Source organism: Ptychodera flava, chromosome 19 (genome assembly GCF_041260155.1).
Source record: "Ptychodera flava strain L36383 chromosome 19, AS_Pfla_20210202, whole genome shotgun sequence".
NCBI lineage: Eukaryota > Metazoa > Hemichordata > Enteropneusta > Ptychoderidae > Ptychodera > Ptychodera flava.
Window position 1 is genome coordinate 25793746 of NC_091946.1, and position 72089 is coordinate 25865834.

The 72089-nt window shown below is 39.1% G+C and overlaps 3 protein-coding genes across 4 annotated transcripts in view; 1 reads left to right on the forward strand and 2 right to left on the reverse strand.

Annotated features, from left to right (window-relative positions):
• The first annotated feature begins 34810 nt into the window (after positions 1-34810).
• LOC139119076 (arylsulfatase B-like) lies at positions 34811-45372 on the forward strand. Its single transcript, XM_070682701.1, has 17 exons — positions 34811-34895; positions 35017-35092; positions 36268-36312; positions 36986-37103; positions 37851-37902; positions 38629-38732; positions 39526-39629; positions 39808-39920; positions 40501-40602; positions 41166-41229; positions 41399-41496; positions 41954-42087; positions 42684-42742; positions 42936-43053; positions 43920-43999; positions 44388-44477; positions 44822-45372. The coding sequence occupies exons 2-17, from the start codon at positions 35029-35031 to the stop codon at positions 44998-45000; spliced, it is 1524 nt and encodes a 507-aa protein (XP_070538802.1). The 5' UTR covers positions 34811-34895; positions 35017-35028; the 3' UTR covers positions 45001-45372.
• Positions 45373-46269: 897 nt separating this feature from the next.
• Positions 46270-56097, reverse strand: LOC139119077 (3-beta-hydroxysteroid sulfotransferase-like). Of its 2 annotated transcripts, none has more exons than XM_070682702.1 (7): positions 55462-56097; positions 51984-52115; positions 51144-51262; positions 49908-50034; positions 49361-49455; positions 47911-48073; positions 46270-46935 (listed from the first exon to the last, which is right to left on the reverse strand). In XM_070682702.1, the coding sequence occupies exons 1-7, from the start codon at positions 55658-55660 to the stop codon at positions 46820-46822; spliced, it is 951 nt and encodes a 316-aa protein (XP_070538803.1). In that variant the 5' UTR covers positions 55661-56097; the 3' UTR covers positions 46270-46819. The 2 variants fall into 2 exon arrangements, with proteins under 2 accessions (XP_070538803.1, XP_070538804.1); XM_070682703.1 differs by lacking the exon at positions 55462-56097 and adding an exon at positions 52446-52469.
• Positions 56098-69047: 12950 nt separating this feature from the next.
• LOC139119078 (amine sulfotransferase-like) overlaps positions 69048-72089 on the reverse strand; it is a 17605-nt gene continuing 14563 nt past the window's right edge. Inside the window, exon 7 of the mRNA XM_070682704.1 lies at positions 69048-72089. This exon is cut by the window's right edge and continues 304 nt beyond it. The gene's annotated coding sequence lies outside the window, so the exon portion shown is untranslated.

Here is a 72089-nt window from a genome sequence, read left to right on the forward strand (position 1 = left end):
CCCATAGAATAAAATAAAAATCTCAGTGTCTGACATATGATTCAACTGATCCTCATGATTAGGTACAGTGTGTCAATTACCACTGATCCACACACATAAGATGCTACGTAATTGTGAGGCAAGACTTTTAGGCAATGGAAAACTTGAGATCTTACCCTCACCTACTGGAAACTAGGGTTAAAGGCTTTCAAGCATACAAAATTCCTACTCCAACATAGAACCATTCAATATTGATTCCAGTAATACTACACCAGTACATCCCAGCCATTTAGGATCATTGCAAAGAGAAGACCAAACATGTATTATCCATATATTTAGGGTCCAATGTTTACTTACGTTAACACATCTGTCATAAAGGAACTTATCTTCTACTTACCTGTTTAACTACTCAGATACCTACTAATCCTTCAGTACTACAACTTTCTTGAGTTCACATCCACTCGGCTTGAATCTGATACTCCCTGACCTACCTTGGAATCATTGTTTATAGCAAACTCTGTATCCTGAGACTGCGTTTGAAGCGATTCAAGTACTTTCCACAGTTCCTCTATTACATAGCCAACAAATTTTATCTTCTCAGGTTGCAACATATCTCCTTGATTACACATGTGGGCCATATTCAATCTATCCAGTGGTCTCCGTACATGGTTAGATCTCCTGGGTAACACCTGAGGTTCTGATTGCCTCACAGTATCTGATGATATGTCGACTGGTGACAGATTCTTCTGGTTAATCTCAAGGGAATCTTTCTGGACTTTCATGACTCTCAACCAAACTTTCCCTTGATTGGTCTGCCTTAACATTCATAGTGTCTTCTAATGATTGGGTAGCACAACTATCATCTTCCTGGCACCTTGACTGTTCCACAGCGTGTTGCTTTATTTCACCCGAGGGCACATATTCCCCAACCTCTCTTGAAGGGATGTTCTGTCCGGGTTTCAGAATCCCAACAAGACCTACCTGATGTTCAGAATCTTCATCAATCTCATCCTTTGTTTCTTCAGCAATTTGGCTACTACGAATTCTCACTTTGTACTCAGTCTTCTGCATCTTTCCTTTCAGTCAGTAGCTCTCATTGGTCTATCCGGATATGGGGCAGGTAGTGAATAACGAGGCACTAGGTGATTCCTATGGAGAATGCAGTTTCTTCCTATTTTTGTCTCAGGTTACATCATATACCGGTACTTCTGGGTTCGTTCTATTCACAGCACAGTACGGATGATTTTCCCATCGATCTGCTATCTTGTGATTTCCTCTCAAATTCAAATTTCTGATGAGTACACTGTCTCCTGACTCTAATATTGCTTCTCTAATCTTTAAGTCATATCGACGTTTATAGCCAGCGGCACTCTTCCTTGCTTCCTTTGATGCCAATTCATACACTAGTTTCAGTCTCTTTCGCAGTTCACCAGCATATTGTCCCAGCATTCCTTCTGCAGAATCTTCTGGCTGGATTCCCAGATACACATCAATTGGCAGCCTTTGGTGCCTACCATACATAAGAAAATATGGTGCATATCCAGTGCTGTCATTCCCGGTACAATTGCATGCGTGAACAACGGGTGCCACATATTTTTTCCAATCACATTTCTTGTTCTCTGGCAATGTGCCAAAGATGTCAATCAATGTCTGGTTTACACGTTCACATAAAGGATAAGGGGTTGTTCATGATTTCTCTACTCCTATAATCTGATATAACGGCTTAATGATGCTAGGCTCAAAATTACAGCCTTGATCCGAGTCTAATCTGCCTGGAAAGCCATGATGTACCGTGAAGTCTTGAATAATGATCAGCTGTTGTTGCCATGCTCTGATCCTTCATGGGAATAGCCACCGCATATCCTGTAAAATGGTCTGTAATTACAGGTATGTCTTAAATCCAATCTTTTGATGGTTCTTACTGCAAATGATCCATACAAACCAACTCTAATGGTTGTGTCGTAGTGATATTCACCAATGGAACCTTTGCTCTGCCTTCTGGAGTCATCTTCCTCCGTTTGCATGTTTCACAAGTCTTTATCTTTGTCTAACCATCCTTGCTCATTTGAGGCCATTAAAACCTTGCTTGCAACAGATCTAGTGTTCTCTCTTGTCTTAGATGTCCCACCTCATCATGTACTCCCTTCAATACAGTGCCTCTGTATTTTGCAGGCAGTACTACCTGGAAGTGATGATGGCCATGCACATCAGTCCTCTTCCTGTGCAAAACTTCATATCTGAAACACAGTCATTTCCATTCACACAAACCTTGACAGACTTCCTCCTTTCTGTCCTTATTATTTGGAAATTTACCTTTTTATACCAGTACAATCGTCTGATTTGCCATCTCTTCATGGTCACAGAGAGCAGAGATGTCTGTTCTGGCCATGCACTTGATTCAACAAGTACCTTTGGAACTGCATCATCAGTATTTCCTATTACCTCTACACATGGACTCTCTTCAATAAAGTGTGTCTGACATATTGCCTGTTCTACATCAATGGATAAACTTTGTGTTTCCTCCTTGTCGTTCCTACGAACCCATTCAGTACATCGCTGTCTCACTGTCCCATTCATGTCTGTGGTTCGTTGGGATCGACGTGACAATCAGTCTGCATCTCAATTCTGACTTCCTGGCCTATACTGTAGTCAAAAGTTGTAAGTGGACATTGCAGCCAACCAACGATGTCCAGTTGCATCTAGCTTTGCTATGGTCACCACGCATGTCAATGGATTGTTATCTGTTACGACAACAAACTCATTTCCATACAAATACTTGTGAAATATCTCTGTCACTGCCCATTTGAGGGAAAGGAATTCCAATTTATGTGCTTGATAATTCTGTTCACTGCTGGACAGACCTCTGCTCGCGTATCATATTACTTTCTTCCCTTTACCTTCTCCTTGATATAGCACCACTCCAAGACCCAATAAGCTTGCATCCATGTTTAACTCAAAAGGTTTAGAGTAGTCAGCATACACCAGCACTGGTGCCGTGGACAACTTCTCTATTACCGTATCAAATGCCATCTGATATTCTGGTGACCAGATGATTTCAGGCGCTCTTATCACTGAAGCTTTTTTTTGTGTTTCTTCTGACGATGATTTGGCAAGCCACCCGTGAGAAGATTAAGAGGTTTCACGATTCTTGAAAATCCCGCTACAAATCTCTTGTAATAACTTGCAAGTCCCAGGAAAGACTTGACATCTCTTACATTATTTGGTACTGGCCAACTCTTCAGTGCCTCTATCTTAGATGGATCTGTTTGAATGCCATCTGCTGATACTACGTGGCCGAAGTATCTCACATGAGTATGCAGGAACTGACACTTGGAGACTTTAATCTTCAAGGCACATTCCTCTAGCCTCTTTAACACCATTTCCAGATGATTCAGATGTTATTCAATTGTGGATGAAAACACTATGATATCATCTAGATATACAAGACAAACATTCACATTAAGATCACCCAAACAACGTTCCATGGTCTGTTGAAAAGTTCCCGGACTTCTGGTCAGACCCATTGGCATCTTCAAACACTCATACAATCCTACTGGCATTACGAAAGCTCTCTTCTCAATGTCTCGCTCATCCATTCCAATTTGCCAATAACCACTTTTAAGGTCAATAGATGAGAAAAACCTGGCTCCCCTCAATGCATCGAGACTCTCTTGTGTTCGTGGAATGACATAAGAATCCCTGATGTTACGAGTACTTAACTTCTTATAGTCAATACATAATCTAGTGCTTCCATCCTACTTTTACGCTATCACAATTGCAGCAGCCCATAGGCCGTGTGACTCCGGGATAACACCACTTTCCAACATTCCTCGTTATATCTGTTTGAGTTTGTCATACCCTGCATGCTGTACCAGACGATATCTCTCCTTTATGGGTGTATCTTCCGTTAACCTAATCCTATGTTTCACCAAGTCACAATGACCTAGGTCATTTTCATGCTTAGAGAATACCTCAATATTTTGATCAAACAAGTCCTGCACCTGTCGAAGTTGGTGTTTATCAAAAGGCGATCCTGACAAGTCAAATTCCAATTCATTGCAAGTTAACTTCAAATCGTGGTTCTCCCTGTTTATATCTTCTTTCCCACATTCATCCTGTTTAACCTGCCCTTGATCATGTACTCTATATTCTCTTGGATGTCCAATCCATGTAATGGTTGCTGCTTTTCCAAGGATCTCAACAGCCTTGATCACTAATGGTTTCTATGTTCTATTTTGTAACACTACATGTACCTTTGATTTTTTTGGCTGACAAGTCATCACCGCTGTAGCAGGACTGGTTGTCAACCTTCTAGCCGACCTCTAACTGGGTTCAAAGCCACCATATACTCATCCCCTACAGGTCCATGATGGGCTCTTTCCATCACTGTCCTCGCATGATTCGATTCTATGGTAACAGGGTGTTTAAACATCCTGCGTATCTCCCCAATACACCCATCTTTTCCAATAAAGTGCTTCCCTGGCCTCCAGCCTTTGACAAACAGCTTTTCCCACAGATGACATCTTCATTTATTGCATCTTCTTTCGATGTAAAGGTCATTTCTATTCTCCAAGGGAAATATCCAAGTATATTTGTTCCAGCCCCTACAGGTATTTTCAAGTTGTAGTCACTATCTTTGACCACCAATGCAGGAATCACATAATCCTCCTGGCAACCGAATACTGGTTCTGGGAATGACAATGTTACTTCAACAAATCCCAGGAAAGGAACAGTCTGTCCTCCAGCTCCTGTGACAGTCAATGCTTCAGTTTACTCTGTCTGTCGGATTGGGAGATGTGACAAATTTTCATGATAATAACTCTCAGAAATTGTAGTGACCTGTTAACTTGCATCAATTAAACAGCGACACTTCTGTCCTTCAACAACAATGAAATTCTCATTAGGTGCTCCAACCACTCATCCAACGGTTCTTCCCTGCATCAAAACCGGTCGTCCACTAGCTTGCTGATACTTTCTGTTTGGTATCTTCTTAGTGTTTTGTGTCGTTTCACCTGTATACTTACCATCATTTGCCTTCCTTCCCAGCTGATTTGGAGCTGTATGCATCAGAGTCTGGGGTAAACTATCTGCTGCCTGTTGTTTCAAAGGAGGTTTGGCCCTCCTTATCACATACATAGCATTTTCTACTGCGTTTAGGTTCCGGACAATCCTTGGATCTGTGTCCCTCTTTCTTACAATTGTAACACTGTAAGGATTTCCTACCTTGACCCACAGTTGATGTCCCTGACCATACAGACACTAGTTCGGACTGGTCTTTGATGTCATGGTCACCCTTCAACTTGGCCATCTCATCTGTCATCTCTTTCACTTCAGAGTGTAAAGCATGGTTGTCTGTCTGAAGTTTCAGTCTCGACATTTGATTCTTCAGATCCTGTCACTGTACTCTGATATGTCTATCCAGAGGCGACACACTTAACTTTAGGTTTCTCTCGAAATTCTCTGAGTTCCTGTTCAATGCTTCGAGCTGTGCGAACTAACCCATCAAATGTAGCAAACGGTCTCTCTTATGGTATAGCATACTCTTCAAATTGCTGTATGGCCAACTTTCTCCAAACAACTGTGCGCAAAGTTTCATCAACCATCGCCACCAGAATGCCTCCCTGCTGCTTCACTTTGTTGATAGTCAACTGCAATCAGGAACTGTAGGTTGCAAAACTTTCTCCCTCTCTTTGGTCACTATACCTGTAGGAACTTTCCAAAAGCATTGCTCCTGTTTCAACTTCACCATAGATTATTTCTAACTTCTCTAAAATATCATCCAAACTGGCATCTATTCCTAAGTGCATCACAGTTAAACCAGCATCTTCTTTCAATGAAGCAAGCACAGCCTGAGCCAACACTTGCAATGTGTGCATGCCCTCATTACATAAGCATTCAACTTTCATTCTTGCAAAGATCAAATGCTACATCTCCGTTCCGAAAAGTATCTCGAAAAGCATCTCCTGAAAACGTAGACAAACGTGGTCGCTGAAACAAGCCTGCAGGCACTTTTAAGTATCCACTTCCATCATCAAAAGACAACCTCATTTTGGGGGAACTTGTCTCACGGGACCGTTCACTACTGTTTAATGAAGGGGTGGATTCGAAATTTGAATCTTGATGCATAGACTGGTCATGTCTATACCCATGGGGGCTCCTAAGTTCTCTTTCCACATCTGCTTTTCTTACCTTTCTATCTGCAGATTGTCCTGATTTCCGATCACTTACCTTGTCAGTCTGTGCCTCTTCCTTAACTTCTGCTCTCTTTTTATCCCCCACAGGATTCACTGTCCCTGGCGTCCAGATACCCCTACCCCTGCCAGTGTGCAACTTGACTCCGGTGTCCCCAATCTTTAAAAGTGTCCGATGAGTGAGGGTCCATCACAGTAGATGGGGTATCAAGCTCTTGTTTTAGCGCTGGTGTCGCCATAACATGGGATGTAATGGCACACAATCACTGCAATCCATCAACTCAAACAACAGATCAACACACAAGTCAAATACACCATGCAGCCCTGGGACAACTATTCACTCAGTGCTATGAAAAGCCAAAACAGGGATTTCCAAAAAAGACTGATTGCCAAATGTAGATTTTGTACATGTACAATAAATACTGCTACCTCTGTGTGAACCAGCTGGTAATGTAAACTGTTAACTACAAGTCAAATTAAAATAAAATGGCTGGCTAGTGTCACAAATCCAAAAACTTTAAACTCTGAGCATCCACACTAACTGACACACCGTATGTTTGTACTGTGTCAAGGCCCCACATTGGGCGTCACTTTTGTCAACAGTTCTTGGTCAAACCCAGCTATAGTTGTGCGCAAGGTCTGAGCAAAACAATGTATTTCAAAGGGCCTCTGAATCGTCGACACAGCATTGGCATAGACAGTCTGGGCTACAGTCTGAGGAGCAACACATGACACACACCAGGAGAGCTTAATGTAACAAAATAATTTTATGAACAAAATAAATTTCAACTAAGTGCTCGATCTTCTATATACCTGTCAACAGATTTAAAGTATCTCACCACTAGAGGGCGCCGTAACAGCTGAGAGCCCAACCCTCATCAACACATAAAATCTCCAAAATACACGTGTAAATACACCGGGATAATGATTACTCTCTGATGTTGAAAATCATAAACACTGAAATATGATATCAAATAATCATCAGTTTCCCCTTGGTACTATACCATATACTCACTGATTACAGTACAAAGGGTATAGGGTGTAAACTACACTCAGAACTTGTAAACCCTATGAAATGAACAATTGAATCTCACTGTAAGTTAAAATTATTCGAACACAAAGCCCTCGACCCTCAAGAAATTCTCTACAGTCCTGGCAGTAGCTGCGAGAAATTCCTTCCAGTTCCGATAACCGTCATCGATCGTTGTTCAGTGCAAGCGACGTTCTCTCGACTTTTCTGTACCACGAGGCAATGATGTCACTCATGGAAAATTCGAGATCACAAGTGGATGCAGATCTGCATAAAAACGATGATTTATTTTCCTTTCTATCAACCCTAGAGATCACTACTTTCACGACAGACTTGTTTCACAGTCCTCCTGCAATCGTTGGGTCTCTCTTCTCAATTCGTAACAGTGTACGCTCGTGCTGCTCTTTCTAGGGTTCTGGATCTAACACACTTGTCGTATGACGGAGTCTCGCCATCTAGATAGTTTTCTCAAAGTTCTCAACTGTTGAAGAGGACGGAAAATATTCAGTTCTTACCCGATTCTTAAAAGCTATCACTGTAAAAGGCCATAACACTTCAAATTTACGCTCACGAAGGGTAGAATCTCTGGTCCATCGATTTAGGTGACTTTTGTATCACTTTCGATGTCTACACACTTCTGTATCGACCGTATTCTTCGCCATTGAAACCCTACTCACTCACACAAAGAAAGAACCCTTAGCTTACTTATAATTAACAGCGTGGCATAAGGTACAATCTCTTTTTTATCATGACCCAGAAAAACTCAATAAAAACCTGTTACTGTGGCCTGTTAATCTAAGCACTTTGCATGGAAAATACTCGAAAGCACAAACTATAATATTAATACGCAGTAGTTGCGGCATCATGACAATTTTGTCTCAAGTACCAGCTCACACAGAATATGCATGACAGTCTCATGAGGGCGCCAAAATGGCACATTCCAAGTAATTAAATTTTGAAACTGCCACGTAATCAATGAAGATTCTCCTCAAGATATGGTCAACCAGAAATCCTTTCTTTGAATGGCAAAATCACTATTTTGAAAACTCTTGCATTGTCAAAACTTGCCTATCTTGCTTCTGTGTTACCGAATTCTCCATACTTTTTTTCAGATAAAGAGCGTATTATTTACAGATTTATCTGGGATAATAAGGGTGGCAGAATAAAATGGAGCATTCTTATGAATTACCGACAGTTTTGAGGTCTGAAAGCTCCAAACTTCAGGGCGATTTGCATGGCCATGAAAGTTCGATGGGTAAAAGACTGATTCAGATGGAAAACAATAGCCCAATTAAATCGATTTATACCCATCTTTTTTCCTCATTCAGTGGTTTATTTGTTTTTGATTGCAACTTGCACATTCGCTATATTCCTAAATCTTTCAAAGCTTATCCTTTTCACATGATATTATTCATATTGGTGTAAACTAAATTTTCAGAATCACGCAAATCCTTAGTCGGATTGTATTATCTGGAACAATTTCGGCATTCTGATAGATGGAACATCATTTTTCAAAGAAACTGAATGATTGTAATGTGATTTTTTTCACAGATTTCATTACTGGAGGTTTAGCTATGGAACACAATGCTTTAGTTTAAGACACAATTTACAAATTAATTTTATTACATATTTCGGTATTGTCAAAGCGGTCATGGAATACAAGAAGAAATATAATGTCAGCACGTCCTACCCTTTATATATATGCCCCTCAGAATTTCATATTAATGTATTTAACAAGAAATGTTATGAAAGATTTTGTCTCTATACAAGAAAAGACTGTGGATTATTGGGCTAAGACATTTGGCGAGTAAAAATGATGTAAAACTTTTGAATAAAACTTTTAGTCTCCCATATAAGTGCACCATTGAATCAAAAACTAGAATTTTCCAGTTCTACCTTCTACATACTAAGAAATATTTTCACCATTCTCATTTTAAAGGAATTTGGTAGAGTGGAAAGTGAGCTCTGTAATTTCTGTCTTGAACATCTTGACTCTATTTTACATCGCTTCTGGTTTTGTCCAATCATTGAAGTGTTCTGAAGAGAATTTTCTTTAATATATGTTTTCGATGTTTTCAATGTGGATATTCAACTTTATGCCATGTCAGTTATTTTCCGTTATAATTTCAATGCAAAAGATATTCTTTCAGAATATCTACACTCATCCTTGTGAAACGATAAATTCATCGCAATGTCAGAACCCCAAAGAGATTAACAATTGATAACTACACGACAGTGTTCAGTACAATCAAAGAAGTTGAACTCAATATCGCCTTTAAGAATGTAACACTTGAAAACATAGAACGAAATGGAAATGTTAAGTTTGTGTTCTTTCCTCCTCCAATAACTCTTTCTTTGAGCATTTTTCTTTCCTTTGATTTTTGTGTTTCTCAATTAAAATAAAATAAAAAAGAAATTCTATTTTCATGAGGGGGTTCGCCATGTTTTTGAAAATGTTAATTGGGGGTTCATTGTATATTAGTCCCCACGGACACCTTCCGGGGGACTTATAGATATGGTGACATGTCCGTCCGTGCGTGCGTGCGAGCGTCTGTCTCTCTGTTCACACAGATATCTCAGAGATGCCTTGTTTATTTCATTGAAAATTTATACAAGGATTACTCCATTTGTTATACATATACACTGCGTGATACTCTCAAGCAACCAGTAGTGATACAAACCAACTTTATTGCAGGAAATGACCAAAAAGAATAAAGAGCAAAACGGTGGAATCACTGGTTCCTTTCCAACAGCACTGAAGAATGCATTGGAAATGCGTACCGCTAAATGAATGTCTTTTTTCACTTCTGTTGAAACAATTGAGTTTCTCGTGGTTTAATATAAGCAAAGCTGGAATTATTATGCCATAATGCAACAATTTGTATCCGAGTTGTGTGGGGTCGTTTTACAGCATTTGAGAAAATAGGATCAAGCAAGAATAATATAATTAAGCATTAACCCCCGCCGCAGGAGGGTATACACGAGATTTTGGCACAATGCACGACATTAGCAGGAGCCGATAGGCGAGTGCTATATGGAGCGAATTGTACCAAAATCGACTGTGTGTCTTTGTTGTCCGATTTGGGTATTTTCATTACATTAAGCCCAAAATGCAGAAAACTGACATCTGGGATCCGAGATCGAACGTCGGAAATTCATTGCCAGAGACCGAGCATTTTACGTACACCCACACAGTATCCTACGATAAAATACGCATTGCGTTCATCAACTTTGCGTTTTACTCGCATGCAATGCGAACACTATACTCAAACCTACCTGCTGCAGACACAGAAAACGGGTCAAGAGTTCAAATCAAAAGAAAAAGTAACAATTTTGTTCGTAAATTTACATATGAACAATAGTCCTGGCTTTTTTAGCATACTAAAAATAGATTTGTCCCATTCTGTACCGTATACGTCTACCGCGCGTCACGACATTCAGAAATGGTACAGTGAGGTTACAGGAGATTGTGATGAACTGTTGTGCAGAGTGTGATGTCTATATGCATCAAGGATGACACCGCTCATTGCATTTGATGTCAACTTTCGTCGCAGTCGTCAGGAGTCATGTCATCCCACTGTTATTTTGAACTTCTTGGTCTACATCGTTCGACAATCTGGTCTGTTACTGCCTTGACTTTGGGAAAGAATATCTGACTTACTGTTTCTTTGAGGAATTGTCAATTTATTCGTGAACGAATATTAGCTTCATTTTAGAGGGCGTAAAATATATCACGTCTCGACTCCCACTGCCCAAGTGCCTGGTGCGCCGCTGTTGCCCTAATGCAATGATTTACATAACACCCAAATGTGCAGTTTCAGAGACATCTTTCATCATCGATCCCAACTGAATTTCACCAAGAGGTGAGTTACAGACCCATACTTTATCTTTGTATCTAAATTCGGACTTCGGTCTTTGAAATAAAGTGGACTGCTTCGGCTTTTCTCGATGGTCTATGGCTTAGATTGATACGTTCAAATGCACCGACGACTGGGCTACTTTCGAACATGCTGGTTTAGGGGCCCGTTTTACCACCGCTATCAGTGCTTAAACAGTATTTTAGCATCGGAGGAATGAGCTCTCGTCCAAGCAGAATGTCGCATGATAGCATGATATCATATAATAAACTATTTATGTGAGTTTAGTAGTGGAAAGCAAAACCTTACTTTCAATAAAGTTAAGATATACTTGTAGAATGGAAGGTTTTTAATGGCTTTTTTTTTAATTTCAACTTCCGGTAGTAAATAAGGGGTAATCTGAAATCCTGTATATAATTGATAACTTGAGACTCTTCATATCGATCATTTAAAACAAAGAGTTCGTATGGTATAAGTTTAGTTTAAATAAAGTCAAATACAAATAACAATCAAGTTTAACCAAACTGACACTCAACACGATGTGTTGGAGTCGAGTTCAAATTAGAGGTAAGGTGGTTCGATTAAAATAAGATGGCTTACAGACCAGTAGCAAGTCAACGAAAGTTGTCCTGCGACCAGGTGCCATAGTTTTTTAGCCTGTCAGGGCATAGTTGTTTGATAAACTTTGACGTTTTGGATCTCAAATAATTTGTGCTACTACGTAATGACAAATTTACTTTAACTGTACCAAAATGTGATCATGGCCAGCTGAAATGAGCTTTCCCCGGATGGAGTTCCAAGGGTCTGATAGAAAACCAAGAGATGTATCTATTGAAACGAGCAACAGCATATACTAAATTAACAAAATTAGTTCATCTTATTTCCGCTGGGTAAGATAATGTTGACACTTGTTGCCAGAAAATATACGCGAAGGAAAATGTGTACTGGTTGCTAAGCGGACCTCATCTGTCATTATAATTCTATTTAAACGTGCTGCACCATCTTATCGTGGCCAGTAGCTCAGGATTTCTACCATACGCAACTATTCAACGCACAGGTCCATCTCTTGCGGTATTAGCGCGAAAGTACAACTGAGGTCCAGAGAAATCCAGTAGAAGCTGCTGTATAATGACGAGAAAACGTGTCAAGTTGTTTTCTATACTATACCTATTTTCGATACCTCTGTGGGGCTATATTGGTTACTTTCTCTTGGAGAAAAGTTTATCCAAGACCGTACCGAGCATGCAGCACAACTCGTATAACTCACTCTCCCATAAAGACAAGATGAATCAACCCGGATGGGCCCAGCATGGATCGGAAAGAAAAGTTGGCGAGGCAATGAGAAAGCTTTACCCGACAACAGGTATAGCCAATTTATCTCGTGACACACCGCGGGTTCTGTCTGGCCTACTTAATCATGAAGAAAGAGAGAATTCACAAACCGCAGCAATGATGACTCAAGCTGTTACAATGAACACTTCAAACAAACCCAATACTGATTTATTATCAACTGTCGAGAACTCGAGCAGACACAGAGGGCTAGCAATAATGCAGTTCCTGAATTTCGGCTACATCAACATTACGAAAAGCTGGATTTGCAACGTAGAGTGCATGGATGTATTGCGGTTCACAGTTTTTGTTACGGGTGATGAGCATGCGTATTGGGCATTAAAAAACTGGAAGCCACATTTGAATGTGGTGTTACGAAAATTTGGTGATTCGAAAAGTATGAAATTTAAAGAGGATTCCTACAATGAATATATGTGCTATCGAGTCAGATTAGTAGATACGATTTTACAATTAGGGGTCACTGTCTTCCTTGTCGAGTCAGATGCGGTTTGGTTCGCAAACCCAATTGATTTTGTTGAGCGATACTCAAATGCTGATATTGTAGCCACTGCAAACAGAGTTGATGAGGAAAGCCACAAAGCGATGGCTGGGTTTGTGTTCCTGAACGCTACGTCAGCGACACGTCATATGTGGACAAAGTTTAGAAGAACACTTGAGAAGATTTCAGAGGCTTACCACAATGGCACGGGGGGAACTTCTGGTGAAATGGGAATTTTCAACAAATTTATTAAAAGCGAAGGACTTAGAATAGAATGGCTCCCAAAGGATCAGTTTTTCAGTGGACAATGGTATAGAAAGCCGCGAGTGCGCGACACTGGCAAGAAGCCAGTGGTCATTCAAAACAACTTCATCAAGGGGAACGACCGCAAAGAGGCAAGGTCAAAACAATGGAATCACTGGTTTCTTTCAAATAGTACAGAAGAATGTATCGGAAACCCTTGTCGCTAAACGGACAATTTTCCTCCTGATAACATGGACTATCTTGTTGGTTTCGGTTGTGGCAAGCCTTGTGCTGTTTAGATGGATATTTCTCGGTGAGAGACATTTGTAATCTCAAAATATTGACATTCTTCACTCCGTTACAGATTCGTTGCCTTATGAAAAATGTTGTGTTTTAGCTTGATCATTTAGGGACCACTGCGCATTCATAAACGTTGTAAACATCCGAGACTCAACACCAAGGACAAGAACAAGTTTAATTTTAATACTCAGTAGCATTGACCACTGTATATTTTTCAGCCTGATAAACATATTTGTGTATTGAACGGTTCATTTGTATGCCATTACGCAAATATTTTACACCAGTGATTGTGCTATTCTCCTGTACCAGCTGTTTTGTCTCTATCTTCAAAGCTGTCATTTTATAACTGTTTAATGTCATTTTCAGCTCACCCTTTAATCATGCTAGGAAGATGTTGTCTTAGGTGCATAACCAGACCTGAGCTGCACACAGAATACTTCTTTAGTTTTCGTATTGGGAATTACTTTCCAAGGTACAGTCATTCCACATTGAGACAAGATAGGGTTAATGGGACCGGAAGAAGTTAATTTTGCTAAGAAATATATCCCAGAAATGTTTGCTAGCCATAAGTTATGATTGTACTGGACCTACAGAGCAAATACATTGACATTCAGTATTTTTCTCTATATTCTTTTCAAAAAAGTTTGCAACTTTGGCTGAAATGACAGACTTTATTACCGCTAAATACCAGTTGGACTCCCCATTGTATGACACCATATTTTTGCTTTGCATAGCTCATCTAGCTCTACAATGCCTTCATTCTACCACACTTGACTTACTGCTTAGAAATATGGGGAAATACTTACACTACTTTCCTTGAAGCTATTTACACCCTACAAAACATTGTCCGTTTGATTGCTTTTTCTGATTTTCATGCCCACTCAAACATCCTCCATATTTTTCAACTAAGTAATTACTGTTCTTTCCTTTTCGTTTTTGATTACAAAAATAACGTATTTCCAATCACTATTAACAGTTGTTTTGAACTTCCCCACCATGGGTACTCTACAAGTTCAGATGAGCATAGCAATTAACTATACTGTATTCCTAAAACAAGGCTTACAGTCACACAACACAACATTAAGTACGCAGCAATCAAACATTTCAATTCTCTACCATCTTCGTTTAAGCAAATAACTTGTAGACAAAGGTTTACAGTGGAATTAAGAAATTACTTAATGAACAATTAAGAAGAAGAATTTCTGTTGGGGTTTACTTCATTAGCTCACGTGTTCAGAATAACTTGTATCTTTTTTAGAGTTTTTCATCTATTTTATTGTATTTTTCATTTTCTCTATCTCCGACATTTATTTGTTGTCCTTACTTAAGCCCTTTATGGCATCCTCGTTTACTGTTATGAGCTGATAGTGTGTCATGGACTCGACTAATCCTTGTGGACCTTTTCTATGGTCCAAAGCAGAAAAAAATCATACTTTTACTATATAATACATCCCTCGTCATTTTTCTCTTGTAATTTTACCTTTATCTGGTTAAATAAACAATTATTTAAATATTTACTATATCTCAAGAAGAACAGTTTATTGGTTATACATCAAATTTGCTCTTCGACGATCGCAAACCGAGTGAGGAGCACAAGATCAAACTAGATCATAAAACGCCTTTATACTGTGTTCACCTTTCATCTACCCATTTTCAAGATGGCAGCTACAATAAAGCCTCAATTTATAGATCAGTTATGTTCATGTCATTTCAGGTCATGCAACATTTCAATAAATACGTTGTGCACTGGTCATGATTTTCTTGGTTTGATATTTTTGCTGTGCCACTTGAAAAGTTGCTATCTTGCATTACTCATATGTATAGGAAAAAATAAGGCGTTAAGGCGTGCAGTTATTAATGCCCCCATCTTATTACAAAGCTGTGGAAACTGGAACATTGGGATCATACTTGACATGTATTGGGAACGGTAATAAAACCAGATATGAACTGAAAATGCTCACGTGTTTCATTATATATTGCATTTGCGTGTAAATTAAAACTTTTGCCACATGTTTGAAACTTCATTTAAAGTGTTATAATCAACATAATGAACAATATTCACCACAGATTAATTATAAAGGTCACTAAGTTATACAAATACAGCTGAAATAAAAATACTAATTTCTTTGACTGCTGTCACTTTGTCACCACTTTATATAGCAAGTGTAATTACCTTTGGTCAAGTCCTTCAAGCTAAATATGCCAAACTGTGAAAGCTCATTAGATATGCAAATTATAAATTAGCTGACATGAAAATGCGAAATGACTTTCAATATTGTTTAACCTGGTATCATCAATGTACATAGCATGTTTTGCCACTTTGATCAAGTAATTCCCTGTATATATTCCTTATTAGGAAAGTTTATTAAATATACAAATTAGGAATTGGTTAAAATAAAAATGCTTGATGACTTTGGATAACGTTGTATCGAAGTATCTTCAATGTACATACCCACTTTCGTCAACTTTGGTCAAGTCAATAAAGATATATATCCTTAATTAGGAAAGTTTATTATATATGGAAATTCGGAATATGCCGAGGAAAAGGTGTTTAATGACTTTCAACAATGGTGTATAATATTATTTTACTGTATATAGCAAGTTTCGTTAACTTGGGTGGAGTCAATCAAAGTATATATCCTTAATAAGAAAGTTCATTAATTATGCAAATTAGGAATTATCTTTCATGCCAACCCGTGATACCTTTCATGACTCGTATATCTTGATGTGATCAATATTTGTAGCAAATCTCATCAATTTGTAAGCAGTCATTCTCAATGTATATCCGTTATATCCGTTGTTTTCTAAATTCACTAATTATGCAAATGAGCAAAAAGTAAGCAAGCCACAGCCTTCAAAAACTAATCAGTTCTTGACATTTGCAAACTGAATCTATGTAGTAGATTTGACTCTGATCTGAACAGCCGTTTTTGAGATATCGGGCCCACTGACAGGCAGACAGACACATAGACAGACAGATAGACAGACAGAGAGCCAGACAAACAGTCATACAGACAGACGTACGTCGCTGCGACATTAGCCCACGTGAACACGTGAGTTTCAAAAACTAATCATTAAATATGCAAATCAGGAATTGGTTGACGTAAAAATGCTTAATGACTTTGAATAATGTTGTATCATCGTATTTTCAATGTATATACCAAGTTTCATCAACTTTGGTCTGCTCAATCAAGATATATATCCTTAATTAGGAAAGATCAGTAAATATGCACATTAAGAATTGGCAGATGTAAAAATGTTTCACAAATTTCAATAATGTTGTATCATAGTATAGAAGATAACACGTTTCATCAACTTTGGTCAAGTCAATTCGGATACTTATCTCTAATTAGGAAAGTTCATTAAATATGCAAATTAGGAATTGGCTTGAGTAAAAATGCTTGATGACTTTGAATGGCGTTGTATCATAATACCTTTAATGTACATAGAAAGTTTCGTCAACTTTGGTGAAATCAATCAAGATATATATCCTTAATTAGAAAAATTCATTTAATATGCAAATTAGGAATTGCATTAAGTGAAAACACTTAATAACTTTCAATAAGGTTATATCATACTATCTTCAATGTGCATAGCAAGTTTCGTTAACTTTGGTCAAGTCAATTCAGTTCTATATCCCTAATTAGGAAAGTTTATTAAATATGCAAATTAGGAATTGGCCGATGTAAAAATGCTTAATAACTTTAAATATTTTTAAATCATAGTATCTTCAATATACATACCAAGTTTCGTCAACTTTGGTCAAGTCAATTCAGATATATATCCCTAATTAGGAAACTTCATTAAATATGCAAAATAGCAATTATCTTTCATGTTACCCCTTAATACCTTTGACGGCTGACATATCCTGGTGAGATCAACATTTGTAGGAAATCTAATCAAATTGTGTGCTGCCATTCTCAATGTATGTCCGTTTTTTCTAAAATAATTAATTATGCAAATGAGCAAGAAGTATGCAAGCCACACGCACCAAAAACTAATAAGTTCTCGCCATTTGCTGACTGAATCTATGTAATAGATTTGATTCTCATCTGATAAGCCGTTTTTGAGATATCGGGCCAACAGACAGACAGACAGACAGACAGACACACAGACACACAGACACACAGACAGACAGAAAGACAGACATCGCTGCGACATAAGCTCACGTGTGTCAACACGTGTGCTAAAATTACAGCTCGATATGTAACTTTGACCAACATGTGAAAAAGTGAGTATTCCGTCGATATCCAGACTTACAACCGGAAAATCCGGTGAGTTAATTCAAACACACTTTGCCCACATTGCTCAAACAGTTAAAAGGTTTCACGATAGTGGTATAAACAACGGGGACTCTGCGAAAAAATTTTTTGCTTAACTTGTCTTCATTTTCTGCCACAACTCATCGTATAAAACCAAGATGCAATCTGTCATCTAATCGGTACTACAATCAACCAAACTAAAAAAGATTGCTGAGCAAAAAAAAAACTCTTCCGGCAAAGAAAACTAAAAACTGAGAAAGCTGCCATACAACTAATCAAAGTTGGCGGCTGGAATTTAATAAACCAATACGCTCCTCAAACCAAACTGATTTAAAAGGCCGTTTACAGCAAATACTGTTAACAGAACCATGAAACCTGGAAATGGCTAAAACAGAGACATCATGATGTATTTCTCGAAACAGCCTTTCACAACATGCTTTTCAAACACCGGAAAGCGGATATTGATGAGACAATTACATTGTATAAGTGGAAGGTATTTTGCATATTCATGTCAGCTAATTTATAATGTGTACATCTAATGAACTTTCACAGACTGGCATATATAGCTTGAAGGACTTGACAAAGGCAATTGCACTTGCTATATAAAGTGGTGCTACTCTGACAGAAGTCAATATATACTTATTTACCTTTTGAAGTAATCTGTGGTGAATATTGTTCATGATGTTGATCATAACATTTTCAATGAAGTTGCAAACATGTTGTTAAACTTTAAATTTACAGACAACTGCAATATATAATGAAACACGTGAGCATTTTCAGTTCATATCTGGTTTTTCAAACGTGATGAGTTCAGTACAGTCACTGACCCCCTGCCTCCCCTTTTCTAAAAACACGGAATAATGTATCCTTCAGGGCCCATGTACTGGCACTAACACTCATTTCTCTCTCTCTCTCTCTCTCTCTCTCTCTCTCTCTCTCTCTCTCTCTCTCTCTCTCTCTCTCTCTCTCTCTGATGTGACAACGTCGTAATTGAGACTGTCTATCCTCTGCTAAGCGTTGTACTTTAGACCACAGATTCTAGCTGGAGCACGTTTTTGCTGTGCTTAGTCAAAATCAAGAGACTCTATGCAGCCGAGCCGTTTATCGCAGCGGCTGCTTCATCGGTTGGGCTATACGGAACACGATTAGAACTTATTTGGGATAATTTGATTTTCATATTTTTCAAATTTCCCAAAAGTGTTAGGTGCTCTATAGTTGAACGTTGCAATATTACAAATTACTCATAAAAACAAGTGTGTAACTTGAAAAGAAACGCAGATGAGCTTATATTTCCAGATAAAATAGACAATACTTTACCATCCAATTATCCCAAATTAGTTCCAATCGTGTTACGGATAGTTCTTTTGGAAAGGAGCAAAATGCAGAGGATGTCGATTGACGTCCCACTCCTAGTCACAACTGGACATAAACAATGTTCGAAAACAAAGTGTAGCAATTAGGTATACAGTAGACTTCCAGTAACTCGTGGGCAAATTTACAAATAAAAGTCATTTTCCTCGTGAAGTCATATTATTGATCAAGAAGTTTCTCTAGGTTTGCTGTAAACAATTTCTTCATGTCTTTGCTCAGAATAGTCATTCAGCTGAGCACAAAATACTATTTTTTTGACCCCGCCTACACACCTGGAATAACTAATGACGGTAATATCAGATCTTGTTTAACATCGAAGCATCAAATTGCATGGTTCTAGAGCGTATTGGTTCAAGCAAGACCTTGCAAGCTGCAGTTGCTTGTTGTTCGTCGCTGCTTTATGCAAGGACTCGGAGTAAATCAAGTTTAATAACGCAGGTTCGAGGTCTGGCTTGCGAGACCACTTTTACTCCATTGCTTACTCCATTCTTATGAGTAATCTGTAATAACATGATTTTGTTTTCTGACAATCTGACGAACTATTGAATATCATTTTCTTAAATCATCTCTCCTGTGGTCTATTTTCCATGCAGTCAGCCAGGCAATATAGTGACAGTGCGTGAAAGCACTTTCATGCGGAAACTTTACCACATATAATGCTTTTCGTTCATATAAGCTACTCAACAGTCTAAAACAAACAGTTTATAAAACGTTATACATCATACTTAATATACGAAAGATTTCAGAGATTTAGCAAGCACTAATATTAGCTGATGTCGAATTGATTACAATTGTTCAAAGTCCACCAGGTTTCAGCCAGGATCATGTTATTTGAAAAAAGTCTACAAGATTGGAGCCAACACAAGTCATTCAGCTTACCGTTCAACGCGCTTTTCAGTCCATTACTCATGCGAATAAGTGGTAGCCCTATGGAACACAACTTATATCAAGCAATCAATAGTCCAATGGCAAGGATGGTTATCCTAGGAAATTAACGAGCCCTGGAAGGCGATTGTTGTCAGCTGCTGATTTCCATATTTCCTTCGTTAACCCTTTAAATTATCGTGCTCAGGTTTCCTAAATTATCGACAATGTTGCCACAGCCGGCAAACCTCATCGGAAATATGTAAGTTTATGTGATACATTATGCAGTTTCTTTGACTATTAGCATAGCTCCTACCTGTCACTTATTAAGTCGATATCGTGCACTGTCGGCTTTTTTCAGACGGCATGTGTGAGGGCGCTTCAAGGCATTACAATCCAATGTACCACTGGCATCAGCCCTCGAGCATTAAGCTCTCAGTTGTAGGAAGAAGCATTATTTGTACTTATTCTACAGCACTGGACTCTAGCTAGGTCAGTATTTTAGACAAAGAAGGCACGAGGGACTATTGGCAGCCTCATGCGGCCTTATATTTTAGTTTAAAAATACACTGCATATGAAAGTATTTATCTACTATTGCAAAACACCTAGCAAATTGCGTATGAGTTGATCTATTAATTTCATTTGTGCATGGTGCCGCGTGGCTCTATATATCCAAAAGTGTAAATACTACAGGATTTTGCTGTGGGGGACTGCTTAGTTTCTTTGGTCTGCGGCCACGCGATTTTCTGTTTTGATGATTTGGTTCACCATGTTTTGAAATGCTTATCGGGGATAAGTGTGTTTTTGAATTAAGACAGGGGTTCATAATTGCACAAAAATGTACCATACTCAGTGTTGTCTTTAGAAGCCGGGTGCCGGGTAAATAACCCGGCTGTTTTGCACTTTTTCCCGGCTACTTTTAACGTCATTAGATTATTTTTATATTAACTGTAATTTCGGGATTGAACTGCCAGCTGTTAGACGGCACACGTACGATTAGCAGTTTCGCGACCCTTTTCCCCACTTGGAACTGCACAAACATAAACAGTTTCTAAATACCCGTTTGTGGCTTTTTGAGCCCGATCTTTTATTTGTTAAATGGTGTGATTGGCTGATGGACGCGCCTTATTCTTTGTTACGAGCAGTGTAACGTGCAGGCGGCAGAAGTTGCAACTGAAAATGACCTGAGGGCAGCGCTGCCCCAAGGGCAGCTCAGCAGAGTGGAGGAAACATGTGCACAACATTCAATGACATCACTGATGAACTGTATATCTGCCCTGAGGGCAGCTCAGATATATTGCTGCCCTCAGGCAGATTGGCAGATAGGATAGGAAATGTATGTCTGCCCTGAGGACAGCTCAGATATGTTGCTGCCCTCAGGGCAGATTGGTAGATGGATAGGAAATGTATGTCTGCCCTGAGGGCAGCTCTGATATATTGCTGCCCTCAGGGCAGATTAATAGATATACAATTATGCAATGATGTGTGAGCATAGCAAATGTGTGTCTGCCCTGAGGGCAGCTCAGATATATTGCTGCCCTCGGGGCAGATTGGTAGATAGTATAGGAAATGTATGTCTGCCCTCAGGGCAGATTGATAGATATACAATTATGCAATGATGTGTGAGCATAGGAAATGTATGTCTGCCCTGAGGGCAGCTCAGATATATTGCTGCCCTCAGGGCAGATTGGTAGATATACCCTATGCAATACTTTCAGGATAGGAAATGTATGTCTGCCCTTAGGGCAGCTTAGACATATTGCTGCCCTCAGGGCAGACATATTTATATATCCTATCCTTAAAGTATTGCATAGTGTAATCTACCAATTTGGACTTACAGCAGCAATAAGTTTTGCATAGTGTATATCTACCTATCTGCCCTGAGGGCAGCAATATCTGAGCTGCCCTCAGGGCAGACATACAGTTTCTCAGTGACGTCATTTGATGTTGTGCACATGTCTACTCCGCTCTGAACAGCCCTAAGGGCAGCGCTGCCCTAAGGTCATTTTTCAGTTGCAACTTCTGCCGCCTGCCCGTCGTGGATTCCGTCCTGCATGGGTTCAATTTCACTGCGCCTCTCCATGTTCTCAATGTTGGATTGCCCGATAGTGTATTTCGATGGACCCTCTGAATCATTTTTTTTCACGGACTCGTGGAGCAAATTTGAAAGAAATAGAGTTGTTTCCTTCCGACGCCATGCTGCATATCTGTTTTGATCAAATTTGGGGACAGCGAGACGCGATGATCGTGCGCGGTTTGCATTTAATTTGTTGCAACATTTCTGTCAATCACTCACTTTGTGTCATAAGTTTCAGAAACTATCGCTCGTCTGAAAATTAGCAACGTAGTAAGGGGCCGTCGATAATAAAAGCTGACGCACAAGAAACGTAATTCCTTCGTTTTACTTGAAACCCCCTCCCTTCCCCCTCAAAACGAAAGTTCTTATGCGAAATCAATTTCGTATTATGATGCCGTTTCTGACAAACCCACACGTACCTCTCCGATCCGCACGCCGATGAAAAAATACCGGAAGGGCACATTAATTAATAAACCTCTACTTTACGCGTTTCACCTGTTTAGACAGAACAATTTAATGTATTTAGGACGTAGGAAAATGTTTCACATACATGTTTCACGTTGAAAAAGCATACACGTTTTTATTTCACATTCATGTCTTTTCGTTGACGTCTTTTCCGTCTCCGTATTTTGTGGTCATTCTGTTCTCGGTGAACGCGAAGGTAGTTTTGCGTTCTCGCTGCAAAGTCGCACTTCGAAAGCAATAGAAAATCCTTATGCGATTTTGACACACACAAAACGAAATGAGCTTTTAACACCCCCCCCCCCCCTAAACGAAAGAAACGGTTTGTCGTGCGTCAGCTTCAATTATCGACAGCCCCTAAGTTCATATGCACAGTTGACATGGTAACGTGCCTCTGACTCGACGATTCCGATTTTTCAGACTACACTCAGAGAATTCGAAACTTTCCACACAAAATGAGTGATTGACAGAAATGTCAAATCAATTTAATGTTAAGCGGGCACTCATCTCGTCTGGTTGTCGCCTAAGCTCAGTCGCGGAGAGTGCTTTCGCAAACATTTTACTATTATCGTTTCCGTGTAGAAAACTCATAAAATGAAAAAATGCGTAGATCCATTGCGTAATATTATTACGCATTGGCTCGAATCTCTACTATACGCATTTTTTCATTGTTTTGAGTTTTCTATATACGCATTTTTTTTCGTAAATGAGAACACTGTTACAGTGAATTATCTTACCGATGTTTTTCTTAACAAAAGCGAATGTGTTTTGATAAAATGAGTTTGATGGTTTTTGGGAAGCTACTATGTGGTAATGAAGAATGGGAAATGAGCAATGAAATGAGCAGACAGCGGCTGATTTAAGATTAAATGTTACATCTTCACTGCAAATAAAACCATAAGTGTGTCATAAATAATACAAACAAAACAAAATCATGTTTGTTTGTTTTGTTGTATGTGAGCCACGTCTAAGACACACAACAAAAGTACTGTTTCAGTCTCAGTTAAATGTCACCTCAGATGCCACAAGAGAACACCATTTCCACTCCAAAATTTCATTTTTCGCCTTCCGAGAGGGGGGACACCCCCCTCTCGCGCTCTCCTCCCTCGTTCGCTACGCTCACTCGCCGCTCGGTCGCTTCGCTCCCTCGCAGTCCACCCGTCTACTTTCTTAAATTACCCGGCTACTTTTAAATATAAGGACAACACTGCATACTAGCCACGGATAGCATAATTGAGTCGCAGTTTTCGCTGCGCCCTTCTGGCGAGTAACTTTAATACAACAGACTCTGAGATATATATCAAAGATATCTTGATGTTTGCCAATTTTGAAAGGCTGTTTTGCAAAGTGTACTTGTCGTTAAAAATTATTCAATCTATATACACAGCGTTGGCAAACACCTGAACTCTGACTTGTTGAAAACTCAGTATGCGAAAGGAACATGCTCTTACCGTATAGTTCATGAAACATTGATACAGGGGCATATCGAGAAAAATGACAATATATTTTCGATCTCATTGATGCACCTGAAGAGGAAACGGTTTTCTTCCCTACATCTGGTTTTCAAATAAAAAGTATATTTTCATGAGTAAAATGGCAGTTAACAATGCGACTCGGGTTCAAAGGTCAATTTTAGCAATTTTTTTTATTTCAAATTTCGAATCCCTGACACGTGGCCTTTCTTTTGGCGAAAAGTGTTGGGTCACATCGTAACCGGGAAATTCCTGAAATATTACTAAAATGACAAACTATCAGCTACACCGCGTGCCATTATTTCCCTTTTGTCTAAACGGTCGCGGATTACCGACCACAATTATCTTTGATAAACACGCAGCTCAGAGGCTCGGCGGTATAGTGCGCATGCGCTCTCTTCAATCCTATGCTCAGCGTTCTCAACTCTGCAGGTATCGGTACGGCAAACACGTCCAGCAGACCAAAGCCGGCGCTCGCGCTCAGTACCGTCGAAAAAGCAAGCGAGGGCCACAAAAGCGAACCTGAAAAAGACAGCAACGTGCGCAAAGGTCGATTTAAATGTAAAACAGTCCGACTTTGGCTCATACTGCACAGTAACAACGATCAAAACGTAGTGAAGAGTCAGATTTGGCCGAGGACGCAGTCGTTAACGGAGACGTGCTCAGTTTCAACAACAAAGAATTTGCACGCTGCTTTTCCAACATATTAGACTACGCTGCTTACATACTCGAGTCCTAAAATTAGCCTGAGCGAGATGAAACTTCTCTTAGTTGCGATAATTTTATCTCTCTGGCTGTACATGCTTGGTGTTAGTATCGTGTTCTTTTATATTTTTAACTCGAAGTTTCATCTTTCTATCGTGCAGCCTTTTCGTGTCTGCCGATTACAGAAACCTTGAGCAACACCGTACCCGACAACACGCGACATTTATGTCAAGGAGTTTCCCAAGCGAGTGCATGAGTTCATACACACATAATGCAGATTCACAAGAGCAAGTTCGCCGATCTGCTAATTTTTCAAAACGAAATGCAAATATTTTTATTTCATGCCTTTTCTTTCTTTAAAAATAACCAAAAAAATAAATTACGTCAAAGTACACGTGGATTGCGAGAGTTCACAAATGATTCTTGTGTTGTCTGAACTTGTCCATTACCCGCAGACTCATCAGCTGCTAAAGCTGGACCTCAACACTGAACGTAAAACAAACCCGGCTCAACTTCTAGAAGTGCCGAAACCAGCAATTTTTGCTATACGAGGTTGATTTCACGCAAGGCAAACATATACTCAGAAAATGTTAGCAAGGAGTTAGTATTCATGCTTTGCGGAACTTCAATAAGTATCTGAAAGGTGTGTGTTCACTGCATACGACGACCCATCAACATCAGTGACCGCCAGACAACTATCAGTCCGGTCAGCATTAGTTGACTTCGCTTTTCTTTTCTTTTTTCCTGGTTATATTATACAGTGGTGAGATTCGCGGTTCATAGAATTTCTACTTGCGATGAATAAAGAATTGGTGACAAAATATGATCAGTCATCAAAAGTTCGATTAAAAGAAAAAATCTGCGAAACAATTATTTGTGCGCTGCTATTGCGCAAGTCGAGTGACTCCACTTTAGATTAGTCGATACTCTGTCTCTCGGAACACGCTGTCGATGACAGCCTGCACTGTTCTACGCTACGGCGTGTGTATTAGTTTGATAACATCGCTACAAGGACACGTACAACTTGAAATAAAATTTGAAAAAATAACACGAGTCAATCTCTCCCGTCGTAACGAAGGGCGACAAGTTTGCAGCGCGGTGCAAAACCTAAGAAAATACATTTTTTTCAACAGATCTAGACGTTTTATGTTGTCAAGAGTTACATGTGTTCGTCTCATCATGAGATAGGAAAACTATCAACTGACGGTTCCGTTTGCACAGATGCGGTCGGCGCTAACATGAATTTGACAATCACTTTTCACAAAGAACATGCATACATTGCCGAGCGCGAGACAGGAAGTAGACAACTTGAGTCAAGAACAAGTGAATGCCAGAGAGGTTCGGCTACACGTTTTACGTGAACGTGAACGCGTAACGTCACGAATTTCTGCGATGATGTCATCGACTTGTGCGTACGTTCTTCACGTACACGGAGCCGGCGTCGCGTATTTACGTGGAGACAGCTGTTTTCACGTAATTTGTAAACGTGTAAATTTATTCTCATCTTTAGGTATCAAAACATGGTAAAAACTCTGAATCATTCATGCAGTTGTTAGTTGGATATATGATAGTGACATCCTCAAAGATATTCATGTATTTTCGTTATTTTTATGTGCAATTTCTTCGTCGATTCGCGGCATACGGGCAAACCATTGAGCTATCCCTGTGATTCGGAAACAGACTACGCGGACCCAAGCCGGGCCGAATCATTTCTTGCGCGTGCCACAAGAACGGTTGGCGTAACGCGTACCCAAACGGACTTTTGCACGCGAACGTGTACGCCAACGCCAACGTGGATTCTACGCGTTCACGTTCACGTAAAACGTGTAGCCGAACCTCTCTAATGTCAGACGCGACCGCGCGACGACAGCGCACAGGTCTCGATCTGATAGACTATTTTACGCAAGTTTCGACATCTTCATGTTGACCGTGAACTCTGGTAACCAGACAACAGTATACATATTTAAACGTTCGGAAAATGGATTAAATCGCTAATTACCCTTCTGTGTTTGTTGTGTAAATACCACCTACTGCTGGCACTAACCATTGCCAGTTCAGTGCATAATTTCTTTCTATTTTCACACAATCTGCAATCCCAAACATGTTCTAAATTCCAAAAACTGACGCTAAATATTTCAACTTAGTCCTTCGTGTAATACAATTCGCAGAAAATAGTGCTCTAGTCGGACTTCTTTGCCACAATGTGTGACGCGTTTACACAAATCGTCGATTTTCTCAGTTCCGTTTTTGGCATTGCGTACATTATTCAAATAAGTATAAGTCGGCGGCGCCTGGACAGATTAGCCTGATTTTTCACCTGTAGCACAGTGAATGAATATATCTGAAAAACTGTGTCTCAGATTTCCGATTAAAGGCCTTGAAGTGAAGATATCGTGACAAACGTGAACAAAGGCCGATAATTTATACAAAAATCGTCAAGTTAACACTTTGAAGGCTCATTGTGCGAAAACAAAAGCGAATTTAAAAAATCCGGGACACAGTTTTTTGCCCAGTGTACCCAGCCGTCGATTGCCGAGAAAAGAAATGACCCTCTCAGACACTGTACAAATCGGATTTGGCTACAACTCGTAAAACTAGCTCTCCAGGGCTTCGTATAGGAGATGTAATTTTAATGGACTAGAAAGGGAAACTTTTCCCCTTGCTTGGTAAGGAGCGTCATTCTATTTTGTTCATATTACTGGTACTGATAGTTTCTGTCATAAAGTCTTTGAGCCTGTCATTAAAAATTTATCCGGGAAAACCAATATAGTAAATTTCATATTCAATACCTTGGAAGTGAGTACAAGGGCAACGTTTAAAGTGTGATTTCAGAAAAGTGAAATTATGCAAAGTCATTGAAAATCAACGATTATATCTAAATTATCAGAAATAGACAGAGTTAAACTGGCCTTGTCTTAGTTCTCCTTTAAGGTAGAGTAGCTGTAATTTATGACAATACACATTAATCTTTGCCAGTTTTGTTATGTGAGATCAACCACAGTGTCTTGTACTCTCTGTACCTCTCCATCTCCATTTTCTCTGTAGACGCCACCATGATGGTGAAAGGGTTAAACGTAGTTCGCAATGCTCATTGTTAAGCTTGTTGAAATAGCCTGCATATGTCTAGGCGAAAAGTGAACATTCAGTCCAAACCACAGGCGGCCCAGACGTATTGAGTTTTTCCCACTGTTTTCTGTATCAGTTCCTCTGCTTTTCTTCATGCTCTGACTGATCGGAGTAAACAAAATAAATGATTATATAACCTAAACTAGCCTCTTGACTCGTTTTTTTCACCCCATTACAGGGACGTTTATCTCTTATATACACATCTTGTAATTAATTAGTCAACACAACTAATTATCCTAATCCGTGGACTTATCATGGATTTTATGGGTTGGTCTACATTGCGAAAGATAGGAAAAGTTACTAAAAGGATTCTTTTTTCATTTACATCTCTATCTTTCGCAATGCCACTGCAGGATAATAAGCATGAATTATTAAGCATACATTACTGGTATTAAGCATAGAAAATCTTCTCGCTTACTATCAGAGAGATGGAAATTACCAAGTAATTCGCAGTCTATGCTAAGTCTTCTCGAATATTTCATCGAACGTCGATAATATTCAGGCAGGTAAACAGGTTGACGACGATATATTGTATATTGATAATGGTGGTGGTGATGGCAGCGGTAAAGATGGCGCTTGCAAGCTGAGGTTGCTGAATGTTAACATTGTAGCACACATATGACAGAAAATACGGTGACAGCCTTTCCGGAGTCCAGGGTTTGTACTGAATTTCTGTCATTTTTGATAAGGCTGAATTAATCAAATTATTGTTTTGCGTAACCGCGTGCATAGGCTTTCATTAAAAACCCCACACAGTGTATTTGAATAGAACTTTATCTCGTAGCTTTTCTGCCTACAACAATGTTATACAGCTGCGATCGTACTTAGAACGCGTGTCACATCGTATTGTGTTAATGTGGAACGCGCCTCGGGGACAGATATTCAGCCTCTCAAACTTTTACAATTCTTTTCTGATATACCACTTGTGGGGGTTCATTTTGAAGCTCTTTGTGAAAGAAAACTTTTTGCCGGCTTAGTTTTTTGAAATTCGAAAATTTTCGTTACAAATGAATGGCGGCCTTTTTGAATTTCAAATATTGGTAAATCTTGGTTATTTATTTCTCTAGTACCGAAATTTGCACGGTGACCCCTAATTTTTATTCTTGATTTTGAAAGAGAATAGTTGAAAGATTCCTTGAGGAAAGTTTGAACAAAATTTTAAGTCTTTCACTTTCGAGCGGCATACTACCTTATGTCACTTAAAATAGACGTTTCTGCTTTGATTCTTGAATTGAGACTCATATTACATGGAAACAATCAACTTGCGTAAGTAGAATTTTCTGTGTGATATTGAATCGCCTACCCAAATTTTGAGTGGACGCAAAACAAAGAATTTGATTTCTTTGGCCTAACTTTACAAAATAATGCAGAACAGTTTCTATAGGTTTGATACCACTTCTGCTAAAGATCGTATTTCGTTGCAAACTATGTGGTCTCCTTTTGCCAGAGTTTGAGCCTGCGCAACCCCAAATCCAATCGGGTTCATCACCACCATTGGTTTTAATGTCTAAATGTGTTTTAGCAGAACCGCGTTGGTGAAAAGATTGAGGTGCGGTTTCATGAGGGTATGCGCCTCGAAATTGAAAGACTAAAACTTTTGCTGAAACTTTCTTAAATGAGCTTTCAGCCGTTCTCACACCAGGTCAGAATGAGAATAAGGGATCACCAATCAGATTTTGGTATCAGAGAAACAAATTAACTGACATTGACCGATATTTGAAATTCAAAATGGCTGCCATCCCTTTGTTTAACTCTATTGAAAAAATTACTGAAATTAGAATTTTCAATTTTCTAAAAAAACTAAGACGATGAAATTTTTTCTTATTCCAATAGCTTTAAAATGAATTCCCACAAGTGGTCGATTGGCAGAGAATTGTAACGATTTGAGAGTCCAAATTCATGATGTATTCTACCTTAAAGGGTTGGTAATAATCATTGCTCATGTGAAAGCCATCTTTGAACATTGAGTGTTTTAACTGGAAATACGTCGTAAACTTGGTCATTACAATATTCCCAGCAATGTACTGTAGTTACTGCCATAAATCAATTGATAATAAGGGAACATTTTGAACAACAGTAGTAATTTTATTTCTAATTAAGGAAAGGGACATATTGAATTTTAATGACGAGGCCTATTATCCTTCAGTGGCTTGCCATAAGTTACACACAAAAATAAAGCAGGACACCATAAAGCTGACAGAAACGTGCATCAGTTTCCAAATAGATTTTTGAGACCCATATGAATTTAACATTACATTTGCTTCTCGACGTAAAAATAAAACGTTAGTGCATCAGTTCTGCTTTACGACAGATGTTCAACATGATGCCACAAATCTTCACAGAAGCTTAAGGTAGAACGCGCCTTGTGGACAGTTATTCGGACTCTTAAACTTTTTCAATTCTTTTCTGATCTACCACTTGTGGGGGTTCATTTTAAAGCTTTTCGTGTAATAAAACCGTTCACCGGCTTAATATTTCGAAAATCGGAAATTTTATTTTTCTCCATAGAGTTAACACAGTGACGGCGGCCATTTTGAATTTCAAATATCGGCAAATCTTGAGTAATTTGTCTCTCTAGTTCAAAAGTTTGCACGGTGACCCCAGATTTTTATTCTTGATTTTGAAAGAGAATGATTGAAATACTAGTTTGGGAAAAAGTTTAAGTCTTTCACTTTAGAGCCGCATGCTACCTTAAATCATAAATTTTCTTTCATTTTCGAATCTAATACAGAACTTGTGAACTGAGGAAATTTCTGTCAATAGGAAAGTGGATGAGAATATAGGGGAAATGGTTTAATTGACCAATTTTGTCATTTCAGTGGACCGAATGTCAAATTACCAGGAAAACGCTGTGTGCCAGGGACAAAATGCGAACGATTGTTGAATGTGTCCACCCGTGTCATAATATTACTTGTCAAATGTCGTTTTTTCCTAAAATTTTAAAAGGCTGTTCATTTTTAGAGCGTGTTTTAATGACATTGAGCAAAACAAATAGCCAAACTCAATGACATAGTATGAACTATTTCATCACTAAAATTCAAGGTTTCATAAAGTTTTTTTTTTATCAACACGCTGAAAACATTTATCAGGTGGCTAGTTAAGTCACTGCGGTGTCATCGGCAGGGGGAGAGCTCGAGAGGGGGATGTACCCCCTGTCGAGAGAGGTTTTGGGGGTCCCCTTAGAAAATTTTGAGATTTTATGGCTTTTTTACAGCTATTTTGTGGCTTTCCAGATGCTCTTCTATGCATTTTAGGTGCTAAATTTATTCAGCATTTTATCAAGTTTGATAGCTATTTTTGTGTAAAATCATTGAAACACAAACATTGAAACAAAAATCCAAGGAGGGCAAGTACCAAAAAGCGACTTAGGAAGAGACCGCACGCTGGTTTCGAAATGTAGCGTCAAAGGATCACGCTGTCATTTGACAGCCAGGTTACGGCTACGTCCGCCATGGCGTATGTCTACGTCAAGAGCCACACACACAAAAACAAATATGAGCACAGAGAACCATACGACACAAATAGTATAGGCGATGTGTGGAGCCGCTTTCCCTTCATTACATTTAATAAAAATAATATGAATCGACCAGTAAAAATTATCTCATGTGATCAGTATAGTATACAACAACACCGGAGTAAAATTTTTTGAACCAAATTTAGAGTCGAGACGCTGAGGCCACGCTTGAAAGTGAACTGTACAGTCACAGTCACCATGAGAACGGCATGAAACAATTTAGAAATGAGAGAAAAGTCCGATATTTTTTCAACCTCTTATTGAACGTTAAAAATATGAGTATTTTATGACTCATTCGACTCACTATTCAAGATAAAATATCGTTTAGCAAATTAGCTTTATCCTTGGTGATTGCACGATCGCCAGAAATGACTACATACGTTCTCCACCATATACTAGCCTCATGGCATTATACGGTTTCATTCAGTTTACTTCGTAAATCCGAGATCGCAACTACGTAACCGTCCGTGTTCCATGGTAAATCCTTATCGTTGCATAAATTCTTGACTTTCAACTCTTTTCATTCCTCCCAACCACCATAAATCAAACAAAGTCGTCGCCGGCCGCTTGAAATGGTATAAGGTACCAGTAGTACACAATAGATGAATCACAGGATCCGACATTTGACTATAGTGGACATAAACCAATCAGATGACGCAACGCATCAACGTCAATCGACTTGATTGGACAATTAAATCTGCGGAAGTAAGTTTGCGAGGCAAGTTCGCGTTATAGATTCGCCCTGAATTGAAGCGTAAATCACATTTTCACATGTAACTTTTTATAATTCTGTGTAAAAGTCGATCATTAAGGGTAAAAGGAAGGATCGGTGTTTGATTTCAACCGGCGATCGTTCCGTTTTCTATGTAAACGCCGATAATAAGGGTGAAGAAGGGATTTCGATACATGTTTCGATCACACTTCCCCTTTCCGTTGCGTCGTATTTTAAAATATATTTGAACAGACTCGTTTTCCAGTGTCAATTGATGGTTTGTGAAGCACAAATCAAATCATGGTAATTTGTACTTGTTAAATGTGACGCGTTTTCATGACTGGATACTGCACTGTAGGTATGTTTAACAGGATCTTAAATTTTCGCATGTGTGCATCGCAGGAGGAGTGATATATGAGTTGACTATGAAACAAAATTATAAGACTTTGCGAATTTTCACCCCCTTCAACAGCGTCACACTGACATTCAGCACAGGGCACTACTTTGTCAGCATAAACGTTCATGAGACCTGTGAATGTGATCACAGCGATGGAATATTTAGGAATCACGTGACTGTATCCATGCAGTTAAGCGCAAGCTGACCAGTTAGCTTGCACCTGCAAGAATAAAGCACTGAAACCTGACCGAAATTACGTGACCACTGACAGGAGTTAGTATAGGGTCACTAATGGTAACTTTTGATGATTTTTTCCACTAGTGTTGTTTTGAAGGTCAACTGCAGTTTCATGTTCTACCCTCCAAAGCATGTTGAGATACACACAATTCATCTTCTCATGTAAACTGCATTATGCTTGACAAGTGAATTCTGATCTGGACTATAGAATTCAAATGTATACACTTACAGTACATTTAACACATATAGACGCTCTTTTGACAAAGTAAATAGTATGTGTTTCATCAAGATTTAGGGAGAGGAATAAGAAACCCAAGTTAATATACGAAAAAGGGAAAATATATCATCGAAATTTACAACTATACTTGTTCTGTAAACATACTAGCTAACAGGTACTTATGAGCGTCCGGTATACTGGCAAGCCAAATCACAAGACCGTTGATTTCTTTCTATGTATAGACCACATGCCTGCCCGATAGATGGCCCTTTGCAACCGTACTATTTTTGGCACATGCCCACGGTACGGCGGGTTTAACCTCTTCCAATTTCAACCACAGTACTTTAACTGGAACAAGAGACAGACACCAATCATACATGTAACAGCTGGTACAATCGTTATGGTACAATTATTGCTATTTTACAAACCATACGGGGTTGAGCTTGTACCGCCATTTGGCCCAAAGATAAATGCATCGAGGTAATGAACATACGGAACCATATTCATGCAGTGATTGTGTCAAATTTATCATCGATCTAAATTTGTGATGAAGATGATGACATGGTCAAATATGCAGATAGCCACTAAAACTACAACGAATATTCGCATCAGTCGACACTATACTTTGACTCGCGTTCGAACGCTTTATCAAGCTACCAACTTTGTATGTACTGAAATGATTCAAACTTCTATATTCAATTTTGTCTTCGGTAAATGCTGATATTTCGTGCCCTGCGCATGCTCGGTAATGTTTTTGAGTAAATTTGTCAATTTTAAGTACGAGAAAGTGGTAACGCAGGGAAAGAGTGATAATAACTTGTTTGAATAGTGCAGACATTCGATAATTTCAAACAAAATATATTGCGACACAAACTACCAGGGGCAGCTAACGAAAATGCACTTTTAAAGGGTCCTTATTATGATAAGATATATTGTGCAGGACATGACAAGTAATGTGAACTGGGTAATTTTAATTCCAGAAGGTAATTAATTAGCCGTTCATAACTTGCCCTCCAACAGAAAATTTTTCGACTTACATCCCACATTCAAACTTCACTTTTGCCAACTCCCCACATATTTTTGCCTGTTTCCCCTCCCCATTGTGAATTTTTGAAGCTCCCCTGCCCTGTGATAAAAACAAACTAGTTGATTTCCCCCCACCTGGAAAAATTTCCCCCTTAAAATTTTATCATTACCCTGCAGACATGAAGTTCCCCTGCGTTGTGATGAAAAAAAACCTAGTCTATTTCCCCCGCCTTGCCCGACAAAAACTAAAATCTGCTCCCTGCCAGCTAAAAATATGTCCCCTGTCCAAGCAAAATTAAAATTTCCCCGCCCTCAAAAAATTGCTCCCGGAATAGCTTTTTTCGATGAATAGCTCCTTAGGTTGCAGCTGAACTACGTACAGAAACTATTCAGGTGTTTTTAATTCCAATAGGGTTTTTGGAAACAATAGCTATGCACCATAATGTAAAGAAAAAATGTTACTTTAAATACGTTTTTGTACAAGAAAACCAACCATATGGCACAACTATATACAGACTGAAAGCCCTAAAAAATATATGAAAAATATTCTGAAAAATATTCTTCGGGAGAATTTTGTGTCTCTTTTTTGTGCGATCGTCATAATCAAAATTTGTTGTTAGTCTGTCTGTGATTTCACGTCTGTAGAAATTACATTTGATTGATTCTCAAGTTGATTTCTGATTTCATTCTAAGGACAATGGGTAAAGGAGAAGATCGTTACAGATAACGTGGACATAATATCCTATAGCTTCATGATGGGAAGACCGATATCGAATATTGCCTGTGAATAGAAAGTGCACGTCCCGATCACGTGATTACATAAAACGAATCGTGTTGCGCATGTGCTGAATTTTGTTATATATCATATATGAGTCCATATTGCCTACTTGATCCTGATTGGTTGGTTTATTCTGTAAACCGTATGCTGTTGTAGTCTGCAAGTGATATAAACAAGTCCAAAACGATCTGTCGAGATACTGAAGAGCAGATTTACCTTCGACGGCATTGCTGTGTGGAAGATAAGGTAACGTTTTACCAACTTTCTCTACTCACTTCGAATCAACCATTTGCGTGACACTTGAAAATTAAAATCTCTTCATGAAGTTAGGGATACGCTGATACCATGTTTATGAATTTACTTCCAGAAAGATTGTCGGATGAAGATGAAGTTCGTGATCGTCTTTGCCGTTTTGCTTTTAGCTGCAGTCTTTGCTCGTCCAGGTGAGATGAACGTGTCAGCTTTCTGGCGTGCGCGCATGCATGCATGCGTATTCACACCGCGAAAGTCACACGTAAAATATACATTATTTACCTAGTAGTACCCCAGCCTGTTTCTTATTGACCTTGGTGACGAAGTTAGTGGTTTTGGAACTATTGTGATATTTCTGTTCCTCACCTCAGATATGAGTGTGGTAATATAACTTAAAAAGGTTTATAGATGGTAAACTGATTGTATATCTATCGCCATGTAATGCCAAATTTAGAGATGGTTCATAGATATAATTCAAATTGATATGTTATTTCCGATACCATGGTTTGAAGTCAGATGCACAACTGTGCTCAGAGAACGTTTTCAAATATTGACGACGAACGCACAACTTAAATTTTAACAGCCGAATAATTTTTCGAGTTGATACCTAAATAAGGCCTCATTAAATATACGCGTATAAGTGCCTGAATTTAATCTGCCAAAGTGGCCACCAGGGATTGATATAGTTAGTACTTTCAAAGACAGTATGGCCTAAAGTGCTAGTGTCAAAGTTGCTCTTTTTCAGGTTTTTTACATGATTTTTTACATGAAAAGTAGTTTGACTACTTGAAACATGCTGGAATACTGGTCAACTGTGCGCAACTTCAGCCAGAAGAGAATAAACATTTAGTGAATCAATTAACGGTCTGTAAAAGAAAATCGAGCTAAAAATTTCAAGTGTGCAACTCTCGCCATGCGTGGCTGAACATACACTTTCACCTGAAGTTTGAACCTCGAGCAAGCTTTTGTGATGGAAAATTAATTAGTGGTGACTTTCATATAGATGAGGATAGCAGCGTTCCTTATAATTGTGGCGATGTTTATCTGTCATAGGCAAGCAAGTCAGAATGGGAAAAAATCAATTTCTCTGAAGGTTACAAACAAAATCATCTGTTTGCATTTGGCAAAGGGCTAATTTTTGACACTTTTCTATGCTGAGTGACTTTGCGCAAGTATTCCATGTTTTCTTTATATCACAAAAGGGTAAAAATAGAGCGACTTTGTCCTTTTAATAACGGGAATCCAAAATATCGCTCCGAAGACTGGATGGTAAGTTAAGAATCAAGATAGACACCTATGTCGAACTAATAGCATGGCAATGACCCAATGAACAACACTTAACTGTGTTCCATACGATCTCTTTCAGGGAAAAAGAAACCACATATTATATTTCTCTTGGCTGATAACTCTGGTAAGTCTTACTTTGCTTTTACATATTGAGCACAGCACACTGAAACATAATTATGCAATAAACTGCGATAAATACATCAGGAACTCAAAGAAAGTGTTGCCAATATCACACTTTACTTTTCTAGTATTCATGGATCCACAGTTACAGTACAGTTACCCGGTTACTTTACTCATATACATGTAGTTGGTAAATGGGAGAGGGCATCTTTCCAGAAATCAATGCATGTGAATGCATTCAATATGAATATGAATGCACATGAATACATGGGACGTGGGCAGATTGATCATGTCGGAACATATAACTAAAATTGGAACTATTTTGTTTGTTTGTTTTGTTGTTAAGAGGAACTTTGAACTCACCCGGACAAGTTTCTTTTCACGCCCGAAGTACGTCACTCTTTTTAATCAATAAGTTGTCTAATCACAAATGTCTACCTCCTGCTGTTTCCCATAACTGTGAAACATGTTTAGATCGCAAATTAATAGCTTTTTAATGTTGTCAGAATGACGTTTAGTATTTCTCACTTACAGAAATTGTATATTGTATTACTTTGAAAGTAATACGACTGAAATAGAGATGAACTGTAAAACGCCGGAGGGAATATGTCGTCTTCACTATATTCTGATTTTACTGTATTACCTCATTCTGTTCAACCATTCTCTCTCTATACAAGGCTGGTCTGACGTAGAATGGAATGACCCTATCGGAGTCATGAAAACACCAAATCTAAAGAAACTGGCGAGTACCGGTGTGATTTTGAATCAGACGTATGCGCAGCCGATATGCACACCGTGAGTAATTGAATTGAAACCATGAGAGAGAGAGAGAGAGAGAGAGAGAGAGAGAGAGAGAGAGAGAGAGAGAGAGAGAGAGAGAGAGAGAGAGAGAGAGAGAGAGAGGGGGACAGACAGACAGACAGACAGACAGACAGAGAGACAGAGAGACAGACAGAGACAGAGACAGACAGACAGACAGACAGACAGACAGAGAGAGACAGACAGGCAGACAGATAGAGACAGACAGAGACAGATAGACAGAGACAGAAAGGCAAATAGACAGATAGATAGACAAACAGAGGGAGAGTGTTGTGTATATTTATCATGTCTAATAAAATAGCGGTAACGTTATTTGAAATGCATTCCACAATGCTTTCTTTCTGGTCCGGTCTTCACCTCTAAGACCCGACTGTACAGTATATTTTCTTTATCAGATATGCACCAGGAAGATCATTTAATCTTTCTATCATTTTAAACAGTTATACTGAATGTAGATGGAAGATGAACCCAACATGAAACGTGATTTAGAATAGACTTTAGGCTTACTGTTATCGAAGTTTGAAAAGACTTTTAAAATACACAATTCACCACAATTACGTTTGGTGGAAATATAATAGAAATCGAGCGATTTTTGTCAGTCATCATCAAAAAGACGTACTCAAAACTTGAAAGAAATCAAAATTCTGCCTACATCAGTAAAATCTCAATTGGTTCTCATTTGACGCGATTATAACATGCCTGTGCCTTCATTTCATTTTATAGTACACGAGCTGCGTTGATGACTGGATATTATCCGTTCAGGTCCGGCTTAGGTGTAAGTCCTCATACACATTTCTCTAGTTCTTCGAGAACAAGTGATGCGAAATCCATTGGTCAGGTCGTTAATTCTTCCGTCGATACATAACTTTCACAATCCTGACCTTTTATAGTTAAAACTATATGTATATCACTTTGTTCATTCCTCCCTTGTTTTTATCGCAAGCATTTGTCCTTTCAGTCGTGAGTGTAGCGATTACTGCCGTAAAATATCCATAAGGACTGATTGATTGATTGATTGAATGATTGATTTGATTGATTGATTCACTGGCTGATGAAATCGTTTGTCTGTCTGTTGTTTGTTTTGGGTCCGGGTAAAATCCTCGGCTCCAAATCTGAATACATTATATTGATTTGAAATGTTTATGCAATCCTCATCCGCTCAACTCCGAGTATTCTTGCGACCTAAAGTGCAAGGAGCCATGCATAACTGAGCCTCGATGCAAATTTTGGCACCAGAGAAATACATTACCCAAGATTTTCCAATACTTGAAACTAAAAAGGACCGCCATCTCTGTGCTAATTCTATGGATAAAGATAAAATTTGCGATTTCGAAAAACTAAGACGGTACAAATTTTTCTCGTACCAAGAGCTTTAAAATGAGCTCCGACAAGTGATATTTCGAAAAGAATTGAAAAAGTTCGAGTCAGAATATTTGTCCAAGAGGTGCGTTCTACCTTAATAGGGAGAAGTATAACGTTCTGTTAATCTTGTTTCTACCAGCACGCTATGATTATGCCATCACAGCCAAGTTATTTGTCCAGGGAATTCAAAGTGTTGCCGGAGCATCTCAAAGAATTGGGTTACACAAATCATCTTGTTGGAAAGTAAGTCACTCAAAAAGTATGCAACCTGTACATTTTGCAAACCCTTTCTTACTTGTGCACGTCTTCTTGTAACGTTGGCGGCTGGCTTACTAGTCGTTTACTCGTCGCTTTTACCTGTGCTCAAGGTGTGCTTTTCGACGGTTCCGTATAAGATGACAGCGCCATTTGTAAACCGTGACCCTCGGCAACCCTCATCTCTTGTCATAAGCTGTCCTCCAGAATGCACTAAATTCTGCTCGTTCAGTCCCAGTGATGTCTTCAATTACACTATCGGAAAACCTAAGTGGACCAGGACATGACCAACTCATTCACGGCCTCTCAATTGTGGACACTATGCTTACAGTGTTTTCAACCTCCAACCCCCACAAAAAGAAGAACAACCAAATTTATCGCTTGACTAGTACAGTTCGTTTGACGGAATATATACCGTTGGAGATGGGGATGAGAGAATAGCTATGATAGTAAATCAAAAAAACAAGAAAGAGTTTCACTTTTGAGTACGGACACTGCATAAAAACCCTATAATACTTACTGTATTAACATGGATTATTGCCTGTATTTTAGCTGAAGAGTGCATATACAGATGAATACAGTAAAGAATCCATTTTTTGTATTCAGCAAGCCTGTATTCATGTGGAGTCATGTGAATTTACGTGTATTACACTATAATACAGGCAACTCATTAATGTGAATTTATCTGGATTATTGGGTTTCCATGCAGTGGGAGGGTAACAAAGTCATATAAACGTTCTGTTATTCATGTCACTGATTTCTTCATGACGTCTCGTCGCAGATGGCATCTCGGAGCTTGTCGTTGGGACGTCACTCCATTGTGGCGTGGATTTGATAGTCACTACGGCCCTCACCATGGATACATCGAGTACTACACCCAATCAAGTAAGTTTACCACTAGTAATGACGTGACACCCACGACGTGTACTGTAGCTGATTGAATGGCATTGTAGATACTAGTGGATCTTAGTTTCCGTAATAAATTATGTCATCGAAAAAGCATTTCATCTAATTGTTGTTGTTGTTGTTTTGAGATTCTGTTTTTATTAAATTCCATTTCTAGTTTCTGTTGAAGACCAGGAGAGCGAACTGCTTGGCCAGGATCCTGGAGCGACGGCACTTGATTTTCACGACAACACGGGAGCTATGTTCCACCATCAGGGTACCCACGCCAGTGTGAGTAGATTCCTGGTTACTCTCAAATCTCTGAAAGTCAATGCTTTGGAAAGACATCTACAGTAATAATGTCACACTTTCAAGTAACCTTCCAGTTGATAGTACAGTACATAAGCCATTATCACTAACGTCCGCCATGATCATTATGGCAACGATTGCGCATTTTATGAAGTGTTGCCATTCGAGAGACAGGTACGACTATTAAAAGGGCTAGACTATGTGTAACTTTTGGTAATTGTTTTTCACAACTTTTATCTTCAAGTTCAACTGCAGTTTCTAGTTCTACTCCCTGAGCATGGTGAGATACACAGTATTCAGCTTGTCAACTAAGCCTGTACATGTACAGAGAATTTTGTTGTTGTTGAAGGGTGGAATAATGGTACATTTTACACATATATAGACGCTGTTTTGTAAAGCTTTAAATGGCTGGTGTTTCATCATGCTTTGGGAAGTAGCATAAGAACCTGCAATTGACATACGAAACAAAAATAGTGAACAAAATCACGAAGAGTTAAAGCTATTAGCTCTTTAAATATTAAGAAAAAAATAGCCGTCACGTGACCTTATGCGTTGACCGCAGGAACTTACAGGGAAAAGAGCCGTGGACATAATCTCACGACACAACTCAGATACTCCCATGTTCCTATGGATGACCTTCCTATTGCCACATTTTCCCTTCATGGTGAGTATGACTTACTTCAATTCAAACAAAGACACACGCCAACTTTCAACAAATATATTGTCGTATTTGCGTAGTACGTGTCTGCTATTCCGCGGTCGACCGTATCCAGTGCTGAGACCATTTGATTGACAACTGTGTAAAGGACTTTCTTGTACGTCACATACAATGCCCATACATTTGAATCTGATTCAGAGTTCGACGTAAGGCGCTTAAGTTATCATTCGATCGTCGGACAGCAAGAACAAAAACTGCAATTCTGAAGTTGCCCGGTGTTTTATAAAAAAAATCTAATTCAATGTATCAAGAATTGTGTTAGTTTGGAATGAAACGAGTGCTGGGTTTACTGATAAACCCTAAATTTCTCAGAAGATTTCAGTCGAAGGCCAAGTAATATCGACTGTAATATGGCGATCATTTTTAAAACATTCGAATTCTGATTTGAATTGGTAGGAACCTAGCATTTTATTTATTGTTTATGTAATGGTGAAATGGGATACCGAATCACTAATAACAGTAATCCTAGTTTCGTCGGGGCTGAATTACTTCTCGTGTTTTCTCCGTAGGTCCCAGACCGTTACCGAGATTTGTACTCTCCTGTTCCAGTGGACGGCCTACAGGAATACCGCGGTAAGCAATTGAAATCTTTATACGGAGAGAACTGCTGAGAAATTGATAGCCACACATCGTTTTATAGGTCCTTGTCGACTCATTTTGCTGAATGAGTGTATTCAGAAAAAAAATCTTGGACTGCAAAATGCATCATAAATTGTTTCTTATTTTGTAATTATTGAAACAGGAATGGTTTCAATGTTGGACGAGACCGTGGGTAATATAACCAATGCGTTGATAGCTAATGATATGTACGAAAACAGCGTGATCGTTTACCTTAGTGACGTAAGTATGTCTTGATATGACATTGGTGACTTTTTGAACACTCTCTCTTTTATATGAAAGCGTATCAAAGTTTATATTTGTACTTATCCGTAAAACAGGAAACTCGAAGCTCGAATAGTATAATGTCCGTACCTTGAATTATGTGTCTCTAAGACGTCTTCTATTTTACTTTGATCATAGTTAGTCGTCAGCAAACAACTATTTGTATACATTTATCAGCCCTTGATTGTTTAGCCGTTCTCGGTGACGATTCAGTCGTATGCAGGCTATTAAACATAAATTACCCCTACTGCGTAACCGTTGAGGGCGCAAAATATATCGTCAGCGAAGTGAGCGTAGATCATGCTCAAGAGTCATACGGACGCAAAGAGCAGGTGTAGGGTGCGTGTATGAAAGGACTGAGAAATCTAGAGAAATCTGGTACAACTATTGTTCTGTTTTGAATTGTTTCCCTCAGAATGGTGGACCCTGGTTCTTCGGTACTCAGTGGCCCTTGCGTGGTGGTATGGCAACTCCGTTTGAGGGCGGTGTAAGATCCCCTGGAATGGTTCACAGTCCCTTACTGGAGAAAACAGGTTATGTGAACAACGAGTAAGTTCTTGTCTACGCACTTACTGTATTAATTTAATTATGGTATTGCATGACGTCATTCTTTCAAGCAGACGGAAATACTTACAGAGCCAGCGACTGTAACTTTTGATGATTTTTTTCACCTTGTCTGTCAAGCGCTAATTCTTGTTCTACTGCCAATTGCAAAGTCATGTTGAAATATCACCTTGTCAACACATCGTCTATAAGTGTAAAACGCACCGTTGCTGTTTACATTTGAGTTCTGGTCCGGAGTAGCATTCACTTGCGAACAATTACAATGCAGTCTACACATTATTGTACAGGCTGAGTTGATAAACATTAGTATCTCAACGCCCTCTGGGGAGTAGAACAAGAAACTGTAATTAACATACAAGCCAAAAACTGTGAAAAAATCATCGAAAAAGTTATAGTTAATGGCCCTATAAGTGTTGTCCGATTTGTATTCGATTTGACTTACACTAAGTCGTGTCATCACTGTGGCTCGTGTTTATAACGTAACAAAACCGATCCGTGTAAGTTTAATGATTTGTTTCTTCAAAACGTCTTTTTCGCCATATGGTTTTGATTGCATCTGCCTAAAATACTGTATTTTACAGACTAATCCACGTGGTAGACTTCTTTCCAACTTTTCTGTCTCTGGCTGGAGGCACTCCTGGTGAGTCCAAAATGTTTGTATCGGTGTATTGTATATACAGAGAGAGAGAGAGAGAGAGAGAGAGAGAGAGAGAGAGAGAGAGAGAGAGAGAGAGAGAGAGAGAGAGAGATGCGCGCATACTTGTTTAGTTGTGCCCAGAATCTACTTTCCTACCGTGCTAACTACCGTCTCGTCTTTGGCATCTGGTACGAAGACCCGAAATTGGATGGAAAAAATGTTTGGAACACCATATCGACAGGAGCGCCATCACCGAGAACTGATATGCTGTTGCATTTTGACACTCACCCAGTTAGTCCCTGTACCGCTATAAGGTAAGCGATGACCAAATTCAAGGCTGCAACAGCGGCTGCAACTTTCGATGAGTTTTTTTCAGTTTACTTTTGTTTATAAAATAGTGAACTGCGGGGTTTTTTTGTTACTTCCAATGCATGTTGAGATACTCAGTTTTCAGCTTGCGAACTTAGCCCATACATGTGTGAACACCCAGTAACTGCATTTTTAAATATGAATTCTGGCTCGAACTTGAAGTCAATGGCAACGTTAACAGCGCATTTCACACTCGTAGACACTGAGTTGACAAACTAAACATGTAGTGCTTCAACATGCTTTGGAGAGATTGAACAAGAACTTGCAAGTGACATACAAACAAAGACAGCAAAACAATTATCATCAGTTTCTTTGGAAAATAGAAAAAAAAATTGTTTTCCCAAGGACGGTAGTCTCTGAAACGCTCAATTGTTGAAATAAGCGACTTTTGCTCACACCTTAAACTTGAACAGCACGACAAATGTACCTGGTACATCAGATGCTTATGCTTTGAAATGCTTACATCGTAGTTAACAGTGTTCTCCATAGACATGATCTGAATATTCAGATTCATTGGACGCAGGGAACCAGACTTGAGTGGTGTTTCATACGTAAAGTGCTGGCGAATTAAGGTTTGAGTTATATCAATTTCAGCGTACATTATTTGTTAAATCAAAATGTTAAATCAAAATGACATTGGGTATACCAGGACTTCAACTAAACCGCAGTCTCAGTTCCTTTTTCGTCCGGATCCGGAGTTGGCAGGAGCGCATTGGAGCAAATAATACCTCTATTGTGAATGTGTTATACTGGACTGAGTACCGATAAAACTATCTATAGTGTACTGTTCTCCCCCCCCCCCCCCCCGCAGATATGGCGATTACAAACTGATTCATGGGAGGTATGACGTCATGAGGAATGTCACGGATATAGTGGATCAAACACCGACAGGTAGGATGATGATGATGGTGATGATGGTGATTGTGATGGTGGTGGTGGTGGCGGTGGTGTGTTGATGGTAGTTTGTCGTAACCATTGTTTATGGTTGTTGTGACGCTACTGCTGTTGCCCATGCTTGATATCGTCGGCAGGTCTGGGAGTCTTTATATTTCCTTACTATCGTATCGAAAAGAAACTGCATCTAGAATATTTTTTTAAAATTTGAAGTGTCGTCTAATACTTCTATCATCTTTTCGTGTGCAAAATTTGGTTGCTATTACCCAAACCTACAGCTTTTAATACTTCAATGAAGGCTCAATAGTGAATAAAAACATGATGATATTCCAAATATTACACAACAAGGATAAGAAAATCCTTTTCTTTGCATAACATTTCTCAGATACTTGGTTTCCACCGCCTGAACTGAGTGATGCAGATATTCCAGATGTACACGCACCAAAAGATGGAACGCAGTTGTTTGACCTATCAGGTAAGATGATTTATTTCAAATATCATGTTATGTCTATGTTTGACATAACATTTGCACTTTCCAGGCGTTCTGTGACTACTTCAGAACAGAGCATCATGCAAGCCGTGTGATCGAGACCTTACGCTTAATACTTGGAGCTTTTTCTCCATAATGGCGAAAGGAACTTGCACTCTTGAGAAGTAGCATTCTAGTTTTCTGGGTAACCCTCAAGTTTTACCAATTTATATGCAATCACTGGCCCCAGGACAAAGTTAAGATGCCTGACTCGGTCATTGAACGGCATTTTGATTTTTAAAGATTTTAAAGCCATGAAATCACAATTATCATATCATCCTTTCTCACAGTCGACCCTCTCGAAATCAACAATCTCGCCGACGAAATGCCTGACAAGGTGGCGGAATTGTTGGCGCTCGCTGACGTCATCACAGCCGGAGCACCAGACCCGTTCTACCCGGATTTGATGCCAGATATCGCTGATCCGAACGCTTGGTACAACGGTACCTGGACCCCAGGGTGGTGTTAGTAGCACGGCAAATCCAATGCTTGATCCAAAATAGGAATTATTAAAGACAAAACCTACAAGTTCAAGTGCGTGTTACATTTCAAAATTTAAAATTTGGTGCTTTGTAGCCTTTTGAGTTTAGGTCAAGGTCAAGTATTTTGTTCTCGTTTAAAGTAGTTATGATTTCCTGGTACAGTGGTCTGAATTTCTAAACACAAAGCACACAAACTTTGGTGTTGTTAAAAAATCTCACCGTCAGTTTTCGATACAAAACACTGACTCAAGAAACCTTTTTAATTGAAGTGTAGAAATAAAGACTTGATTCATTTTATGCAGCCATGATATTAGTTTTAGAATGTAGAAGTTATCAGATTAAAGCTAGCTTCATCGCAACGGTTATGTGTTGTTCTGGTCTCTCATCATCCTTCCGCCTCTAACTCATCCTGCACCTATTGCAGAACATTGCAAGTCTTAGTTCGTTTCTCACTGAGGTTTCTTGTTCCTCTTCTCTGAGACGTCAACTTGCCGGGACAACGTTTGTCTCTTGGTGCAGCCACTGAACACTGGTTTTTTTCTGTTCTTCGCGCTGCATTTTGACTCCGGGACTTGACTCGGCCGTACCACTGATACGATGTGTACTTTCTGGAGAGTACAAGCACTAACTCGTTTGCCCAGCAGACTGTATATAATTATTAGAACAACGTAATGTTGCTTCGCACACAAATTATTCACCAACCTTGGCCGTACTATCTGGATTGCTAGCGCTGACAAAGTCTAGATTCTCGACTCGCAATTGCGTTTGCAAATGAATATCGGTAAATCATAAACAATGTTTGTACCGTCCATGGTTGAGTCAAAACCGACAAAAATTTGCTTCCGAAGACGGGTAAAACGGGTTAAACGAGATAATGGCCGAAAATGAAAGACAAACTTTTGCTCATTTACATGCAATTGCCACTATTCCTATGTTGACTCAATCGGGAATTAAAATAAAATGACGTGTTCGCTTTTTACATAAATAAGCCGGTATTTACTCCAAGAGCTTCAAATGAGCCCAAATGAAAGTGTCCGACTTCCTGTCCCCTAGGCACATTCTGCTTGGTAAGTTAAAAGAGGGCAATGGAGTCACCGATGACGTCAAGATTCTATGCTGTTGGTTCTCTAATACTGAACGGCAAGGAAATGGCCAGTAAAATTTTAGGCTGCGACCTATCGACCATAATCAAGAGAAAGAAAGTTTTAGAGATTGAGGACAGATACATACAGTTGCCGGAATCAATCAATCATTCGTCAGGCTATGAAAAAAGGATTCATTCAATATTTTAAGCCTGTTTACATATAGTGTCAGTATATGGAGTCATGTGAGGTGTTTATCAGATCGATACAGTGCTGAGCTGTTGACAATTGGCGGGTACAAGAATTTATTGTTGCGTAAAACTGACAATAACACACACGCTACCTATGCGCGAGTATGAAATCCCGACCAAAATGCTTGATATCGATGTTCATACAAAAGCGGAGCTGCGAGGTGTGTGCCATCAGTTAGTTGTGGTAATGACGACATACATGTACCCACCATTCATAGCTGAACATGATAAAAATATGTATCCAAATCGAACTGAGCCTTGCAGCAGCAGAAGATTTCTGAATCTATCGACTCTATTGCTCATGACAAAATAATGCACTGTTTTGCTGCCCCATAGAATCATGGGTAATCATGACGTTCATACGTCTGTGTGTCCGAGTGTATGTTGAAAACGACTGGATGTTAAATTCACCGTATCATCAATGTGCTAATTATTCGAGTTGTTGTGTTTCTTCCAAGAATCACTTTTAATCTTCAGTTCATTGGTATTAGCTCTTCCAAACCAGTGCCGACGAATCTTGAGCGAAACTTCAAATCAAATTTATCAGACTGCGACACGGTAAAATAATCCTTCCATTCGCCAACTGGACCTGGATTATGCGACAGAGTGCAAAAATAGTGTTAGGCCAAGAAAAATAAAAAGTTTGTTTCTCATCCTCGTGCGCGTCAATTCAGACCCGCCGCGTCCTTTTTTTCTGTTCATGAGGAAATGAAAAAAAAATAAACGCAAAAATACGCGACGACAGTGCATAACCACAGTGCTGTCTAAAACAGAACCGTAAACAAAACAACTAACATCCATTCAGAACTGTACACATATGTCACTGTTATATTACACTGTCAAAACTGTGCATTGCTGCACTAAAAGTCAAACCGTTCAACAGTTGCTATACAAAAATAATAAATCAACACTGTTGTGCATTTATCTCTGCGTGCATTCCTATGTTGTTGTTTTTTCATGTTTTTCCGCATTCGTGTTGATTGAAGAATAAAAAAATTGAGAGTAAAAAGAACCCGTCACCGCATCATTTTTGAATATCTAGGATGAGAAACAAACGTTTTATTTTTCCTGGCCAAACTTATGGATTGTTCTTTGCAAATCGAGTCAATATATAGCTCTAAATTTTAAAAGTAAGTTTTGCCAGCCATTCATTGGTTCACTGTATATAGCCTTTGGCATTTTCTCATCACTTTAAGGCAGTACGCGCCTCGAAACAGTAAGCCTTAAACTTTGCTCAAACTTTCCTCGAAACTTTCAACAAATCTCGATCTTTTAGCGAATTAAGAATAAAAATCGGGGGTCACCGTGCAAAGTTTGGTACAAGAGAAACAAATCACCTGACATTAACCGAGATTTGAAATTCAAAATCGCCGCCATCCCTGTGTTAACACAATAGGGAAAAATAAAGTTTTCGATTTTTGAAAAAACCGAGACGCATTCTACCTTAACTGTGTACTGGGAGTATGATATAGTGTGCGGCTTGCTACACACCGTGAAGCAAATAGTATGGGTCTCTTTTCGTCCGCCTGTATGCATACACTTGTCTCTGTGGCATTGAACTTACCGTCGTTAATGGTATCCCAGAAGTCGTCGTGTTTCTCTTCAGGATCGTAGCCGTTGCAGGACATTTTGTTCATGCAGCATTTCTTGCAGATATATTCTACGTAGTCCGACGACAACTTTATCCCGACAAATTTGGCGATTTTCTCCACTGTGGCTTGGAGATCCTTGGTCAAGTCAAACGATAGTTTCATTATAAAGTGTAAATAACAATAACGGTAATAAAACAACAACAACAACAACGACGACGACGACGACGACAATAATGACTATAATAATACTAATAATAACATTTCAATCATAAGTAACTGTATCTAATATGTGAGCCAAACGTCAAACTTGTGTAAACATTTTGCCTCTTTGAAACCCGTACTAATATTTCCCCGTGTTAAAAGTTTCCATCCTGCAAAGCAGCGAGACTTGAGTGAGACCGTGACAACACTGACGTGACGGAAAGTGCAGTGCCTTTAGCTTCCGGCGGTTATGTGCTGAGTGGCGCGCCCACACTCTGGAGGAAGTGTGACATTCTTATATAAACTTTAATCGTTGTTATGTTAACTACTGTTCTTTGCTGCAAAACTAGTAAAATATTGTATAAAAGTTTGAGAGTTCAAATTATATCTGTATTCTAGATAGGTGTATCATAGGTGTATTCTAACCTAACCCAAATTGACGAGAAAGCTTTCAAACTAACTTCCACTACACACTCAACCTGTAAGAGGGATACACTTCTGACTTGGATGTAATATCCATGCTTCATAAATAAATATATATCAGTTCTTTATCCTTTGAGTTAACAGCCCTCTTTCATCAACCCAACACAGCGCATGGCAGCATGATGCGCCAAATTTTCAGACGGTCTAACAGCTAATCTAATCCTCGAGTTTGGTGCTGACGCGGTCGCTGCTGCTGTGAGATCGAGAGACAAGGAATACACAAAACGGACGGGGAATGAGGGCTGGTCCCAATACTTGGACCCTGTGGGTGAGGCACAGGTCAGTGACGGTACTGAACTTATCACATTTGAAAAAAAATAACAAAATGGCCGACTGGTGACAAATTAGGGTGTACAGTGAAGCAAATTTAAGTGCCACTATTCAACACCGCTGAGCCTATGGTGAAGAACACTAATTCAGGCATATATAATGATAGCTCTGGACATATTAATATAAAATCGACAACAATTGATTTTAGCCGATCTCTCAAATCGAACTACTTTTTTGCAACTGCAATTAGCGTGGGGGACACAACATGTATTACGGTAGTACGAGATCGTCAGTCAATTTTGTAATACGAGCTGATTATGCGTCAAACTTTAACCAAACGGATGGAGGGAACAAATCCACAGGATCCTCGAAATTTGTTCATCCTAGTTTTATACTAAAAATTATGGTCCTCGTCTATCAGCCGTCGACAAATTTAAAAAGACGTGCCTAGTCATTGTGGCGACTTACCGAGAATAGTTCTTCATAGGTTAGCAGCATTACGTTGCTTTCATTTTTGTACTTCCACCAACTCAGCGTGTGCTCGAACCAGCTGCCAAACGGCACTGCAAGGTAAAATATTTGAAAATTACTGTGCGTCAGGCCAACGTCGTGTACGGTTGTGTCATAGTTGATAGCGCTGATGGGTAACAGAGAAAATTGTCTTATTCATTAACTCACCAATATTCTGAGTATTTTATTTGCGCTTCCCATGCTAAACTTTACTTCGAAAGTCAGAGCTTTCAGGGCACGCGAGACCCAGTCAACCCTCTGGAGTGCTACACGGTGCACTGACGTGTCGACTGCAATTATTGCTCAGTTACGTCAATTATTGCGTCATAAGATACATGAGATGACATTTCGGAAAGCATCGCAACCATGATCGTTTTGCGTCATCGATGCTGTAGCGATAAAAAGGTGATAATAGATGCGTGCGTGTCTTTCAGGGTCCAGTCTAAAGCGATAGCAGATATACAAGTATATCATGTTTAGAATAATGAATTACCAAAGCCCTCACCATTGCCTTCGATAAACTGATCGACGTATCTTCCTACATCTGTCCTGGTTCGCAAATCTTTCTCCGAAAGGAGGGACTTTAACTGTGCAATGCAGACATCTTTCGGATTTCGAACCACAAATATTACCTGGGGTAGAGAGAGAGAGAGAGAGAGAGAGAGAGAGAGAGAGAGAGAGAGAGAGAGAGAGAGAGAGAGAGAGAGAGAGAGAGAGAGAGAGAGAGAGAGAGATGAGTAACTGGTTTATACGAAACAATTACTATTTATACAACGGCTTGATTTCTGGAACTGAATCTTTATAAACTTGATGAAACGGTGCTGTTCTGCTCTGAACCACAACGTCATGATGAAAAATAGTGTCTTGAAAAATAGATGTGTATAGCCTCGGAGACTTTTGCACCCATGCAGCGTCCAGAAAGACCGTCTCTGGTTGACAACTAAGTCTACTGGAAGACACATCCTAAAACGTATCGTCAGATAACCTAACAAGGAGTAACTTTTGCAATATGGCCTAGAAATATTTTTTTCATGACATCATATGGTCAGGCTACTGTTCATTTGTTAGATTATTTCAATACAGCTAAATCATTCCCCTGTATAATTACCGACAAAATTTCTCAAGAGTTCGCACACGCCATATCATAGCATAAACACGTGGGAAGACACCAGAAGATTAGATGATATATTTTTCGGGTCTCGCTGTCATACACAACAACCGTGCGTGAACGGGGCAAGTGGCGTCGACAGCTATTCAAAGTGAAATATTACTCGCCTCTGAGGTATCTCTCAAACCTCCCATAGGTCAGCGTACTTTGGGTCACTTTTTTTTGTTTTTTGTTTTTTGTCTTATGCGGATATAGCAGGTCGGAACTTGTCAGATTAAATATGATTGTATTTCTTTAGTTGGCTTAGAAAAATCCCGTGCTGTCGAATGATGATTACAAATTACTAAGGCTCTATTAGTGCAAGATACGGGGAAATTAGCATTAATTTATGCAAATTATATTAATAAGCATTGTTTCGGTATTGAAATTTTATGCTTATGATTCTGTATCAATGTGGAATATTCATCTGCCCAGAATTGTGCATTATATAAAATTACTGTTGATGAACTAGCAAATCGTGCTTTTTGTTTCCTGACAAACCTTGATAAAACGATTTCGAATAACTTAGACCCTCATTCGACGATACGCAATTACACATCATAATCGCATATTACATCCGATGATGACATTTACCTTGTGTTTAGATTGTATCAGTCCCTCCGGTGCCATGCTTTCCCTGAGATACGTTGACATTCCCATGGGAAGATCGTGATTTCGTAGCTTCTCTGACAGTTCGGCATGGTTTGGTTCTCCTGCGGGCAAAATTCATCAAGGAATCGATAAAATACAGGACAGACTCCTTTCAATGTTTGACATAAAAACAACTTTAAAAGCCTGTCTGGGCACTCTCCTTGAAAGTCATCGACATGGCATTGTACGCAGGGAGGGTTATGCTTTCTTGACATTTTTCATGGATGCTCAAAAAAGTATCAGTTTTCGCCAAGAAAGGCACGAAAAGTACAGAATCTTCCAACGACACTGGTAGCTTGTAACACTTACGACACACCCCATAAGCTGTTTCAGAGTGTCAGGAGTGTCCCAGTCAAGCCTAAAGTGTGTGTGTGTGTGAGTGTGTGTGTGTGAGTGTATATATATATATATATATATATATATATATATATATATATATATATGTGTGTATAGCTCTCGTAACTTCACCAGAAAGTCAGGCATGAAAGTGTCAAGCAAGATAGAATACACTCTGAGGAAAGCTATAACTTCAAAAACATCAGTCTTTCCATGGGATAATAGTTCTCGAGAAGTCAAGGGCTACAGTCGATAAAGGATAAAAAATTGTCAATGGACGTCGACCAGAAACAGGAGAGCCTATAGAAGAGTGTATGGAGGAGGTACCCATGGTGAGGCTAACGAGTGACCTGAACGGGGTTATGATGGCACTGTCGACCACTTGGTAGCTAGGTCATCGGTGGGACTGAGTGAAATATATTTGAGAGATGAGGTGGAAAGGCTTACCAGTCTCTGGCGAGCTGAATTCAATGCAGCTTAAAATTGATTTGATGCCCCGTATCTTATCTACTTCTTTAATCATATGCTGCTGGTCGTGAAACGCGATGTGGCATGTAATGTATTTCAACCACGATGTTCCTGCAATTGTGAATGGAAAATATTAAATGGCAAGCGTTATCAGCATCTTTCACTGTAGTATGTACAAACACGTTAAGCACAGACTATATGAGTACACACACGCACAGACACACAGACATAAATGTCTGTGTACAAGAGCAGACATGTGTGTATGTAAACACACATACTAATAATATTTAACTATATATATGACTATATATGCGTATGTATATATATGTCTATATATATATATATATATATATATATATATATGCGTATGTATATATATGTCTGTGTGTGCGTGTATATACAGACCAAATTTTCAAGCTTGCCATCTGGTTTTTTACTCACTTTAAATTACTATTCATATGAAACAACAAGCGGTGCAACCACTAAACGTGTGTGACGTCACCAAAGCTTAAGGTTTGATGATATCTTCTAATCATTCGGAGATCAGCAATATTTCTCTTATGCATGACCTCACGATATCATCGCTCCTTACAGAGATCTGCCCTACTCTATGTCACTTCCGATAGTTGTGATATGTTCCAGATGTCGAACGACTCGATACTCTGTCGGAAAAACAGCGAGAAAACCCCTATACTCAGCTGTATACTGACACAAGAACGGTGTCCCAGCTATGGACGTTATCGGGATGACACGGTCGCGCCCGGCTGCAAGCTTTGATCACGAGGCTCACTGTCGCGGCACTGCGTGAACGAAGGGAAGTCGTATGGCATATCTGATCAAGGCCTACTTGATATTAAGTGTTTAATGATCCATTTATTAGTGTTATTGTTACATGCATAACACGAATAATACATTATATGAATATTTAGCTTGTACTTAGCAATCCCCTCGCACTTATGTAACTTTAAGTCATACAGTGTCGTTACATAACTTTGATCTACGTGAGATTTTCAGTATCAGTGTGAGCCGCACGAGCACCCATCTTCGTCACATTGACGCTATAAGTAGCTCAATATTTCACCGCAAGTTTCCTTGCCTACAGATTTCTGGATTTCGCTAGTTCTGCGAACAATTTTTGGTGCACAATTTCGCGCTGCCATAAAGTTAGCGGTTTAATTTGGAACACTGATTCACCGATTGCAGTACATTGACAGCATCATATTCATGTCCATTTGCATTTATCAAACATGAAGGTACCTCCATTTTTGTGTCAGAATCCATCCACGTTTCTTTTCCCATTGACTTTCCAATAACAAATGTTCAAATTGCACAGTACATGTCATATTTCCTATGTGAGTAATATGGAAACCTGTAAACCGCACTATGTATGTATGTATGTATGTATGTATGTATGTATGTATGTATGTATGTATGTATGTATGTATGTATGTATGTATGTATGTATGTATGTATTGCGCGTGTGTACTGTCCACGATTTTGTGATATGCACATAATTTTTTCTCAATGCCTTGAATCTGGTGATGTCAGATTGATACTTCACGTCGAACTTGTAATTCTAACTTCCATAATATTTTCAAGTTCAACAACCGAAGTAGATCGTGCGTGATCATGAGCGTCGCCATGGATAACCTACTGTAGCCTGCATTTTGTCAGAAAGAGCTAATTTATCAAGTTACACTGCCTAGTGTCAACACACGGAATTAGAGCAATGTCCAAAGTCATTATAACTGACCATTGAATTTTAGTCAGGGCAAGATTTCTCTTGTCAAAATTACCTTGAATATCTTAAATGATGCTTTTATTTTTAATGCCTACGCTTCAATATGTTTTTGGGAGAAGAACAAAATTCAGTTTTAGCTAGGAGTGATGTTTTGTTTAAAATGCGCGGTGACAATATCGCTGTCTTTATCTACTTCTGGTTGGCAGACACATTAATTTGCAGATGTGACGTAGTTTAGTCATGGGAGTGGCCGCACCTGTTTGTTGATTAGATTCAGATAAGGGCGACATTTTATCAGATTGAGACGACCCTACCCGCCGTAATTGTTGTTATACACGATCGCGTGACTACAGCCTTTGCCCAGTGTGGAAAATTTCCACTAATTTGCCAGATCTATCGACAGATGAGTTTTGTTGTCGTTGAATGGAACATGACCCTGTACAATTTAAGGGATAATATTTTGAATTATATATATATCAGTGTGAAATATCGACTTTAATAATTATAACCTGTTACATCATCAACAGTGTACAAACATTGCAGTCAGTGGCAGGGCATGTCTGATAACGAACGAAGTACGTAATGTCGCCCGGGGATGATCCTAATCAAAAGAGGACATCGCCATATTGAGGTCAAAAGTCACGTTGGGTTGCCATACTGGGACAACTTATGGTTGCTTCGGTATACTTCAAGGTTCACGAAAACAGACTCGAGGCATAGCAGAGAAAAATAAGTTTTAGTAGGTAAGATATCGGTGATTCAGTTTTCACATTGGTCATCCCTGTGGTTCACACCTACGATACCCAATTTGAAAATGGATACGGTCACAGAAAAGTCAGCACAGTACTGCAGCATCCATCTTTATTCTTAACGATAAATTCTGTTCTTGTTAAGTAAGTTTCATATCTATCCTACGCTTTGGCATACCCTAAGCATATAATGTAAGCCTTTTATTTTCTTCAAAGAACAGGACTTATCTCCGAATACATACGCCCTCTACGGCATACTTTTTCTCTGTAGCAGGTGAATTCATTACAAATAGAGTCACAGTTTGCAAGACCGAGTACAACGGTTAAAGTTTGGGCATGATGTTGAGAGGAAATATTTAAATTGAAATACTTTAATAGCTACATTAGCCACGCGATATCAACAGATAAGGTGGAAACAATGATGCGATGATCCCATCTCGCCTAAGGTACGCTGCCTCTTACGTCATACCACACAAGATAGTCACACATGCAACTTTTAACAATACTCTTAACTCTCGCTGCTGTCTCCGCGTCGTTTGTTTGTTTCTCTGTTTCCATGTGCCCCCTAGATCATGAGGGCCTTGCTTCCACGTCCATGCCAGGGTTCCATTCCCGTATATGGCAGAGACCGCGCCGGTAGGCACCTGATGTCTTTACACGATCTGGACCGTTTCGTTAACCTAATATTTTTTCTGGTAGTTTAGGAGAATGCGCGCAATTAAAGTTGTTGCATGCTGCGGACTCGTAGCCCCCCCCCCCCGGCTGTGTGGTTGTTGGGGTGGTGAAGGGAGTGGTGGGGCCCCGCTAATGATGAGCAAGCTTTATCTGTACATCGCCACAAGGCCACTATGACCCAGGCTGACCGTGGTCCTACACAATATTTACAATACAAAGAGATATTCGCCAGTGTTTAGCTAACGGTTTGTTTGTATACGTATCTGTATGTGCTTTAATTTGATATACTGACCTGATTTCGGGTAAGATAGGAAAAATAAAACATCTTTCCGTCCGGGCATGACCCCAAATTTCCTCACCGCGTTCAAATTGTCGCTGCTCACGAGAGAAGGAAATACAATTCCATTGTTGTGGCTCCAATATCCCCGGCGAAGGAGGTAGGAGCGCAGATCAGCGGCAGAATCGAGGCTGTTCCTTCTGCCTACGCTCATGTTTTGCGAAGCCTGATGTACAGTCTACCGGGGTAGCTCATCGAACGCCAGGGTCAGCACAAGCCTGTATACAGCACACTGCTCTGCAGTTATGCACCTGTGAAAGTAACAACAGCAGACGTTCACTGTACCGACCGGTGTGACACAGTCACTCTTCCCGGTGTTGTTGAATGGCACCGCAGTTTTTGCACGCAGTCACTCAGTTCTTGACCGACGCTCGCATCCGGAGCTCAGCTACGCTGGCACAAGTGTCGTGGCACCAACTTACTCAGCTGCACCCTGTGTTGAAACGAGCCACAACCGTACTGGAGGTTTCAATTTCAGCGCGAGTCGTCTGCCAGCAGGTACAGTTTACCGCACTACGGAGCAACGGAAAGGCCCGGCGTGAAGTCAACGGGAGTGCAAGTGTTGTGTGTTGCGTGGTTGCGAGAGCGTTCAGAACCGAAGATGTCATTCATGACGTCATCGATTGACCTATACGGTATGGGCGTGTTAGGACAAACCATTCCCGCCAGCGCGGTGAACCAGTGACTGGCAGGTTGAAACTGATTGCTAGATCACTATCCGTAGATCTTGACAAAAAATGTTAATTGCATGGCATCGTTTCTCATGGTCAGGAAATACTTGTTGCTGTTGTGACGTCGTCTCCGGAAGTCTTTATCATGAAAATATTGAGCGTTTAGGGAGCGTTCAGTTATTATGGCCGGGGGTAGGCCGGCAACTTCTTCCTGTGCATTAGTCAAAATAAGTGAACCCCCCAACCCATTTCACCAAAAAATTGATGACTCTCCCCCTTTTAAGATGACAAAAATTTCATACCCCCCTCCCCCCCCACCCCATCGCCTGAGTAAAGCTGCACACACAAACACCTCGGGGGGATAGAATCCAAAAAGATTCTCAGATATTTTCAAATGACCCTCCTTACAAACTCACAAAGTGTTAATGTTCAAATTTCCCCTTCTGACTTGCTATAATTTTGAAACTACCCCTCCAAGGGATTGGACAGAAATTACAGGTGGATGGCAATTTTTTGTGGAAGCGTATGTTTACAAAATTTTGATAATGTTGATTCACTATACATGATAGTGTATGAGAAAACTATGTAATACTTTTTCAATACAAAACTATATCTATGCATTTATAGATATTTGATAATTGACATAAATGTACTTAATTGGAATAGGGTTGTTACAACTGGAATGTGGACAAAAAATTTGACTTTAGAATTTCACCAAAAATGTTCATCCACTATACATGGGAGTCTATGATAAAATTGTGAATAAGTTTTTTCCAATGAAAAACTTGCTATACTTGTGCATATACAGACGTTGAATAATTAACATAATTGTACTTGATTAGAATATGATGGTTAAAGGTGCATATTATGTGTACAAGAAATCTGATTTTGGAATTTCACTGAAAATATTCATCCACTATACATGGGAGTCTATGAGGAAACTATGAATATTTTTTTCAAATACAAAAATAGGTAAATCTGTGTATTTATGTACTCTCGATTATTAATATTAATGTACTTGATTAGACTAGGGTGGTAACAAACGGGTGTGTTCGCCAGAAATTGGATTTTGGAATTTCACCAATATAATAATAATAATAATATAAGTATTATATAGAAATAATAACGCGAATAATAAAAGGTTCAATTTCCATGAAAATTTAAGCATAGAGGTATTTTGGGTCGAAAAGACCAAATATGATATTGATTTTACTGCCCATGTTTCCATGGTAACCATTTTAGGGGTTGAAAATTTCAGTTTTCTAATATCCCATGAAAGTTACTTTGATTGTTATGAAAATTATCTACAGGGGAGTTCGGGTCAGACAACACAAAACACCGGACTTATTTCAATGTTTCGAGTTGCCATGGTAACCAGTTTGGGATTAAAAATGTTACTTTTTCCCTAATTCATATTAAAGAACTATTGATTGATGAAAAATTTGATAATAAGGGTTTTTCTGGTTAGCACACCAAAAAAAAATCACACTAATTTAATGTGAGATGTTTCCATGGCAATCATTCAGGAGTAAAAATTACCAGTTTTTCAAAGATTCCACCTAAAATCCAGTAATCAACAGAATGTGTTATATCAAGGGATATTTTGGGTTAGAAAGACCAAATATCCCGTGTAAAAATCCATTAATCAACAGAAATATTATACCAAAGGGTTATTTTAGATTAGAAAGACAAAATATGATATCCGTTTTTACTGCCCTGTGTTTCCATAGTAACCTATTTGCGTTTTAAAATTTCAATTTTTTTTAAAAATTCCATTTAAAGTAATCCCAGTAACTATGCAAATGCTCTCCTAAGTGTATTTATCACAGCATGAACTCAATGTTCATTTTTGTTTTATGTTGCCATGGTAACATATTTGGGAACCACAGCTTTTTTATTTAAAACAATAGACCCTTGAAAGGGTCTATGTTAAAACATAATTCACTGTTTTTTATTTATTTTATGGATTTCTAAGTAACAACTTTTAACGTTTGTTCTATAATAATAATAATAATAATAATAATAATTGTAATTTCTTTGCCTTCATTCTAGGAAGAATAATTAAGATAATGTACATTGGGGCCATTGTTATCAAAATTTGTTTTCCGTTTATTTTAGTGTGTTTGAATTAATTTTATATAGACCAGAAATAATTTTTCAAACATTTTTAATTTTGTTTCATGCAGTCATCCCAAATAAGTGTTATAGAGTATAGTACCAACTTATTATGCATTCATCGAATTAATTTTATGCCTTCAAATTAATTTTATGTGCTACATTAATTCTACTTGAATCTCAAATTAATTTTATGAACCCAATTCCCCTTATCACCCAATGTACCATTATTTATCAGAAAGAGTAGTAGTAGCGCACAGTTTTTTTTTTGTTTTATTTAGAACAGAATTCACTGGTACTTATTTATTTTATGGATTTATGATTAACGACGTATAATAATCTTCATTTTATAATAATTTATTTTGATTTCTTTGCCTCATTCCAGGAAGAATAATGAAGACAAATTATTTCTGATTGTTTAAACTAAAGTAAAATTATGGCCATGTAGTGGTGCATTATTTTTTGTGTGACCTGGCGTGACCCCATAAACTCTATGATTCTGATGATTAGCTAGATCTCCCCTTTCCATGGTAGCAATGGCTAAATTTGAACATGGTCCCTGTATACCTTGAAACATTTTTTTTAAACCCAGCAGGCCAAGATAAGGGGAAATATTACAAGTTAAATGTTTCATGTTTAATATTGCCCAGGGCTGGAAATTAACCTTTTTTCCCTGGTAGTCCACTTGGGCAACCATATTCTGAAGTTAGTAGCCCGGTGACACTGGCTGGTACATGGTAGCCCATGCATATTTTAGATCAGGGGTATCTTTTTTCGTTAACCAGACAAGAAAGCCTGAAAGGGCTATTTTACAAGGTTCTGCCCATGAAGTGAATTTTCTAGTCTTTTGATGTGTATACTCGCACACCTTTAATGCCCAAGGAAACAGGTGTAATGGACGACGGTGGGATTCAAAAGTTTTGTGACCTATAAACAACCTTTTCACTCTCACAGTTATATGCAAATTTTAAAAGTCGAAATGACAACATGACAACAATATGGCCTTTTCAGCACTGAGATATACTGTAGCAGGGCTAAAAATAGACCATGGCCCTTCTGTTGGGAGGAGGCATAATTTCCGTGTCATTGTGATTGATACATTATTATCAAAATGCAACGAGAATGCATTTTTATTGGCCATCATACCCTGTGCCTGTCATTCAAGTACGTCAGTTCAGATATGGAAACTTTGTTGCAAAGTTCCACCGCACGGCCGGTCGTACTATATCGTCTCTACTATAACAAATTTTCTATGCCCAGCTGGGTTTGACTGCATTTATCTAGCTCGTCCCAAAGTGACGGACGCATCTTTCAACCTTTCAGCTTGGTGAAAAACGCATTTATTGATTCGCCAAAGGCCTGTGGACTCGCTTATTTTTGCACAAATGTGCTATATGGACATATGAAAAAGTTGTTGAGTACTCACTGTTTCAGTGAATCCGCCATGATGAGAGTTCTCAAATCAAAAACTGTTGTCGAGCTCGAATACAAAGGTCTTCTCATTAACTTACGTCATTGTTATACAAGAGTTAGCATTCCAAAGTCTGTCACCCTGATTTTTTCAAAGTTTGGAGAAGGCTGGCATTTCCATCTGAATGATTGAACGACGTGAAACGCAAATTCCATCGCATATTATCTGGCAATATGTACAGTAGAAATACTGTATACCGTCGCTCCAGGTACGTATACCCTAAGCCTATACTCCACAAATGGCCACAGGCGGCGTGAACTTTCTGAAAGGATTTCCTAAACGTCCCACTTGTTACCTTAGGGACTCCCCTGTGATGTCCTGAAAAGTATTCTCTGCAGTAATTCCAGTTTCTGTCAACATGCAAAGCTCAATGACAAGATTATAGCATGAGACGTAGTGTACAGACTACACATTCACGCGCAGTAAACTCAATTGCGCATGCTCATATTGGCAGACTACACTGGCAAACGAGTGCGCATGCGTGAAGGTATATTTGCAGCAAATACACTGGCATGGCATAGACTCTCCACAGTTGCTGTGCCTTATTTTGTGCACGCCCACGACTGCCACGATGGGCCTGCATTCGAACACCTCTTTTTCAGAATTTCCACAGCTTCAATGAACTGTTATTAGATTTCTATATAATACTTATAGCCCCTAAACTTGTAATAATAATAATAATAATAATAATTTTATTGTCATATATATACGCTATTGCACATACAATGAAATACATCTTGGTTTTGCGACATCAAAAGGACAGACAGTGAGATCACAAAACAGGGAATAAAAGAGCAATATTCAAAATAAAATAAACAGAATAAAAGAACATGTTAAAATAAAGCGCCGACTTCAGATGTACAATGTGTAGGAACTATGAGAGACGAGATGTGTGAGCTCTCACAGTACTCGATTTACATTCATTTAACATGCGAACTGCTGTAGGGTAGAAACCGTACTGTTTAGGGACCGATTAGAACTTGACTTGATGGAACTGTATAAACATTCGCCAGAATGCATAAGTTGAAACAAATTGTGTGCAGGATGGTACTGATCATTGACAATAGAGACAGACTTTTTGAGAACACGGTCCTTGTAAAGAGCGTCTAACGATGGAAGATTACAACCAATAATTTTGCTAGCGGTACTGACGATCCGGTTGAGTCGTTTCCGGTCATTCATTGTGATATTACCGTACCAGACAGTGATTGCAAATGTCAAGACAACCTCAATCACTCCTCGATAGAACCTAATCAACAAGTTCTGACTAACACGAAACTCTTCAACCTCCTCAGAAAGAACAAGCGTTGCTGGCTTTTCTTGACTATGAAATCAGTATTGGTTTCCCATTTCAAGTCAGCAGAGAAATAGACACCAAGAAATTTGAAAAAAATTAACTATTTCCACTTCGGTACCATTTATAGCAAGAGGCATAATTTCTGATGGATTTTTACGAAAGTCCACTATTATTTCTTTTGTTTTCTTGACATTCAGTTCCAAGTTGTTATTGGAACACCATTTAACTGTATCGTCCACTTGTTTCCTATATGATGATTCATCAGATTCAATAAAACTGCAAAGGGTAGTGTCATCGGCGAATTTTACTATGAAATTGTTCTCCTCAGAACTCACAGCACAATCATGTGTAAACAAAGAATATAGTATCGGTGACAGGTTACAACCCTGGGGTGTACCGGTGTTAGGACGATAGAGTTTGAAAAGTTACTGCAATGTTCACGACTTGGGAGCGATTGTACAAGAAATCTAGAATCCATTTACAAATCGAGGGATTGAAATTTAAGTTAGTGAGCTTATCATATAATTTAAAAGGTGATATAGTATTAAATGCTGAACTATAGTCAATGAATAAAAGCCGACAATAATTTGGAATTTTCTTATCCAGGAACTGGGAAACTTTGAAAAGTAGCCCAAGATACAGCATCATCAACCGATCTATTTGTTCTATAGGCGAACTGATATGGATCTAAAGATGCAGGAATATTCGACTGAATGTATTTCCTAACAATGGTTTCTAGACATTTCATAACAGAAGATGTAAGAGCTATTGGACGATAATCATTTAAGCAAGTAACTGGAGTGCGTTTTGGTACAGGAATTATAATGGATTTTTTGAACACATTTGGAACGTGATTCGTTTTCAGTGATCACTTAAATATCACACATAAGATTAACAGTCACCTGTAGACTACTAGTACCATGAAAAGTTAAATAATGTAGATTGACTGTACATTGGAGTCTATGAAAAAACTATAAATATAATTTTTTTACAATGCTAAACTCAATTAATTTGTGCTTTTATAGGTGTTTGATAATTGATGTAAATGTACTTGATTCAAATTGGGTATTTGAAAGTTCAGATGTTGACAACAATTATGATATTGGAATTTCACCTAAAAGAATTATTTAACTTTTCGTGGTACTAGTAGTCTAACCTAACTGTTAAATAATTTCCCTGACAAAACTTGCTATATCTCTAATATGTAAGTAATAGGAATTGTTCATTGCCGTCAGTGAGCTCCATGAACAATAAAACAAGCCTCAGAGTTGCCAAGTCAAGATGTTCATGTGACAGATAATTATACTTTTGTTCAGATTTACAATTAAATGACTTCAGAGAGTGAAATCATGCAGCGAATCATTTTTATCTCCCAGAATATTTCTGAACACTGAAACTGCTTTTTGACGGGATGGATGCTTATGAAAATTACGTGACCCCCTCCCCCCCTCTGAGCTGTTTGAAAAATACATGAATCCCCCCCTTGCAGTTTTCAAATGTGAGGTGACCTCCCTGGATTTTGCCGGCCCATCCCCGGCCGTAATAACTGAATGCTCCCTTAGAACACACAAACTGTACTGCAGGCAGGAACAAACGTTCGGCGTTGTACTGAACCCCCTTGGGTACTCCAATACACTCATGTGTGTACGAGCCTGTGCCGCCCGCATAGGTCACTTTTTCAAGAAAAATCGTAAACATGGGTCACTTATCATCCAAAAAACCTCTAAATATGGGCCAGTAACAAAGAAAATATCCGCGTACTTTAGGAAAACCTTCAATGCTGCAGTAGAATCACATTTTAAATTTCCCCCAATTTGTCAAGAAAATCCCTTAACACCGGGTCATCATGTTTTCGGAATATACAAGGGAAGACAGTTTCCACTTAAAGTTGGAGGGGCACTCTCCGTATGGGACACTATTGGCAGTATCCCACTCCTCACCCCGCCCTCCGAGTCAATCCGATCATAGACAGCAGAGGGTCCCCCCTTCTACTGTCCATGATCCGGTACACGGAGGTAGCACACACACTCTATGCCGGTACTTAGGGGAGAACCATTTGATTTTTGTGGGGGTATGGAGGAAGTGGGTATGGGAGCAATTTTTTTTTCCTGTCAGAGTGACAGCTATTTTTTTTTCTACTGTCAGACCTGCATCAATTTTTTTTCAAATGGAGTAGCAGTGCAAATTTTTTTTATTGGTCATCAAGTTTGTAACGCGTTGAATATATGGGAGTCGTCATTATTTACGGCCTGAAACTCTGAAATTTCGAGTGACTCCCCCTCCTCGCCAACCCTGATGAATTTGAGTAACTTCCCTCTCTAACTCTGAAATTTTGACTGACCCCCCCCACTTAGAAAAGTTAAATACCAATACATGTAATTGTAAAATTTACAAAATACAGCAACAGTAAAGACCTTTCAAATCCTGATGTACTCTGCTAGACTATCGTCAGTTATCTCATGATGGTTCAAAAAGGTGAACCCATCAAAATGAAATTCAAAGTCACAATAAAATAAAGATATAAAAGCTCACGCTATAACCAGTATCTAACCATATAGTATATTGTTTAATTTGGATGGGTATTATGACAGGGTTTTCACTAGGATATCTGACCGGGCAGAATTTGAAAGTACAGGGGGAAACACGCGAGAGGCTTAGGGGGAAAGTGTCACAGGGGCTTTCCCCTATCTTGCATGGAAATTTTTAAGATATTGATGTGTGCAATGGTGCAGTCTGGTGCAATCTGAGAGTTTTTTAATTTTTTTAATAAGTGAAACTGTTAGAACACCCCAAGGGGGAGAGCACAAGAGGGGGATTCCCCCTCTCGTATTGGAAATTTTGAGAAATTGATGTGTTTAATGGTGCAATCTGAGAGGAGTTTCAGTTTATTTTGCACTCGGTAAAACTGTTTGAAAATGACATTGAACACTGATATTTTTTTTACATTTTTTGCATGATCAGTGTTTGAGTCACAATATTCAACAACCAAACAATGACAATACATTTTGTGAAAAACAGTTCTGTTTGCCAGAGACTGAAGACAAATGAATATACAGGAACGGAAAATCTGTCCCCTTCTTGTGTCATTTCTCCAGCTGCCAGCTTCTAATGAAAAGCCTGAATATGGTATGTTTAACTGTCAAAATGGTCATTGAACTGAGGTCAATTATACATATGTTTCTGTGATAATAAAGGATGAATTCACAATAGTTCAGTTTTGTCCTAGATCCTGTGAAAATTTAGAGAAATTGATGTGCGCCACGGTGCAGTGTATAGTGCAATCTGAGAGGTATTTTCAATTTGTCTTTTACCAGTAAAACTGTTAGAAGACTCAAGGGAGAGCACGAGAGGGGGTGCAAAATAAAATATAATTTCTTGGGTCAGAAAAGGGAACGAAAACATTGAGTGCACTGAGGTGTGAAGTAGACCTAAGTAGCGCATGCTCATATCATAAGTGTTGGGAAAAAACATAAGAATTGCTTGTGGTAAAAACATTTGCGCCGGCAAAGAATACATGAGAATATTAAGGTTTCCAAGTTTTGCTCATTTCTGGTGCATTGTGACAATTTTTTTTTCACTTCTGTCTGTTATGACAATTTTTTTTTTCTCAGGCCATGACACGATCAATTATTTTTTCTTCTATTGCACCTGGTGATAATTTTTTTCTCAAAATCCTCCATATCTCCCCCGAAATCAAATGGTTCTCCCCTTAAGGCCAGGGAAACCCAATTACACGTATTTTGGCGTTCTGCAACGAAATCAATATGATTGAAACAGCATCGACCACACATCAGCATTCTTCAGCAAAAAAAAAACAACCAAAAAATAACATAGACAAGAAAGACAACATAACCAAGTTCCCTCTGGTACGTACAGAAATACAGGTGACAGATAAGAAAAGGGCTTAATATTTTTAATAAACTCAAATCCAACTCATTGTATCCCAAGTGACGTGGACATTGCATCTGCAGTGACCTAATTTCCGAGCAATAACATCCATATTGTGTTTTAAGGTTTTCACAACTGTTTCTCTGGCGATAGCATGAGATGACGTTCAAATTCAAGCTACTAGGCCTACGCTAATAAGTATTAATATAATTTGTTCTTCAATCCTTAATGTCTTTTAAATTTATTGGAACCAGTTCTTCTCATCACGTTTCTAGGAGTCACAACAGGTAAGGGATCGATTCGGTGGAGAGGGCAGTATTCAACGTGCATTTGAGAAAATTGGAAGATTTTACTTATATCCAGGCAAACGACAATTCGGAAGAGACATCTTCCGCTCCACAGCTGACTATAGTCGTACCAACACCTATAATTATCACAGCCCGGAAATAAAAAAGTATAACTGACATGTGGCTGTTTTTCACCCTGCACTTACATGTGATTAAAATTCACCTGTTCCTGATAAACCCAAAGATTTGACAAGCTTGGACTTTGTCACGAAAGAGATAACAGAAATACATGATACTGTCTGCTGTGCATGACATAGAAACTGTGCCACGGTGCGTCAGAATATGCGATGTGTACTTTAAAAAAGACCTTTGCCACGGACACCATGGTCTCGCCATTGTTCAAGTTCCCGTCAGATAAAAAAAAAACTGCTGCTACTTCTTCTTCTTCTTCTTCAGACTGAACGATTTAAGAAGTTAAAAATCATGATGAGAAAAGGGGTCATACTTGCAGAAAATAACAAAACAGATAAAATTATACAGATGGAGTCAGCGAACTGTCGAGTTATGCAAACAAACTTTGTTTAAAGAGAAGGGTCCCCGAGTCGGAAAATGAGTCAAACGTAAGAGAGTAATGAGTCAGATTTTATAACTAGTCCACCACCGAACTGTTCATACCCTCCCTAAGAACTTGGGGGCTAATAGAAAAGAGTTTAAAGTCTAAGCATACACATTAGAGAAAGAAGATTAGAGGGAGAAAGAGGATTAGAGGAAGTAAGTTACATGGTAAAATATTTTTGAGCTAGTACCTTTGTTATTATTAATTTCTGACTTCGAATGTCACAAAAGTGCTCCATTTTCCAATAGAACAGCCTAACGATGAATTGCACAGTTTTTTTCAGAAGCTCTGTATGAAATCGAGCTATTGGAATTTTGAGTAGTCGTGTGCCATTCAAAGTCAGGAAGGAATCTATAACAAAGGTGTCAGCAGACTTGAAGTCAGGCCCATTAAAAACCCATATATTCCTGTTATGACGAAGTTGTACGAAAACAACGGATTACATGTAGACTGTGATCCAAGTAGAATGCCTTTAATTCTTCATATGAGCATCGAGAGCTTGTTTGTGAAATACATGACAAGGGTGATGCTCTCAGAAATAATATTACTGGTCAAGTTGCCAATTTAGAACTGGCTGGAAATGAGATTGGTTGGCAAGGCTTGCATAATATGTGCAAGGTTGCAAAATTACTGATTTTGAACATCCTTCAAATTTTGACCTCAGAATGCGATGAAATTTCGTTTAAGCCAATCAGCTATTTCTCATTCTCGTCAAAACATCAGTTTTTGTGTATCTGCTAGTATGATAGCTGTTAAGTAAAATATGTACTGGTACTAACAGAATTAGTATATGTAACTTTTTGGCGTCCTTTTTCTGATATTCCCGGAAGTCAATCGTAAAATAGATCTGGAATTTGGTTTGTAGACTTCTTGTCCCATTTAGAGAGTTAAAAATGATGGCGAAAATTGCACATGTAAACCGTTGGACCAATATCGACGCATTTTTAGTGTGGGCATTTGGTTTGATTTTCATGGTATTCTAATTTGAATAGGCGGTCTGAAACAGCGCCCCTGTAGTACGCCGACGCAAATTAACGTTGTTAGTGACCATAGATCGATCTATTTCTCCTCTGTTATTCTCCACTTGCCATTTTGTATTTGTAATCATCTGCATTGAGCACGACACGCAAGGGATCTTTCAGCTTTCACTTCACATGGTAAGCTCCGATCGATCACTTTGAACACAATTGAAAGCTAATTAACTTTACGGTATGAGCGAAGATAACAGGCATTATTAATTAACGATGACACCAAAAGTAGGAGACTGGTATCATGACGTGCGAAATTATACCAACTTCTTTGGTCGACGACGGTGTATGTGATGGACTGCAGAGTCCTTGTCATGCACAAATTAAAATCTCTGACGTTTACCACCTTATCATTCTGGTAGAGTGCGCCTCTAGGAAAGATAATGGGACTCAATTTTTTACAATACTTTGTGTAGGGTCATTTTAAAACTCTTGAAGGGTATTTAATTTACACCGTCTTGTTTTTGTTAAAATAAAAAATGTGTTTTCCCTCTGTATGGTTCACATAAGGATGGCCGCCATTTTGAATTTCAAGTGTAAGTTGTAAGTAAATACGGTAATTTGTTTCTCTTGTAGCAAGTTTTGCTTTGTGACCCCTCCTTTTTATTCTTCATTTCGAAGTATCTGCAAAAGAGGAGGCATCGTCGGGCAGTGGTCAGGGTACTGGACTCACTGTCGGTGGATGGTGAGTTCGAGGCTTGCAAGGTGTTGTGCCCCTGAGCAATGCACTTTACCTCCCATTGTTCCGTTGTAGTAGGTTATGGGTACCTCATTCTGTAATTGGGCTTTCGCCGCTTGGATGATGGCTTAAATATACAAAGTCTTTCATTTTTCGAGACGCGAACTACCTTACACAGCTTCCAAATAACGTATCCAACGAAATTCTACTTAAACAACAAATCAATATTGGAGGACGAAACTGCATTATGACTTCTCAAAGCTGAATTTTCAACAATTGCGTTTGTAAGTCTGCGCCGTGAAGTCCCAGCTAACGCCAACGATATGTAAACGCATACGGGTGTATCCCTTGATGATGTGTCGATGGACCGTATATAGCACTTTCTTTTCAGATAATAATAACACCAAGAGAGAGAAAAATGTAGAGTGTTTGGCTGACGAGAATCAAAGAACTGCTGCGCTTGCTCGATGGGTTCTAACATTGACCATTGAGTGATGATCCATGTCATTCATTTATCAAGAGATGTAGACGATAATGGTGTCCCGTAACAACCAAAGGTTACTATTTACTCTTTCTCGTTTCAACACGTACAAGGTTAAGTCTCGAGTGTACTCGCACACGATCCGTCAACACGAATGCGACTACACAGCGTCCCTGTCTGCAAAGACTGAGCTCAATGATTTGACGTCAAAACTTTGCAGTTTGGCTGGCAGAGGATAAGTAATGTTAAGTAATGGAGATTTCACACCGTTTACACAGTTGCATGTACATCAACCACTTCTTCTTATTTCTTAATGAAATACTCTCAAAATGTATTGATAATTTAGACACGGCTGCCTACTTATTTCGTAATTAGTTGGAAGCACATGACAAAGGCACTGGTCTCGTGTGAATGTGTTGCAGCCGGACTCTTGTAAAGGGTTATTAACTGGCATCTTATGGTGTTCTGGTAAATTGCGAAGAGTTTCTACCCCGACCAGCGCGCCTGTTGTCTTACTAAATAGAGGGATATGTCTTTTCTAAAAACCATTGACTCTATCTTGTTTACCTGACCGCTGATTAAATGAGTCGGCAGCTTTTATGTCTGGGTTGTCAAAACATTTGGTGTGTATTTAAGAAAATGCGTTTGGTGTAAATGCATCTGTAAACGGTGATGAGAAATCTACAATGGGTAGATGCAGAGGCTCTCTAAAATGCCAAGTGTATGTAGATTCCCACTCATATCAAAGTCACTAGGTTGGGTAACCATCCGCTTGGATAAATCGATCCATGGTAAATGCGAGCGACAAAAGGAAACGACATCAGCGCTCCAGATTCTAGTATACATTGAATGATGGGTAAACATGTCTATTACTGTCGTTCGGGTACCATGGCCAGTCTTGTCCAAACTTGACGGGGTGTACCAGTCTGGAATCACCATGAAGGGGTTTGCAGTGAACCTAAAAGTGGCGCTTGTGTGAGAGTAAAAAAAGCACACTCAGCCGGAGAGTCGCTGTCATGACATTTCATGTCGCATATATTTCCGCAGAAAGTTGGCAAACTGACAACTTGCACAAATTACTGACGGTATGTAAATCACTATAGTGTGGGGAAAAATAACTCTTTGCAATTATTTGCATTGCCTACTCGTGTTTAATCACTGTCTGTGACGACTGATTGTATTAAAATTACCATCATGTGTTGCACGTTCAATGGCCAACAACTTACATAGATTCGAAATGCTCTTTAAAATTGTGAAATGTTACTGACGGAACGATGATGAACGCATTTTGTTATACCATGGAACATAATGTATTTCCATTAACTAATGAATGACAAAAAATAAAAGCTGAGCTCATATAAAAATAAGTTACAGTAAAAAAAGAACAAAAATAATGCATGGCCTCGGTTTCAGTCTCTCCAAACGATTCATGGCGGATACACGAGATATTTCCTAATATTTGGTGTTACGATGATCCCCAGAAAGCGCCACAAACAATCATTGTTATCAAATATTTTCGTTCCTAGTATCAGCCATTTTCTTGGTCTGCGGAAATGTTTAGTATTCATTTTGTCAAAAGCACACGACGTCTCCAAGAACTCTCCTAACTCAGAGAGGCGGTTTTTTTATCAGTTTCGTCTTGAGCAAATCGATTAACCCGGCCACAATTTTCAAAAGGAGAACAAAGGGACCTACAATATCATGTAAATAAATTTTGTCAGCAATGGTTGCCTTAACAGGCCAACAGGACCATACAAAAGGAAGGACAACTAAGAAATGTGGTTGAAAAGCGCAACAAAGATACTGAATTATAATGCGGTTAAATTTACTTCGACTGTCTTCTAGGTATTAAAAGAGGAATCATATTGTCAATAAAATTAAAACAGCAAAAATTGTCTCTGTTATATAACCCTCCCACCACAAAATATTTCGATTGATAAAATGAGCCATGGGGACTTTAAAAATCCATAATTCAAAGTTGGTCTAAAACGTTTTATATGTGCCCTCTGTATTTTGATAATGATGAGATATGACTTTGCAGTCCCGAGATTCGTATTGCGCAAAACCATTATGTAATGTGTTGGCAAGCAAGGTCGAGGAGTCCTTGACCCCGGTATCGCGACCTTTGCTACAGACATTGATTGCTAACTTATCATTACTGTGCGACCTGTTCTATGTATTCACTACGACTGCAGAGTGTTTGAATAAGGGTCGTTTCATCTTAAACTGGTGAATGTATGTACACTTAACAATATGCTCTTATTCTACCTGTGACATCGTTGTGCATAAACAAACTGTGTAATGTCAGCTAATGTAATCATCCATGGGAGATGGATTATCCTAGAGAAATATCAATCACTTGAAGTAAATCTAAGCCACGTTCGTGAATCAAGTGTCATAATGCTGTGGTTTGGTTTCGTCGAAGGGAGACGCTTAAACTTCTCGTTTGCCTCTCACTTGACTGTTAGTGTTTAATAGACGCCGGGTGTGTGAATGCAGTAGTAACATTACCTATGGAGCAGAGTTGCTACAGCTTAAAGGGGCATTTCTCAATCCCTGGTTCTCGCATCAGTTGTTGTTGACATTGTCTATATACATGGCGTTAGTCTATAGTCTTATTTTGAATTTTGTACCATGTTGGAAAATTTGCATTTAGATAAAGCTGGTAAATGACCTATCCCTTTAACACTTTGAGTGCTGTAATTTTTCCCACCAAAATTTTAGTGCAACATTTTACCAATTTTTATGAATTTTTCCGTAATTTTTTGACAATTTTGGATCAAATGGACGTCACATTTCATCGGCTGCAGATTTTTATGAAAATTTTGGCAAAATTCTGAGAAAAAAAACTGACTGGGATATATTTATAAAGGGGACAAAAATTGACTTTGGCGCTCAAAGGGTTAAGCTTACAGGCTACCCTATGCCATTATTACAATACTACGATAACCATATCAATTGACACGGCCTGCAAGGATGATTTTCAGTAGGTGTTATGGGTATTTACAAAACGCACACGACCAACGGCCCCCAACCCTGAAAATGAAAGTTTGAAAAAGTGTGAAAATATGTGAAGACGAATTGTGATTTGGAACTTCCCCGACTTGCTAAAATATGTTGTTGTAAGTTTAACTGCTGACAAGTTTTCGAACAATAAACATTTCAATACAAAATCTGAATAGCGAATGTGAATGTCAGAAAGTCTTAAGGTGGACACCCCTGCATTTGCACGGTTTAAATGGCCTATACAGATAGCTTGCGCCAATTTGCGCATGATAACAAAATAGTGCTGGCCCTCAAATATTATGAGCTTCATCAGTCATGCGCAAGTTTTAATTATTCGCTACCCCTCGTGGATCGGGGGGAGGGGGTTGGTGGTGCATTCATCTGTTGTACCGCTATCAGTATCACGTGCAACAGCCGGTTCCTATGGAAACGCTGGCAAGAAGACGGTATTTGATACTAAGGTACTCAACCCAGATCTCTGTGACTGTATGAACTTTATCATCGTGAAACGTGCAAACCGGCAATGATGAAGGCCAACGGACGCTGTAACCGTCTGTTAGTAGAAGCTGCCTTCCATGCGTGCAGTTTAGTTTTGGTTGTCCGTCGCTACTGCTCCACTAGACCCTTACATTTCCCTAAGCAAGACCGGAGTGGTGGCGACTGTTCTACTAGTTCAACCGTAGGCAAATCAAAAGACAACGTCAAAGTTAAACTCACACTGGTTGAGTTTCACCACCAACAACGTCAGTATCGTAACCGCCCGTAATAGTTCCGGCATTATCTTAGAATGGCGGCTCGGTTGCGCTCGTTGTTCTCAAGGCGCAACAACGATAGTTCCCCGAAGAAGAAAATTCCTTTCTCGGAGACGTGTTGACAGACCACAGGGATGTATTAGATTCTGTCTTCTTTGTTTTTCCAATGAGTTTCAATCCAGCGGCGAACTTCACTCCCAAAGTTAACACGTGGCCCAGAATAATTGCGAGGACAGGCCATGAGATTAAAGCACAACACTTTGATAACAGCTTGCTCTGACCTGTGAGTGCC

Excerpts from the sequence above, each read along its gene's own strand:
- LOC139119076 (XM_070682701.1), top strand. The coding sequence starts at position 35,029 with ATGAAGATGAAGTTCGTGATCGTCTTTGCCGTTTTGCTTTTAGCTGCA. Across the intron at positions 42,088-42,683 it reads ACAGGTTATGTGAACAACGA|ACTAATCCACGTGGTAGACT; the intron begins GTAAGTTCTTGT and ends TGTATTTTACAG. Across the intron at positions 42,743-42,935 it reads TCTGGCTGGAGGCACTCCTG|ACCCGAAATTGGATGGAAAA; the intron begins GTGAGTCCAAAA and ends TCTGGTACGAAG.
- LOC139119077 (XM_070682702.1), bottom strand. The coding sequence starts at position 55,660 with ATGAGCGTAGGCAGAAGGAACAGCCTCGATTCTGCCGCTGATCTGCGC. Across the intron at positions 52,116-55,461 it reads CCTATCTTACCCGAAATCAG|GAACATCGTGGTTGAAATAC; the intron begins GTCAGTATATCA and ends TCACAATTGCAG. Across the intron at positions 49,456-49,907 it reads TCAGTTTATCGAAGGCAATG|TGCCGTTTGGCAGCTGGTTC; the intron begins GTGAGGGCTTTG and ends TTTACCTTGCAG.